At 49.5% G+C, this 53,297-nt stretch overlaps 5 protein-coding genes, 1 long non-coding RNA gene, 4 other non-coding genes and 1 pseudogene across 17 annotated transcripts; 3 read left to right on the forward strand and 8 right to left on the reverse strand.

Annotated features, from left to right (window-relative positions):
* Nucleotides 1–2,324: 2,324 nt before the first annotated feature.
* Nucleotides 2,325–8,104, reverse strand: BTBD19 (BTB domain containing 19). Of its 2 annotated transcripts, XM_004461248.5 has the most exons (8): nt 7,754–8,104; nt 6,222–6,435; nt 6,036–6,089; nt 4,686–4,745; nt 4,150–4,218; nt 3,945–4,076; nt 3,673–3,798; nt 2,325–3,579 (listed from the first exon to the last, which is right to left on the reverse strand). In XM_004461248.5, exons 1-8 carry the CDS (start codon nt 7,837–7,839, stop codon nt 3,445–3,447), a joined length of 876 nt encoding a protein of 291 aa, XP_004461305.1. In that variant the 5' UTR covers nt 7,840–8,104; the 3' UTR covers nt 2,325–3,444. The 2 variants fall into 2 exon arrangements, with proteins under 2 accessions (XP_004461305.1, XP_004461306.1); XM_004461249.5 differs by lacking the exon at nt 3,673–3,798.
* DYNLT4 (dynein light chain Tctex-type 4) lies at nt 6,952–10,666 on the forward strand. Of its 6 annotated transcripts, none has more exons than XM_004461244.5 (3): nt 6,952–7,100; nt 9,787–9,891; nt 9,999–10,666. In XM_004461244.5, the coding sequence occupies exon 3, from the start codon at nt 10,010–10,012 to the stop codon at nt 10,664–10,666; it is 657 nt and encodes a 218-aa protein (XP_004461301.1). In that variant the 5' UTR covers nt 6,952–7,100; nt 9,787–9,891; nt 9,999–10,009. The 6 variants fall into 6 exon arrangements, with proteins under 6 accessions (XP_004461301.1, XP_004461303.1, XP_004461300.1 ...); XM_004461246.5 differs by lacking the exon at nt 6,952–7,100 and adding an exon at nt 9,225–9,313; XM_004461243.5 differs by lacking the exon at nt 6,952–7,100 and adding an exon at nt 9,226–9,389 and having other exon boundaries at nt 10,003–10,666.
* A 13-nt stretch (nt 10,667–10,679) lies between these two features.
* Nucleotides 10,680–15,561, reverse strand: PLK3 (polo like kinase 3). Its single transcript, XM_004461241.5, has 15 exons — nt 15,258–15,561; nt 14,986–15,093; nt 14,785–14,901; nt 14,523–14,652; nt 14,354–14,441; nt 13,504–13,599; nt 13,216–13,414; nt 12,990–13,116; nt 12,676–12,767; nt 12,338–12,431; nt 12,116–12,199; nt 11,860–12,022; nt 11,581–11,710; nt 11,299–11,412; nt 10,680–11,192 (listed from the first exon to the last, which is right to left on the reverse strand). The coding sequence occupies exons 1-15, from the start codon at nt 15,465–15,467 to the stop codon at nt 11,001–11,003; spliced, it is 1,944 nt and encodes a 647-aa protein (XP_004461298.2). The 5' UTR covers nt 15,468–15,561; the 3' UTR covers nt 10,680–11,000.
* Nucleotides 15,562–15,728: 167 nt separating this feature from the next.
* Nucleotides 15,729–26,484, forward strand: BEST4 (bestrophin 4). 2 transcript variants are annotated; one of them, XM_071217490.1, is made up of 13 exons: nt 15,729–15,979; nt 17,439–20,083; nt 21,663–21,799; nt 21,901–21,981; nt 22,689–22,851; nt 22,940–23,034; nt 23,608–23,841; nt 24,025–24,179; nt 24,623–24,700; nt 25,001–25,189; nt 25,306–25,386; nt 25,484–25,638; nt 25,785–26,484. In XM_071217490.1, the coding sequence occupies exons 5-13, from the start codon at nt 22,700–22,702 to the stop codon at nt 26,056–26,058; spliced, it is 1,413 nt and encodes a 470-aa protein (XP_071073591.1). In that variant the 5' UTR covers nt 15,729–15,979; nt 17,439–20,083; nt 21,663–21,799; nt 21,901–21,981; nt 22,689–22,699; the 3' UTR covers nt 26,059–26,484. The 2 variants fall into 2 exon arrangements, with proteins under 2 accessions (XP_071073591.1, XP_071073592.1); XM_071217491.1 differs by lacking the exons at nt 15,729–15,979; nt 17,439–20,083; nt 21,663–21,799; nt 21,901–21,981; nt 25,001–25,189 and having other exon boundaries at nt 22,620–22,851; nt 25,785–26,192.
* Nucleotides 26,485–28,270: 1,786 nt separating this feature from the next.
* On the reverse strand, nt 28,271–31,057 carry RPS8 (ribosomal protein S8). The gene is made up of 6 exons (XM_004461252.5): nt 30,964–31,057; nt 30,454–30,560; nt 29,860–29,959; nt 29,291–29,466; nt 28,917–29,046; nt 28,271–28,431 (listed from the first exon to the last, which is right to left on the reverse strand). Exons 1-6 carry the CDS (start codon nt 30,965–30,967, stop codon nt 28,322–28,324), a joined length of 627 nt encoding a protein of 208 aa, XP_004461309.1. The 5' UTR covers nt 30,968–31,057; the 3' UTR covers nt 28,271–28,321.
* On the reverse strand, nt 28,538–28,607 carry LOC111764805 (small nucleolar RNA SNORD38). The gene has a single exon (XR_002797320.1). It is a non-coding gene; the product is annotated as a small nucleolar RNA SNORD38 (small nucleolar RNA).
* On the reverse strand, nt 29,160–29,228 carry LOC111764806 (small nucleolar RNA SNORD38). The gene has a single exon (XR_002797321.1). It is a non-coding gene; the product is annotated as a small nucleolar RNA SNORD38 (small nucleolar RNA).
* On the reverse strand, nt 30,035–30,138 carry LOC111764807 (small nucleolar RNA SNORD46). The gene has a single exon (XR_002797322.1). It is a non-coding gene; the product is annotated as a small nucleolar RNA SNORD46 (small nucleolar RNA).
* LOC111764804 (small nucleolar RNA SNORD55/SNORD39) lies at nt 30,649–30,730 on the reverse strand. Its single transcript, XR_002797319.1, has one exon. It is a non-coding gene; the product is annotated as a small nucleolar RNA SNORD55/SNORD39 (small nucleolar RNA).
* LOC139439681 (uncharacterized) lies at nt 30,963–34,420 on the forward strand. The gene is made up of 2 exons (XR_011649680.1): nt 30,963–31,211; nt 33,541–34,420. It is a non-coding gene; the product is annotated as an uncharacterized lncRNA (long non-coding RNA).
* A 2,040-nt stretch (nt 34,421–36,460) lies between these two features.
* Nucleotides 36,461–37,068, reverse strand: LOC101427869 (rhombotin-2 pseudogene; annotated as a pseudogene).
* Nucleotides 37,069–53,297: the final 16,229 nt, after the last annotated feature.

Genomic DNA, 53,297 nt, shown 5'->3' on the forward strand with positions numbered 1-53,297 from the left:
CATCTATGATTAGTTGTCTCAACTCCTTTATACCATCTAGAGGCTTATCTTGTTCCTTTAACTGGGCTGTATCATCCTGTTTCTTGGTGTGGATTATAATTTTTTGTTGGTGTCTTGGCATCTGGCTTACTTGAATATTTATTCCGGGTGCAGTTTTTCTCTTTAGTTTAGGGCTTCCTGCCCTTTCTTCCTTGCTGTTTGCACAGTAGGAGCCAAGGATATAGTTGGTGCTATAAGCTGTGGAGACTCAAGCTGCCTTCATTGCCCTAGGGACCTATGAAGCTTCTCTCAACTTTCTCCTTTGCCAGGGGTAGAACAGAGTGACAGCTGTGTAGAATAATCCATGTCGTGTAGGCCTAGATTATAGTTGCCCAGAGACACTGATGAGGCTTTGCTCTCCTTTCTCCCCTGCCTGGGCAGGGATGGAGCTGCAGGTGTGGGCAGCAATCTGTGCAGTACAGGTCCAAGATGACCTCAGTTACCCCAGTAGACTTCCGATTATTCAGTCTGCCAGCCAAAGGTACCTACAGTTACCTGGATAGGCTGGTAAAGGGCCCGCCAGCCTCCTCCCTGCCAGAGGTGGGGCTGAAGCCTGGGCTAGGGTTGCAGGGTGATCAGGGTGAAAGAAACTGGTTCCTACCATCACTGTGATTTTCAGTCAGCTAGGCTTCCCCTCAGGCTGGGGGTGGAGTCAAAATGGTGGCTACCAGCCTCTTTCCGACTTGGACAGATTCACACCCCAGCTGTTCCTAGGGTTATTCCTTAGCCAGCCGAGTCTACTAATCAGTATCCAAAATCAGTTGCCAACGGTCTCCTCCTCCCATTTTTGGGAAATGGAGCTTCCAATTCCAGCCACAGAATAGCTCCTGAGGCAGCTTGCGCTGCCAAAGTAGAACAATCACTGGCCTCCACGGCTTGGCTGGTAATTTCCTGGAAAGGCTGGCACAGGTCTGCCCAGCTTCCCCCTCCCAGAGGTGGGGTGGGGGCTTTGGCTAGACCCACAATTTGATCTGTATGGAAAGAAGCTTGTCCCTACCAGCACTGTCATTTTCAGTCTGCCCCACTTCCCCTCGTGCCAGGTGCAGAGTTAAGATGGCAGCTACTGGCCTCTTTCTGACTTGGACACTTTCAGACTTTAGCTGTTCTCAGGATTATACTGAAGCAGGCTAGTAAGCTAGGGAATCAACAAATGGATTTGGAACCTGGCAAGAAGTCCACAGGGACATCAATAACTCCAAGACGGCTGCTGGAAGACCCTCCCTCAAGATTCTGCCACTCAGAAGAAAACTTCCTCTGGAAGCAGGAGAAACCCGGATATTCCCTAAGGACTTTATCATTGGGCCCTCCTGGGAGATTGATGAGGGAAATAAGCAATCAAAGTGGTGAACAGCTGGAACTCCTCCCTTGTCATTAGCAAAGGGGTGGGATAATTAGCAGTTTAAAAATTGGTGCTGGCCTGACTTTGTGCTCTTGTGCTCTCTTGCCTCTGGACCCAGGCTCCAGCTGCCTCTCCCCAGCTTAGATCAAACGCAAGTAAAACCTGGGCGTTTATAACCTATAATGGGAAATTAAAGCCTGTAAATCAGCCCTCTTTATCGCTTTTCAGCCCCTTCCTCTCTATCTGGGACCTCTGATCTGTTATTTTCTCCCATTTCTCTTCCCTCCCTACCTAAATAAATTACTGACCTAACTCACCTGACGTGCTCTTGAAATTCATTTCTCCAGCATAGTCAAAGAACCTAAGAAATCCAGTAACAATACTTTAGCCTGCTGAATTTACTCCTATCTGAAGTTGGTGCCCAATCGTCTTTTCCTCCCCCATTTTTGGGAAGTGGAGTTTTCAATTCCAGCCACAGAACAGCTCCCAAGGCAGTTTGTGCCTCCAGTGAAGGATGGGCACCAGCCTCCATGGCATGGAGAGCTCTACTTAAGAATCTTCTCTGCAGATGGGCAGTCTCCTCCTTTCATTCCTTCAAGGATGTGGCATGATGCTCTTCTGGTCTCCTGGAGCCCCCAAACAGGTGCTTCAGCTAGCTCCAGAGAGCTCTGGGTGTTTACTAATTGCCCCATAGCAGGAGCTGACTCTAGGAACTCCTTACTCTGCAGCCATCTTGCTGGTTCTCTTTTTTTTTTTACATACTGTTTTAACAAAAAGGATCATGCTCTAATTGGTTCCTCTGTGCTTTGAAAGATCTGGATATCTTTTTATATCACTGCAGTAATATACCATAGAAAATTAAACCAGTCCTCTAATGAAGGACATATAGGCTGTTTTTAATTTTCAATACCCAAACAACTTTGCCATGAAATGATACTGCATGAAGTAATCTTGAGAAATAAAGCCAGAAAACTCATTTAATCCATGTGCAATATTTTTGTATAAAATCCCCAAAGCAGAACTCTTAACTTAGTTTTCTTCCAAATAATCAATTGTCCCCTGTTTTAGATTGATGATATCTTGTTTTTCAGCTTCTTTAGATGCTTTATGGGATAAAGTGGTGTTTAAGTAAGGAGTGAAAGTCACTCATTTAACACTTTCCAGTACTGAGTATGTGACTGGGGAAGCAGAAATGAACAAGGCATTATTCTAGGCCCAGGAATCTTTCTTCAGGGAGATCCATCAAAGAAGTAGCACAATGAGTCTTCAATAACCCCAAGACTAAATCTGGAGCGAGGGGACTAATGAACAAGTGAATTTATGCAAACGCGGTGGCTAAGAAGAGTTGCTAGTGTTTAGGAACCACCAATCGTTTTGAGTGCCCTGAAAGTGAAATCGATTACATTTCGTTTTGAGGGCAATGGGGTTATTGAGGGATTTAATAAGAGTATAAGGACTGACATTGTCAGACCTGATTTGTTGAAAGGTCTGGCTGCAGTGTGGGTTGGGATGGGTGAGCGAGAAGGCTGGAGTGAAGGCAGGAAGACTAAGAATTGAACCAACTGGAAAGGCCTCTTAGAAGGTAAAAACGATAGGAAGCAGGTGTGAAGAGGCAGGAATGGCAAGGTTGAGATACAGGTTTCCAACCTGGGCACTCAGGGAGATGAAAAGCACCTTGGGGGCAGAACTGGGGAAAGAAGAGTTAGATTTTGGACTGGGCTAACTTGCCTAAGGGACATTCAGGAAGAGATTTCCAAGAGGCAGGTTTGGATTAAAGAGGGAGCTGAGGTGAATAGTTACTTGGGTGTCACCGGGTGGAAGGGAAGGTGAAAGTGCCTAGGAACAGGACGGAGTGAGAATGCGGTGCGGAAAACCCGCCGACAGGTTCGACCAGGATAAACCCTCTCCTCGCCGCTGGGCGTAACTAAGAGCGGTCCTTCCGCGGCCCGGCTCGCCCGGCATGCTGGGAGCGGAAGTCGGCTCCGAACGCTGAGCATCTTGGGAGCGGTAGTTTTGGACTCGCCAGTGGGACAAGCGCAGGGTTCCTCGCGAGACGGGCCGCTGGGTCACTGGAAGGGAGGATCCAGAAAGCGATGATGCTCCCGGGACAGGGTGCCCTTCCGGCGGCGGCACAGGGCGCCCCTGGCCGGGTGCCCTTTCTGCAGGGCATGGCACTTCCACGCCTCCACGATCTGTTCCACCTGCAGGGGAAGGCCGGTCACCTCCAGCCCCACCGGGCCCTCCGCACCCCCGCCCTGCTGACTGCAGCTGAGCCCGCTTCCCCGAGTCCGCACCGGGATGAGCGGCTCCCTCCGGTTCTGCTCTTCCAGGGCGCTCAGCTCTGCCGGAGCCAGCAAGGCCAATCTCAGCTCCCGCACCACCGGGGCCGCCACCTCGGCCACGGGCCGCTCCAGCACCGCCTGCGAATGCCAGCCCTGAGTCGGGGCCGGGCTGGGCCACCTGCCCCGCCTTCCTCTTCCCGCCAGTTTCCTGCGGTGGTGCCACTTAGAGCACGCCTCCCGCACCCCACCTCCCACCCCCCTCACACACACACACACACACTCACGGCGCCCACGCGCGCCCAGCTCCAGGCCGCCTGGACGAGCTCAGCCTCGTCCACACAGAGCTTGTCGCTGCGCAGCAGGGGCAGCAGCGCCGCCGCCGACAGCTCCAGGAAGCCACGGGTCCGGAGCGCCTCCTGCGGGCGAAAGGGTCAAGGAGGAGCAGAGTGGGGTGTGTAAGGTTGGGGGTATGAAGATGGGGAGCTGTACCTGAGTGTGGGCCTCTAGGAAGGTCATGCAACGCTCCTGCAGTGGTCCTAGGCCAAAGGTTACAGCCACCTGGGAGCAGAAGTTGGGGGCCCAGGTTAGACACTGGAGAGGCCATGTACCTTAGCTCACCACTTTGGGGTCTACCACTGCAAGCCTGACCCTAACTCTAAAAGGGGAAGCTGACAGGGCCTATGGTCTCCCCGGAAACTAGACCCAGTGACACTAACAACCTGGCCTTCACTACAGGAGGCCATGCCATGCTTTCAAGCCCTACTCTGGGGGCCAGGCTTGGCTTCTAAACCACACAGCTCCACCCCGGGTCTAACTAAGAACCTTTCTCCAGCCCTAACAAAGACAAGGGCCAACTGAACCCAGGATTCCACAGGTCTAGGCACAGAATTCATTCCCCATGTATCAAGGCTGTGCCAGGCAAGACAGAGGTCCAGGTGCCTAGGAGCCCAGTTCTATATGCTGAGCTTGAGAAGCCTGGCAGGCAGGGACCTACACTTCTCCTTGGGCCTGATATCACCACCCACCTGCAGTGCCTCACAAACCAGCTCCACGTCCAGTACCTTCACCACAAACTCCAGGCATAGCTGAGAAGAGAAACAGATGTAGGTTGGGACCTCAGTTACAGATGTAACTGAGACCTTACCCCAGAAGTGGTAAGCAGGCTTGAAGGACTAGATCACCCAGCGTCCTAGCAGCCTCAGGCCCATCTTGACCTCCCAGGCCAGGGAAGGCAGGGAATCATCAGGGCCTAGGGTTTGGCAAGCCCTAAGGGACAGGAGACTAACAACCAAGCCCAGCAGCGCAATTCCTTCTAGAAGCACATTTCTCACTAATCAGACCAGGTAAAGGCCAGGCAAAAATTTCACTCCCCACTTCTCTCAGGACACTTACCTTCTTCCACTTGTTCTGTTCCTGACTGATGGACACTTCTATCTTAGCCAGAAACTTGAGTTTCCTTTATGACACTTCTCTCTTACCCTCACATCCAGAAAAGCACTGGGTTATGCCAGTGCTACCTTCTCTCTCAAAGCCATCCACCTCCCTTGGGCTTCCACTGCCACCCCCATTCTAGCCGTGTCATTTCTTGACTAGACCAGAAAGCCCTTCCCATCTCCCCCAATCTCTTCTCCCCTTAGCTTCCAAATCCTTACTCCCTTGCCTGGACCCTTCAGTGAATCACCACTCCCCTCTGGGTAAAAAGTCCAAATTCTGGAAGGGGGGAAGGGGCTAGAAGTTCCTACATGAACTGGCTCCTGCCACCCTTTCCAGTCTCATCTCTTACTCCCCTATTTCAGCCACACTAAATGTTTCACTAGCTCCTTTTGTGCCTCTGACTAGAATGCCATTGTCCCACTTCCCTTCTAAGCAAATTCCTACACAAATGCTTCCTCCTCCAGGACGTCTTCTGTTTTACTCCCAGCGGCAGAACTGGTAAGACTCTCCACATGGTCCCAGTACCATTTACCCTCAGCTATCACACTTCTTATGTCATTGGGTTAAGAGTTTTCAAGTATCTGTTCTCTTTCTCTCTCTCTCTCTCTCTCTCTCTCTCTCTCTCTCTCTCTCTCTCTCTCTCTCTCTCTCTCTCTCTCTCTCATCAAGGCCAACTTGTCCTTGTATCTCTGGCAACTGCCATAAACATCCTATACACATTCCTCCCCTCAGTACACACAGGAGCACACACATATCTCTTTCCACACATGCACACACAAAAATCCCCTTTTTACTCAGATACCCATACTCCTCTCCATACTGGCACATGTTCCTCCTTGTAAGTTACACATACAGCCAGGGTGTGTGTAATGCAGGGTATGAGCTTAGTGCATGAGAAGCAAGGAAAAGGAGATGAGACCGGGGCCTGGCACAAAACCCACCTCTCGGAGTTCCTCCAGCCCATACTCCACAGCCGCTGTCAGCACCTCCAGCACCTGCAGCGTAGGTGGTTGGTTGGGGGAGTGAATGGGAGTTTCCCCTGCACCTCAGTCCACAGCTGAGCCCAAACCCCTCTGTTTCTTGCACCTCCAGCCTCTCCCACCCAGGCTCCTACCCAGTGGGCTCACAGAGTGGCGGTGCAGCTTGACACTGTTGGTATACAAGAACTCCAGCACTGCCAGGAAGGCTTCAGCTGGCACAGTGCTCAGCACCACTGGGCTAGACACCCTAGGACTTGGGTCTACACCCAAAAGTCGCTGGAAGAAGTTGCATCTACAGGCCAACAGGCACCGATGGGCAAATACCTCCTGCCGCTCTTGACCAACCACAAAGCGAACATCACTGTGGGAGAGAGGGAAAAAGTCAGGGGAGAGGAGGCCTCTGTCCACACTGGGCCTCAGTTTCCTTATCTGTAATAGAAGAGGCTGGGCTTTGTCCTTCCAGTGGAAGATGGGGACACACAGGCCTGAGTTCCAGTCCTAACTCCACCCTGTGGTACCTCAGGCAAGTGACTTCCTGTTTTTGAATGTCAGGTTTCTCACCCTGCTCCTCTGTCTCTCCAGGGAGGGAGGCCCCAACTAAGCTGAGTACACAAGGAATTAAGTCACATCCCTCTGCTAGGTGCTCAAGATCCAGAGAAGGGCAGGCTTTGCCTGCTCCGGGCTCTAGGGATGGTAATTCCTAACCTTCAGATCTTAGAGGGGGTGGCTCTGCTTGCTCACTGAGGGGCACCAAGTCTGATCAAGCAAGGACCTCATATTAGTCCTTCCTGCCCCCTTCTTTCTAGCCTGAGTCTCCGGGGAAGGGTGCCTTCTCTTGGCTCCTCCTCCTTCACTGCCTGCAAACTCAGCTGTTTCAGCTCTGCTTCAGGCAGAAGCGTGGGGGTGGGGGCTGCAGTGTTCATTGGTTGCAAACAGACACAGCAATGATGCACCTGTCATGAGGCCAGACCACATTTTCCATCTTCATGATCACTTCCGGCCCCAGCCTCCGGACCTCCAAACAAGGTAGGGGGTAGGAAGCAAAAGGAGCTTGGGCTCCCTGGAGCCTCCTAGCATCAGATCCAAGGCCTTAAGTCCCCAAAGAAGCAGGGCTGTGGGAGGCACCAGCTCTGAGGCAAGTGGGGACAGAAAACTGCCTTCTAGATCCCTGACCCACCCTGCCCCCTGGAAACTCTCTTTCTGTTTTCAAACACCTCTAGCAAGCAGCGAGGTCCCAGTCAGCACCCTTGAACTACTTCCTGTCTGGGACTCTGGTTCAAGTCATTGAGTTTTGTTCCTCTTGTGAATTTCCAGTTCCCAGAGTAGGGCCATCTGCTCCTCTGTCTCCCTAGAGAGGGAGGCCCCAACCATGCTGAGTACACAAGGAATCAAGTCACATCCCGTCTCTCAGGAGCCTGAACGCTCCTCTGCTAGGAGCTTAATTTCCAGAGATGGGCAGGCTTTGCCTGCTCCGGGCTCCAACCCCCACTGCCTCCCACCTCTGGCTGTCAGGATATGGGGAACACTGAGTAAACAGTACTGTCCTCGACACTTGAATTTCCCATAGACTGAGTTCACTAGGGAGGAGTGCCACCTACTCTGCAGCCAGGGCTTCCTCAGAGTCGTGGGGCCCAGCAGAGCCAGCTAGGGAGAACCTGCAGACAGGGCCCACCCCTCACCTGTATCGGGGGTTGTTGACGAGGCTTCCGAGTGCTGTGGAATAGGGCACAGCCTTCCCGTGCACAACCAATGCTGGGGTCTCCATGGATGGGTAAGGGTGGGGGAAGTAAGTGGGTGGAGTGGCCCACAAGTCTGTTGTTCGCTCGTCTGTGGGAGGCAGAAGGTGAGAAAGAGCAGGAGCTTGGGAGGCCAGTTGCTGAGAAGCTGAAATTTAGGGACTGGACCCGAAGAGGCCCAGGTTCCTGAAGAAGGCATCCAAGGCCGGAGGCCAGAGGCTTGGGGACAGGGATAGACAGAGGGAGGCAGCTGCGAAAAGCCCAGGCTGGAGCGGCCTGTGGCCGCCGGGGAGGGACTGGAGGCGGGTGGGCGAGGCCCTGGCTGGGAGCCTGGCCAGGCAGCAGTCTGGGTGGGAAGCCTGTGGGTTTCCATGGAGACTGGAGCCCGGCCTGAGATGAGGCCCCGCCCATCTCCCAAAGGCTCAGGGAAACCTTGAGCCCTCAGAAGGGCCTTAAGCAGAGTCCCAGGGGCCTAGCTCTGTGGTACCCCCCTGCCCGGGTTCACAGAGTTCAAACTCCCTGCCCTCCAACCCCCACCCCTGCCCAGGATCTGAATCAGGTTATGCAGGCCTGGGGAAGCCCCGTCAACAGGGAAAATCCTCCATATCCCTGGGCAATTTTCAGGGACGAGACATAGTTTCTTTCGGAGGGGGCAGTCCCCTCCCAGAGAGGATCAGGTGAGGAGGCGTCACAGACTCTGGCATCCCTGAAATGCTTCTGCCCTGAGGCAGTGGAACTGGGCAGCTGTCATCTGGGAGGTGGACACAGAAGAGGTATGGCCAACTGCGGGACAAGCCCCAGGGCACTTGGGCCAGCAGCAAGGGTCAGGAGGCAGGACTCAGGTCCCCACCAAGGCATTGCTGCATCAGCCAGGCTCTGTCAGCTAAGCCGCTGGGCCTCCCCTCCCCGGCAAACAGCCCAGGGCTAAGGAAGTCATCCAGCCCCACCCTAGCTCAGTGCCAGCAGTATTTGTCCTAGCTGACGCTGATAGGGAGGTGATAGAGCCTTAAAGCGCTCTTCCCCTGGGCGTGGAGCCCAGATTCCTAAGCAGCCACCCTCAGTCTTAAGGTCTCCCGGCTCTGAGACTTGTTCACACACGTGCAGGCCAGTCATCCAACCATTTCACAAGGGACGAAATGGACAGTGGCTCAAGAGCCCTGGGATAGGGGGGCATCTTCCTGGCCAGGGCCCCTCCCTCTTCTCTGCAACGTCTCCCTCCTTCTCCACCCTGCCCTCTCAGTGTCCATCTTGGTCACCGCCCTCTTCCCTGATGACTCAGAGGCATCCAGGAACTCTGCACTCAGTGCATGCTCATGGTGATGCTTTAGAAGGTTAAACAAGAGCCAGAACTGGAGGGAGGGAACCAGAGAGAGGACTGCTTGCCCCAGCAACCATGGCAACTCCACAACACAGGCGAGGGGCTCCTCCCTTCCTGCCTGGCAGTCAGGCCAGCTGGCCCAGGCCTGGGGAGCCAGGAGAGAGCTTGGAGGCCAAAGGCTGCAGGTGACTCAGGTGCCTGTGGAAGTTTCAGGAGTTTCGGGAAAAGAGGGCGGCCATCCCAAAACTGATTCTGCAGGAGGTGAGGCCAGAGAGCTAAGGCCTAAGGAGCTTCATCAGTCCGCTGTTCCCAGCCTCAGCCAGGTGTGGGGGGGAGGTCTTTGTGCCAGCTACCCTAGGAGAAAGTAGGAGTAGAAGGGGACTGGGTTCAAAGCCACCAGGACCAGAAAGCTCTGTGGAGGAGATGGGTCTGTCCATCTACCCTTCTGGTTAGGAGATGGAAGTACCAATTCCACTGTCCAGGCTGAGGTAGGGACCAGGTAAAATCTCCCCCTTCTCCTGCTGTCAAAGCCAGAGAGGAAGGGAAGTGCACTTAGAACTCATGTAGCTTGCCTCCATAGTGCCCAGGGGAACGTGGAATTCAGAGGGGCAGGAACTTGTTCAAGATCATGGTTTGAGCAGCACCCCTTCCCCTGCAGGTGTCACTAACAAGAAGGCCCTTAACCCCCTAAGCAAGGAGTCCCTAAGCACCCAGGAACCCACCCAGCTCTGGACTATTTGATCCTCTTTTTCCAAAAACACAGGTAAGAAGGGAATAGAGGGTAAAAACCTTTGAAATCACCAACTCAAGACTGGGTGGTGGGTGAAGATGGCCAGTGAAAGCCATCCTGCCTAAGTGTGGGTCTTCTAGCCAGCAGGTCTATGGCTGGCAAGCCTCTGGCCCCCGGATGCCAAGAAGAGGAGACTGCCAAAGACTCGGGGCCGAAACCACTAGCGGTGCGGCCAGGGCACCTGCCCAGCATTGATGAAGCCCGACCCGTAGGTCCAGGACCAGCCTCCAGACGTGGTTCCGTGCTGGGCCCGGCAGCGTCCTTCTCACGCCGCAACTCACTGGTGGGGCCAGGAGCCGGTATTGGGGGTCGGCGACCATCCCTGGGCCCCGTTCCCCCTCTGGGATCAAGGATCAGCTTCTCGGGGTTGCCCCTGGTGCCTGCCCGCCGGGTGGCACCCTCGTACCGCACGGAACCCGCGCCTGGAGAGCGCTGGCAGGCTGTGCGTGCACAGCGTGTCCTGGAGGCCGCGCTAGCTGCAGGGCTGCGCAATGCATGCTACTCTGGCCACGAGGCCGGGTCACTGGCACGGGAGCTTTGCGAGCAGGTGCGCCTGCGCCTGCGTGAGCTCAGCCCACCACGCTACAAGCTGGTGTGCAGCGTGGTGCTGGGACCACGCACCGGCCAAGGCGTGCGCGTGGTCAGCCGCGCACTCTGGGACGAGGCATGCGATGGGCTGGCCTCTGCTGCCTTTACCAACTCCTCGCTCTTTGCCGTGGCTACTGTCCATGGGCTCTATTGTGAGTAAAGAGACCTCCAACTTCTGCAAAATGGTTTATTATGCCAGGAGGAGGCCCTCCCTGGGGCTCACATCCCAATAAATAAATGTCTGTTAATAAATAAAAGTGGTCCATAAATAATGCCCCCTGAGCTTGGGGCTAAGGCTCAGGCTTATCTTGGAGAAGGGGCTGGAGGCATCGAGGACAAGTGGCCCCCAACCCCAGTAAAGCTGGTTCCTGATTCCCTGGGGGAGTCAGTCCAGAGCCCCCAGTGAGGCACTAAAAGGAAAGGGAGGGCCCCCGAGGCCAGGGCCAGGGCCTTATAGGCACAGGCCTCAGGCATGGGGGGACTTGGGTTAGGGCCTAGGCAGGACTGTGGTCCCTGAGCAGGCGCAGAGCATAGCGGAGCCGCTGCCGCAGGTCTGGGGAGCAGCCCAGCTGCCGAAGGTGGGATGCGAGGTAAGTACAAGCACTGCGATTGCGGGCCACAAAAGTCACAAGCAGGGGCTCCCAACCGCTGAGAATCAGCTTGGTGTGGTCTCCGTAGAAGTTCACCTGTACACAGGAGGGCAGCAATGCTCAGGGGCTAGGCCCAGGCCCAGTCTCTTCCCCAGCACCCTGGGCCTTCCAGCCCTTCCCCCAATCCAGGGCCCACCTTTACCTGGACAGTGCCGTCACTGAACAGCATGAGGAGGGCCTGGTCAGTCTTGACCCACTGCAGCAGCAAGGGGGGGGCAGGCACTTCTACTTCCTCCACACTGGGTAGGTCTCCACCCTGGGGGCAGGGGCAAGTCACCATCTGACATAAACTAATCCCCCACACCTTGATGCCTCCCTTAGGGGTTCAGCCTCTAGCTTTGAGCCTCTCCCCATCCCCCAAGAGGGAATGGGAAAGGACCAGGATGTGTCAGGCAGCAATGTGCCCCACCCCCAGCCCACACACCTTCATGAGATGCTGCTCCATGTAGGAGGCGAAGTATCGCAGGATGCCCAGCTGAGGCCGCAGGGCCCGGGGCACGGTGCCCACAGAGAAGGAGAAGTGCTTTGTGCTGGTCGGGTTGTAGTGCACAGTCCTGGGGGAGTGGAGGGGACAGAGGTCAGAGGCCCTGCACCGACACCCCTCCCTGAGAGACTCCAAGCCCCTGAGCCCAGGAGCACACACGAGGGTGCAGCCCTGCTGGGTACAATGGCCCAGGCACAAGGCACCCATGACAGCACTTACTTTCGATTGGCCGATAAGGCCATGTGTGTGCCATCGTTGAAGAGCACGGCCACACGGCGGCTGGACAGTTGATACCCAAAGCCAAACTTGTTGGAGTAATCAACCCACTTGCTGACCCACACCAGAGGCTCTGGCTGTGCCAGGGGGGCTGGGTTCTGCTCCGCTGTCATGGGAGAGAAGGGAGTGAGGGCCTGTTCCTGGCCTCACAACCAAAGAATTCCCACCACCATTCACTCGTACCAGACCCTGACCTTACCTGGGGGCATGAAGGCCACACAGTTCCTCAAAGCACAGAGGGCTGACTCTACTACTGTGGCCACAGTCAGACCTTCCTCAAATCCTGAAGGAAACAGGACCCTGGGAATTAGGCACTAGTCCCCCAGGACTCATGCCATGTCCCCTGGCCCACTCCCTCCCTCTGGTCTCTGGGCTCAGCCCCAGAACCCTCTAGCATTTCTCATCTACCCTGGCTCCTCACCGTCTCCACTGCTTGCTAGCGTTCCCCGGGGTGAGCTGTCTTCAGGTGCAGTTTCGACCAGGCTGAGGGGGGCTGGATGAGAAGCTGCTGGACCCTGGAGGAATAGGTATGAGAAGGGAGTGATAAGCCCCTAAATCCAATTCCTAGGGAGCCCATGGCCCAGCACAGCCCTGTGCTGGCTCCCAGGGCACCCCAGGTCAGCCCCACCTGGCTAATGAGACACAGCCAATTAGGCCACCGTGAGGCCAGATGCTTCACCAGCCTCTTTCATCCCCAGCTTCCCACAGCTGCCAGGGCAGGGGTGAGTCAGGGGAACACTGGTCACGTGATCACCTCACCTCGGGCCTGGCATCCTGGTGGCCAATGGAGGTCCGCATGAGGCTGCTCACTAAGCAGGAAACCTCGTTTCGCTCCTCAGAATGGTTCTTACCTGGGAGGTGGGGGAGGGAGATACAGCCCTCAGTTTCCTCCGTATCTCAGCATCCTGCCCAGGCCCCTGCTTGCCCCAGGGATGACAAGAGGTAGGCATCCCCAGTGCCCTCCCCAGGAGCTCATGGGTACATTCTCATGAATACACACACTCATACCCCTGCAATGTGTGTAACAGGCCCCCCAGTTCTGCCCCCAAAGCTCACTGACACCTCAGACTCACCCTTGTTCTTCTTCCTGCCAAAGAGGCTCTTGGTAACTTTGGCAAAGAGACTCCTAGCTGGGTTGGGGGGTGTTAGGTCTGGGACTGTTGTGCAACTTGTGGCAGGGAGGCGGTCAGGAGTGTAGCCCTGTAGAGGAAAGCCATGTGAGCAGAGAAGAGAGGCCCTGCCCCATCCAATCTCCTAGGACAGTGCAGACTGGACTTTGGTGTCTGGTAAGTCACAGACCTTGGTAAAGAAGTCATGGCGCAGGATCTGGTCAATCGACGGGCGGTCTCGGGGTGAGGCCCGGAGGATGGCGGCTAAGAGCTGCCGTGCAGGCAGTGAGAGGCTGGCGGGCAGCGTGTAGTGAACCTGCTTGATGCAGCGGTATGTCTCCTTCAGGTCAGCTGTCTCAAAAGGGGGGCTCCCACATAGCAGTGTGTACCTGTGGGGCCGGGGGAATGGGGTCAGGAGTCCAAAGGGAGATACGCCCCACCCTGTACCCACCTGCCTGCCGCTGACCCCAGGACTCACATGACGCAGCCCAGCGACCACACATCTGCCTCGGGGCCATGGCCCTGTCTCAGCAGCACTTCTGGAGCCACATAGTTGGGGGTGCCACAGATAGTCCTCAAAGGGGGCAGGGAGGAGGAGAAAAGGAGAAAGGCTCACACCCAGCCCACGGCACCTCCATCCCTGCCCCCGCTGTGAGCCCAGACAAAGCAGCTGCCTGTCACCCAAGGCCAGAGAGCTCCTGTTTGCCTGGGACAATGGATGCCCAGGCGGCAGTTGAGTCCCCCACCCATCCGCCTGGCCCAGCTGCTCAGCTGCTCTGCAGGACGGGGGAGGCCCTGGCCCTCAACCCAGCCCCTTCCTCCAGGGTCAACCCAGAGGGTCCACCGCTGATCCCTCCCCCTACTCCACTGCCGTCTGTCAGGCATCCACACAGACTGTCACCTCCCACAGTCTGTGCCACCACATACACACCAACCTCAGCTGTCATGTCCCCCCTAAACACTCGTCTGCCACACACGCTATCTGTGTCAGGCATCTCCAGTCATTGTGGTCACATCAGGGTGTCCTTCCACACCCAAGGGGGTTGTGTCTCACCATTCCCATGCTCTCGGACTGCCTCACACACACACATTGCCTGTGTTAGCTTCCCCCTGTCCACACAGTCATACACCGTCAAGAACCCTTACACCCCCGTCTGTCTCAGGAACTCAGGGTCGCCTACCCGACCTATGTCACAAACATTCCCCACAGATCACATGGCATTCACCAGATAGTCATCTCCTCTTCCCCCCACACACACTGGCTGTCTGTCATGCACGTCATCTGTGCCAAACACAGACCGTGGCCACCCCTGTCCTCAAACACTCACTTCTTCCTCTGCTCCGGAGGCTCCAACCGGGCTGCCAACCCAAAATCCCCCACCTTGAGCTCCATGTTCTCAGTGACGAAAAAATTTCCTGGACAGCAGCAGAGAAGAGTGTCAGACTCCTTCCTCCAACCCCGCCCTCCCCCTCATCCCACTGACCCAGGAGTCTCACCCAGCTTGAGGTCCCGGTGCAAGATGCCCCGCTGGTGCAGGTATTTGAGGCCGGAAAGGATCTGCCGCAGGTAGTAACGCACCTCTGGCTCCAAGAGGGTGTGCCGGGCCTTCCAGATGTGGGCCAGGGACTGCAGAGAGCCTCTGCCTCAGCCCTTGGCCCGCCCAGCTTGGCCCTCCTGCCATCTGCTCTCTGGAGGAGTCAGGGCCCCCCAGTTTTGGGTCTTAAGGACCTCCTTCCCCACCACATAACCGCCCCTCACCTTTCGACTGCAGAGCTCCAGGAAAATGTATATGTTGTCGGCATCCTCAAAGTGGTGTGAGAAACGCACGATGTGGCGGTGCTGAAGGTCTCGGTGCAGCTCAATCTCGTTAAGGATCTGCCGTGGGGTACGGGGTCGTCATTCTACGAGGGCCCGCGCGGCGCCGTGGTCCCCTCCCCCTTCCGCCGGGCCTGGACCCACCTTGTCGCGCTGATGCGGCTTGGCGACGCGGCTCTGCGGGATGACTTTGACCGCATAGGCCCTCCCGGTCTCTGTGTCAGTGACCTCGTAGCAGCGGGCGAAACCCCCCTAATGAGGAGGAGGCACCCGTCAGGCAAGGCGCTCGCGGGGAGGCCGGGCCTGGCCCGCAAACGTCCCTTCGCCGGGGACAATTACCCCGGCCCCGCACCGGAAAAAAGGCCGGCAGGACCCGCCTCCCGGCTCGCGCCTCCCGCGGACGGCCCCTGGCCCACCTTGCCCAACAGCCGGCCCTTGAAGTAGGTGCGGCCGCTGCGCGGGTCCGTGATGAGTCGCCCAGGGCCCGGCGCCGGCGGCCCGGCCAGCACCTCCGGCTCAGGTCCGGGCCCGGCGCTCCCAGGCGGCCCGGGCCCGGCGGGGGGCGCGGGCGGAGCGGCCGCGCGCGGGAAGGGCCGCGGCGACAGCAGGCCGGCGGCGGGCTCCATGCGGGCAGCACGTCGCAGCGCGGGCGCGGCTTGCTCTCGGCGCCGCCCGGCCCGGGCCGCGAGTGGCACTGCCTGGATTTGCTACGCGGCGCTCGCGCCCCAGAGAGCGCGGCGTTTTTATCAATGAACGTCTGCCCCCTCCCCGGGCCGCGTCAGCCAGGGCCCCGCCCCCTTCCTGGCGGCAAGGCCCCACGAGGCCAAGCCCCGCCCCGGTTACGTCACCAGGAAGCCCCGCCTCCCAGCCAACGCGCCTCGAGGCCCAGCCTCCTGCTCTCGTCTTAAAGGAGCAGCCATACTGGTAATCACCTGCCACCGTGGGGCGCCCGACACCTAAGGGCCGACCGTTTCTCCGGCTGCCCCCACCCCGCCCTGATAACTGCGAGTCACGTTAACGGGGGCTACTTTCTTCCCCCATCCTTCGGGGCGTATGCTGAAGTCCGAGTGGGAACCGGGCATCTGGGGGCGTCTCCCCAGCAACTAGATGGACCGGCGTTCCAGGCGGGAGAGGAGAGGTAAGCGCCGCGCTCGCTTTCGCCAGGGCGCGTCCCTAGCACTCCCCTTTAAGGACGCGGGATCGTGCGCACATCCCACGCACTGGGCCGGAGTCCCCAGTCGAGCCCAGTGCTGCCCCCTTTGGGACCTGGGGGTAATTGCCCGCTCCGGAGTCAGGCTGGCTTGACCCCAGGGCTGCGATGCTGTGCTTTGGGGTCAGAAAGAGCCTGGCATTTAAAGGCTTTTACCATGCACCACCCCACAACTGCCGCTACCTACTTCCAAACTCAAGAGAGGTGGGCCCGGGGCCCCACTGGGGTTCCCTACCCCCTTACCCTAAAAACACCCACTGCCCTGGCTCAGCAACCAGAAGGCCAGAAAAATGAAGACCGGGAATTGGATTTTCTCAAATGCTAGCGATGGGCAATTGGGGGCGCTGGTTCCTGGGCCATCTAGACCCCTAGACCCCTGCTCACTTAGGTGAGGTTCAGCCAGGGATCCACTCTGGGAGCCTTGGCCAGAAGGAAGCTGATCCCTAAAGCAGGCACAGGGACAGGAGCGCAGCCGTGGAGTCAGTCATATTTCAACAAACATTTTCGCAAGCACAAGTTGTGTGGGCCAGGTCCTGTGCTAGACCCTGGGGAGACCCACAGGTACAGACAACTGTCCTGTACTGTAATTAGTGCTATGATGGGGAAGGGGATGTGTGAGAGAGGGTGGCCACGGGGAAGCTGAGGTGGGCTCTCGCTCAGCTTGGGGAATCCAGTCAGGCTGGAATCTCTAAGCTGAGACCAAAGGGCTAAATAGGAATTAGCCCAAAACAGAATGGGTGAGGAGGAAAAATTGTTCCAGAGGAGGAAAGAGAGTATGCCTTGAGGCCTGAAGTGAGAGAGAGCTTGGTTCTGGGGAAAACTGAAAGTTCAGATTAGTTGGAGGGGAAGGAGGGTGGGAAACCAGAATGTCCAGGAGCCAGACCCCAAAAAGCCTTGTAAGGTGTGTGAAGGAGTTGAAGGTCTACTCGACCTTCCCCAGTTTGCAAAGTTCTCAAGTTTTCCAGTCTGTTGGGTGCTAGCTTCCTAGGGAAAAAAAATTTGGTGGATCCAGAATTAAGTCTGACAGTAGAGCCAGGGAGTGGGTTTTGGGAAGTGGCGAGAAGCAGGACAGGCTCCATGGGAGAGAAAGCCAATTTGCCACCCAGGCTTGGTTCCCTTGAGCTTCCCTCCCAAAGCTGAGGCGCCCCTGGCAAGCCTGTAGGTGCTGAGCCGGAGGATGGGCTCCTCACTTCTCCCAGGCCTGGGATGTAAGGCTGAGCTCAGGCCACCTGCCCGTGCCCATGTTACCTCTCTCATCTCTTCCATGGGACTTGGCAGTGGGCTGAATGGTGTTTCCCAAAAAGATACTTCCACATCCTAATCCTCAGAACCTGTCAATTTACCTCACTTGGCCAAAGGATCTTTTTTTGTTTTGTTTTGTTCTTAGGAGGTACCAGGGATGGAACCCATGGGAAGCAGGCGCTCAACCACTGAGCTACATCCACTCCCCAATGAGAGCTGGTTTTTTGGTTTGCTTTTTTTTTTTTTTCCCGTTTGTTAGTTTTATTTTGAGGAGGTACTGGAGATCAAACCCAGGACCTAGTACATGAGAAGCAGGTGCTCAAGTGCTTGAGCTACATCTAATCCCAAAAGGATCTTTGTGGATATAATTAAATTAAGGTTCTTGAGATCATCTAGGGATTATCCTGGATTATCCAAGTGGGCCCTAAATCAAATATTGAATGTCGTTAGAGAGGTAGAGGGAGCTTTGACATGGAAAAACAAAGGAGAGAGACACAGAGGAGAAGGCATTGTGAAGACAAAGGCAAAGATTGAACTTCTGCATCCACCAGAAGCTGAAAGAGGAAAAATGATTCTACCTGAGAGCCTCCACGAGGGAGCATGGCCCTGCCAGATTTTAGACTTCAGGCCTCCAGAACTGTGAGAGAATACGTTTCCATTGTTTTAAGCAGCCTAGTCTGGGTTACTTGTTACAGCAACCATAGGAAACTAATACTAAACTCCACTCAGGAATGAAATGAAATCCCATGTGAATTGCCTGCTCTCTTCCTATGCTTCTGTCAACCAGCTGGGTGGCCTCAGACCTCAGCTGGGACTGTGAGCTCCCTCTTCTGTCTCCCCTTCTTTGAGGCCTACTGCCTGTCTTCTTCCCTTGGGCAGTTAACGAGGCTCTTGAGCCCACCTCTGGGAGCTGAGACTGGGAGGAGATCCTCCTGGGTGCTGTAATTTGAGGGCCTGCCAGCCTGCTTCTGCTTCTCCCTCCCTATAACATGGGCTAACCATCGTGGATCTTCTGTACATACCAGTCCTGGGCACTGGGCTAAGCATTTATCTTATTATTGATTCCTCACAGTAACCTTATGACATGGATACAATTATTTGCATTTTACAGATGAGGAAACTGAGGCTTGGGGGTTAAGCATCTTGCTCAAGGTCACCCACAGCTACCAACAGGCAGAACCAAGTTCTGAATCTAAGATGAAATGACTCCACTGTTCACGATTGCCTGGCTTTCCCGGGGGTGGCTGATTCCCTGTCCTTGCACCTGCCCTCCCAGGACACTGTCCTGTGTCCCTCAGACTAGGACCCTTTCTCCTTCCCAGATGAAGACTTTCACAGCCTCTGCCCAAGCTGAGGTTTTCCGAGCTTTCGGCTCTCTGTCCCACAGAGGACATTGTCATTCTGCTGCCCCCAGCTGAGCACTTGTCCTGCTCCCTGGGCAGCTCAGAGTCAGAACCTCTTGACATGAGTGTCAAGTCACAGAGGCCAAGGGCAGCGGGTGCAGAGGTGGTGGTGCTAAAGCCCGACCAGAGAGAAGAGAGCACTGCAGCTATGGCAGTGTTTGGTGCTCAAACTGCACTGTTCTGAGCCTTTACAAATATCAACTCATTAAATATTCACAGCAACCCTAGGAGGTAGATATTATCATCCCCATCTCTCCAAGTGGAAATTAAGCAAAGGAAGGTGAAATGAAATGACTTGCCCAAGGTCACAAAGCAAGTCTGTGGTGGAGAAGAGTTCGAGAATCTGGGCAATCTGGCTCCAGACTCCATGCTTTTAACCTTTAAGCCATACATACAGCTCTCAGCTGTGAGGAGGGGAGAGGGGCACTGGTGGGCAAGCCCAGTAGAGAGACAGGTGGGAGCTGGAGGATGAGCAGGGGTAGGGCAAGTGATTTACCAGCTAAGTGGTTCCCTCTCCAGGACCATAAACCAAGCGGCCCTGTCAGCAGCTGGGAAGTAAGATAAGATGACTCAGAGGGAGCGGCTGGGCAGGGCCTGGGGACTGCCCCCTTCCTGGGCCAGAGGCTTCAGGTCAAGCACCCTTATCCATGGCTCTGTGGGAACTCAAAGCCCGGGGGTCCAGGGGCCGGTAAGAGGGCGACAGCTGGGGGCGGCTCAGAGGATTGAAATGCAGCCGGCTTGGTGGCCTTCGGGAAAGCCACCAGAGAGAAGCTCCAGGACAGCAGAGCCGAGCTCCTCCAGGCCCAGGGCCTGGCTTTCTACGTACAAGAAAATCGTACATGCTGAGCAGCCCAGAGTTGGGGAAGGGGCTGTATGGCCATGATGGCCAAGGCACCAGGCCTGGTGTCCCTTCCTCCCCGGGTCAGGTGCTGGGTCTGCTGGACCTCCAGGGCACACACAGATTCCTGCCTTTCCTCACTTCCACACCTCCCTTGGGCCCTGGAAGGAGAATGTAATTCCTGTCAGGCCTGAGTAGACTTCCAGACCTTGCTGGGTGTCTCTCTTAAAAAGGGAGGAAGAGGGATCAGATGCCTTTTAAGTTAAAAGGGACTCCCCTCTCCAAAGGGAAAAGAAAAAGAAAAAGGAAGGAAGGAAAAGAGGGAGGGAAGAAGGGAGAAAAAAGATGCCTAAGAAGCCTGCCTGGCCCAGGACAATTAACAAAATGATGATGATGGAACACCCGTCCCCCAAAAAACAGAGTATCTACAACTGCAAACAAGACAGTTCTATCCATCTGCCCCATGGGACCTAAACCCCCTTAAGATCAGAAACAGAGTGGACATCACCATCCTAAAATCCTCAAGATTGAGGAATGAACAAACATAAGGTAGGAATACAACTAAGGACTAAAGTAGACTTATTATTCTAACTGTAGAAGAACTTGTATCATTGATATAAAGGCAGTGGTCACCAGAGGTTCTGAGGGGAGGAAGAGGGAAGAACGGGTGTAACATGGGGTATTTGGGGAACATTGGAATTGTCCTGCATGATATGGCAATGACAGATACCAGTCATTATATATTTTGTCAAAACCTATAAAAATGTGCAGGGCAAAGTGTAAACTATAAAGTAAACTACAGTCCACGGTTAGCAGCAATGCTGCAATATGTGTTCATCAATTGTAACAAACGTACCAAACTAATGAAAGATGTTGTTAATGAGGAAAAGTATGAGGGGGAGGGCGTGGGGTATATGGAAATCCCCCTATATTTTCAATGTATCTTTTATGTAATCTAAAGCTTCTTTAAAAATAAAATAAAGTTAAAAAGAAGCCTGCTGGTTTCACGCTGTCCCCAGGTTTACAGAGACGAATCAGCAGCAATCCTCTTCCCACAGGGGGTTCGCAGGGCTGGGGGGAGACCTCCCTGTAAACACATCATGAAGCCGATTAACTGCTGCAGGAGAGTTAGCCTAGAGGGCTTTGAGGGGTGACTGGGGAAGGACACGGCAGGCTTCCCAGAGGTGCAAGTAAGAATGAGCTAGGCCAGAGGCTGGAGAGGGGTTAGGGTGGGGATGGGGGTTTGGAAGTGGAGACAACCCTTGAGAGGAGAGAAAGCCCAGGATACATGGGGGTGGGGGGTGGGACGTGGTGAAGATGAAGCTTGGGTGATAGCTGACCCAGTTGTCAGAGGGTCTTGATGTGTTCAGCTTAAAAGCCAGGCTCTGGCTCTGTGCTGCTTGGGGACAAGCTGGCAGGGCATCAGGGAAAAGGTCTCTGCCTCCCAGTCTCTGAAGGGCTGTTCTGAAAGGAAGTGTTAGGTTGTCAGCCCTAGGAGTGAGGATACTGGCCGCCAGCTGAGCTGGGTCTGCATCCCTGGGCCCGACTCCCCAGATCAGGCTGTGTCAGACCTGGACCCCTAGTGCCGCACGAGCAGCCTGGCAGTGTGGCCAGGGCACGGGACCCCAGCCCTGGAGCTTGAGCTGTCTGGGTCCAGGTTTGCCACTTGTAGCCTCTGAACTAATCAGCTCTGGCTTTGAGTCCTGCCGCCAACATGTCCTAGCTGTGTGACTGCAGGCGAGTCATTTACCTCTTAGAGACTCACCTGTGAAACGGGAGTAATTTCTGCCTCATGGGGCTGTTATGAAAGGCTCCTTGTAGCAGTTTGATATTATTGATGAATTCCAAAAATCGCTGTGATGAAAGGTTCCTTATAGTTGTTTGATATTATTGATGAATTCCAAAAATATTGGATTATGTTTGTAAACTGATCTTTTCCTCTGGGCATATTAGATTATATTGGATTCAGAGGTTTACTTGATTAAGTAATCAGGTAAACCTCTTGTGCCAGTAGGGTGTTGAGCCCACACCCTTGGTGGGTGGGGACTCACAGATAAAAGGCATGGCAAAGGACAGAGTTGGAGGGTTTTTAATGTAGGAGTTTTGATGTTGGAGTTTGATGCTTAAGACTTCAGCTGGAGCCCCAGGGAGAGAGGAACCCTGAGCCTGGAAAGAAGCAAGCCCTGGGAAGAGAGGAACCCAGGAAGCCTGAACCCTCGTAGACGTCGGCAGCCATCTTGCTCCAACACGTGAAAACAGACTTTGGTGAGGGAAGTGACATATTCTTTATGGCCTGGTATCTGTAAGCTCCTACCCCAAATAAATACCCTTTATAAAACCAACCAATTTCTGGTATTTTGCATCAGCACCCCTTTGGCTGACTAACACAGTCCTGAAAGGATGAGACAGTGGTACCCACGGCAGCAGTCAGCGCCTGTTATTCTCAGGTCCGTTTATCATGCATCTGTTTTCTCACCAGGAGCATGGGCCGGTAATCCCTGGCTTGCAGGACATGGTGTTGTTTGTGTGGGGTCAGTGTAGATGGTAGTTCTGCCAGCAGGGGTAGGGAGACACACCCCATTCCCAGGGTGATAGCCTCAATCCATCAATGCTAGCCTCAGCGCAGCCTAACTTTATGGACCTGGGAAGTACTTAAGTTGGTGGAGGATGAAGACTAGCCCAGTTCTCCTTCCTCAGCACAGACTGCTGCTCAGAACAGGTAGGCAGGTATGGGGCGGAGGTGGAGGGGTCGGCGGCCTGGGCCTTGGGAGGCAAGCTAATCAGCTTGGAGGGCAAGGCCCCGCGGGTAGTGGTGAGTCTGGGCGACGATGTCCTCAGCTATTCAGGATTCAGTTAGCTAGCCCCACAGGTGGAGGAGCAGCCAGGGGGAGCCTCACGCACGAGGGGGCATAGATCTCAGCTTCCCCTTGCCAGCTCCATTCTGGCTTTTCCTGTGTACCACTGAGTTCTGCGGAGGGTGAGGTTATGCAGCTTCCCCCCTCTTCCTGTCCACTGACCCAGGGTGAAGGCTGGGGTGTGAATGACCCGAGGTGAAGGGAGGTTAACTAAGGAACCAAACTTGGGGATGGGATGACTCGAGGTTTGCTGGGGAGGGGACAGCTTTAGGGGCAGCTCCTGTGACCTCCTGCCCCAGGCCCCAGCACCATGACGGTTTCGTACACCCTCAAAGTGGCAGAGGCCCGCTTTGGAGGCTTTTCTGGCCTGCTTCTCCGCTGGAGGGGAAGCATCTACAAGCTCCTCTACAAGGAGTTCCTACTCTTCATCGCCCTATATGCTCTGCTCAGCATCACGTACAGGTGAGGGTGGGGTGTAGGGCTGGTCTGCGGTGGGGGAGCAAGGCTGCCCACCTCCCCCTAACCCAGGCCCACGCCTGACCTTCCCCAGGCTGCTGCTGACCCAGGGGCAGAGGCACGTGTACGCACAGGTGGCCCGCTACTGCAACCGCTCTGCCGACCTCATCCCCTTGTCCTTCGTACTTGGTAAGGAACCCTCCATGCTTGCCTGGCATCTTCCTTACCATCTTCCCCAACCCTCCAGCTGGGTTGGCAGCTCAGAGGGTCAGTGTTACCCCAGTATTCCCTGGAGGTCAGAGGAGCATCGCAGGCAAAGGAGCTGGGTCCCAGGTTCCTGATTTCAGGAGGGCTGGACCCCCTCTGCCCACAAGGCACAGGGCATCCGCTAGCCTCACAGCCCCACTCTGGGTAGGAGAGGGGAGCTGCAGGGGGGTGATAACCCCCTCCCCACCTTCCTGGGAAGCAGTCTCAGAGCTAACCATTACCTGGCCTTGAACCCACCACTTCCTCTTCTGCCGGAGGAAGTTGCACTCCTCCCTCCTCCTGGCCCGCCCCGTAGTGCAGGACCAGAGGAAAAGGCTGCTCTCCTGACGGTGCAGCAGGCCAGGGCGCTGGAACCACGGGTGCGCCCCCTGCCTTCGTTCAACCCGGCCTGGACCAAGCCCTCTGGCTGGGGGTGGGGCACCCTGACCTCCAGGTCCTTCGTCCTCTCTTGCTGCCCCGCCCCTCCCTCCCCCACTATCCCTGGGGACCGAGCAGGTTTCTACGTGACCCTGGTGGTGAACCGCTGGTGGGCCCAGTACACAAGCATTCCGCTGCCGGACCAGCTGATGTGCGTTATATCGGCCAGCGTGCACGGCGGGGACCAGCACGGCCGCCTGCTGCGCCGCACTCTCATCCGCTACACCAACCTGGCCTCCGTGCTGGTGCTGCGCTCCGTCAGCACCCGCGTGCTCAAGCGCTTCCCCACCATGGAGCACGTGGTGGACGCAGGTGCGTGGCGCGCAGCCCCCGGGCCGGATGCAGGTGCCGTGAGCGCGCGCTTCCTGGGGAGGGAGGTCTGACCCCAGGGGGCGCTCCAGGGCCCCGGAGAGGGGAGCCCTGAGGCGGCCGGTGGAGGAGGGGGAGGGCAGCTGTAGAGGGTGACTCTGAGCCCCGCCTACTTTACTCCCGCAGGTTTCATGTCCCAGGAAGAGAGGAAGAAGTTTGAGAGCCTGAAATCCGACTTCAACAAGTACTGGGTCCCCTGCGTCTGGTTCACCAACCTGGCCGCCCAAGCCCGGAGGGATGGGCGAATTCGGGATGACATCGCTCTCTGTTTGCTCCTGGAAGTGAGTGGGCCAAGGAGGAGGCCTGCCTGCCCTCCTCCCCCCACCTTTGCAAACCGGATTAATAATTTCAGTAGTTAACACTCATTGGTGCTCACTCTGTACCAAGCAGTGTTGGAAGCACTCTGCCTATTTGACCTCCTTTGGCCCTCACAACGACCCTTGCCACAGGTATGGTAACTATCATTTCCCTTTCACAGATGCAAAAACTGAGGCACAGAGTGGAAAAGAAATTTGCTGGTCACACAGCAGAGCTGGGATTCATACATTCTGGCTCCAGGATCTGTGCTGGTGACCCCTTTGTAAAACTGCTTCCCATCCCAGGCACCCCAGCCTAACACGTCTGAGAAGAGGAGCTCCAGGCCTAGATTGTGTGGGCTCCCCCCTCTTCTCCCCATTCTTCCTTCCTCACCTCTGTTGACTTCCTCTTCTTGCTGTTTCACCAGGAGCTGAACAACTACCGTGCCAAGTGCAGCCTGCTGTTCCACTATGATTGGATCAGCATCCCTCTCGTCTACACCCAGGTAACTGCCTCTCACCTCCTCAAAGCAGTGCCTACCCTATGCCCCAGGCTGTGAGATACCGAGGAACATTAGATGTGGTACCAGCCCTGGGGTGGTTCAGCTAAGTTAGGCACTGAACAGCCAAGGGCTCATCCCCAGAGCCTACTTCCACCCCTACAGGGAGAGACCCCATGCCCTCTTAGTGGTGCCACATCCTGCTACATGTTTAATTACTTGTTTGACGCCGCCACAGCTCCTCAGAGGCAGGGACATTTCTCCCTCCCATTGCCCCCTGCCCTGAGTCTGGCTTCCGGTCTCCAGGTGGTGACCATAGCAGTGTACTCCTTCTTTGGCCTCTCCCTGGTTGGCCGCCAGTTTGTGGAACCAGAGGCAGGGGCTTCTGGGCCTCTGGGGCCAGGCCAGGAGGCAGCTGCTGCCCTCGGAGACCTGGACATGTACGTGCCACTCACCACGCTGCTGCAGTTCTTCTTTTATGCTGGCTGGCTCAAGGTGGGCCCTTGCGGTGGTCGTGGCAGCCTGCTCTGTAGAGACTGAGGCCCAGGGCCCACCCCAACCTTGGGGACAGAGTGGAGCTCTGAGCTCAGAAAACCCTATTTCTGCTGCAGGTGGCTGAACAGATCATCAACCCCTTTGGTGAGGATGATGACGACTTTGAGACCAACCAGCTCATAGACCGCAACTTGCAGGTGCACAGGGTGGTCCTGACCTTCTCTGCCAGCTCTCAGCCAGGGTGCAGAGAGGAGAGGTCTAGGTGACCTGCTGCCCTCCCTTCTGCTGGTCCAGGTGTCTCTGCTATCCGTGGACGACATGTACCAGAACCTGCCTCCCGCCGAGAAGGACCCGTACTGGGACGAGGACTCGGCGCAGCCGCCCTACACCGTGGCCACGGCGGCCGAGACGCTGCGGCCTTCCTTCCTGGGCTCCACCTTTAACCTGCGGTGAGTGGCCCGCGCAGGCAGAGGCTCGGACTTAATTCACCCACCGCCCCACGCACTCTCTCCTGGTACCGCAGAGCCAATCCGCCGCCCTCGCCCCTAGTCCCAGCCCCTGGGCAGAGTCTCACTCCACCCCCTCCCGCTCCCAGCATGAGCGACGACCCAGAGCTGAGCCTGCAGGTGGAGGCGTCCCCCGGGTCCGCCCAGCAGCTGCCCGCTGCGCAGACCCCGCTCCTCGGCCGCTTCCTGGGCGCTGGGGCGCCCTCCCCTGCCATCAGCCTCCGGAACTTCGGCCGCGCACGAGGACCCCCCCGCACCCCTCACCTGCTGCGCTTCCGGGCCGAGGAGGGCGGTGACCCAGAGACCGCCGATCGCATCGAGGAGGAGGCAGCAGGGTCCGGGGACGAGGTTCTGGAGCCCTGAGCAGAAAGGGAGCCGGGGCCTGACCCGCCGGCTTCCCTCCACCCACGGCCGTCCAGCGCTCTTAGCTCTTAGCGCTGGAGCTTTTGACTTTGAAAGAGGAAGACGGAGGGACAAGCCTGAGCCCAGGACTGGGAGTGTCAATCTAGCGGGAGAGGGTAGAATGGGCTGTGTGAGGGAGGCACCGAGCACTACGGGCCCAGGAGTGCAGTGTGTAACTTCCCGGGCCGTGGGGAGCTAGTGGTCTTGGACCAGTAGTTCACGAAATTGACGGAACATCAGCATCGCGGGCAGGCCCTATTAAACACAGTGCTAGGCACCACTCCCAGCGTTTTTGATTAGATTTGCCGTGGAGCTCATAAATTTCCATTTCTAAGTTCCCTCAGTGATGCTGTTGGGAGAATTATACATAAAGTGTTTGGAAGGATATACCTTGATAACAGTACTTACTTCTGAAGACAACTGACTGGTGGTCAGTGTGTTTTGGGGGGCTTTTATCTGTACTGTCCAATTTTTTAAAAAAATAGAATATATTCGTTTATTGGTAGCACAGTTATAACTATTTAAAATTGAATCTGTGTGCAGTAGGATGAAAAGGAAGGATTTAGGAATCTGCCCAAGGGATTGATTGATTAAACTCAGGAAGGCAGAGCTTGGGGTCATACACCACCCACCCTAGACCTTCCACGTTTAGAGTGCTAAGCCATCCTCCACTCAGTTTAAGGGGCAGAGGCTGCAGGTACAAATCGGCTTGCAGTGCTGGGAGCAGCTGGTTCTGAGGGACTAAAAAGAGCCCTTGTGAAGTCCCCAGAACAAGACTTCTAAGGAAATTAATTGGTAAATGTCGAAACTGAATGTTAAGGCCAAAGGAAGACAAATACCAGAACTCAAAGGAAGACATGAGAAGCAGCCTCTGGGCATTGTCTACTGACTGGGTTCTAATCCTAGCTTTGCCACTTTCTGTGACCAAACACAATATCCAAATCTATAATGTGGAGACAATAGTACTCCATAAAGATAGCCATTGAGTCCAAAGGCATTTTAGTTTTTCCGGGCTAACATGGGGAAGATAGCCAGGGTGAGAATGATCACCTGGAAGATGAAAGTATAGAGCAGGGATTCAAATCCCTTTAGAGGGTTGGGTTGATATTTGTCCTTAAGGACAGTTTTTGAACTCAAAAAAAAAAAAAAAGGATTTGGTCTCCTGATTCACCCTTCCCAATAGCCTGCAACTTACCCAGGTTGATCAATCAAATGAACCTTGCACTTCTTTAGCCCTTAATATAGGTGGCTTGTCTTTTCCATCAACTTTAAATTTGATAGCACCTTGAGTTTCTCCCAATTCATTTAATTCAGCACATATTTGAGTGCCTAGTATGTACCAGGTGCTTAGGACACAGTAAGGGACAAATATCCCTGCTAGCCTGTAGTTAGTTACCTTCTAATGACAGCAAGATACAAAGCAAATAAAAGGAGCAAAATCTGTCAAATTAAGTGACAAGAAAAAACAAGGACAGACAGTTTTGGGGAGGGGAGCTGCAAAGAACATTTTGTGTGTAGAGAGCAGTTGTTTTGGAACATTTTAACCTGAGTCTTATTGATATCCAAACATAGATATAAAAGTAGGTCTGGCTGAAGTTGAAAAGCATTTCAAAGATGTAGCATAAAACATTTAAATGCTGCTGTTAGAGCAAACTGAGGACAAAGAACTGACCCTTAGCTTAGATGGTAAGGAAGGAATTAAATTCAAGAGAAAACCAAAGGATATAGAAATGTCTCTCCACTGAATTTTATAAAGACCTTCAAAAAGCCAACAGGATCCCAATAAGTAGTAACTTTTTTTTAGCCTGCTCTCAGTAATGCAGAAAAGAAATTTCAAACACAATTTCAAGGTCTGCAAACCACCCAAACCTCATCCTTGAAGTCAGGTTAAAAACATAACTGAATCCTTTGAACCCAGGTCCACATGGGAAAGATCCAGGATTTCTAAAATAACTAGCTTCAAAGCAGCAGCAGCCCGGCCTGACTCCAACAAAGGCAAACTCCACATAACAGGCCTGCTCTTCAGGGAGAAGGGGAGTTGTGGCCCGTGGTGGTAATTTTAGAGTGTGGTGAAGCCATGTCAGGACAGAAAGAGGTAGAAAGAGTATAATTCCAACCAACACCATTTTACTCAGCACAGAAAACCTGACAAATATTCAGACATCAACACAGGTCACAGAACAATAAACATCTTTATTACATGAGCTAGGACGGGAGGGAAAAATTATTTGCCTTTCCGGGCCTTGATTTTCCTCTGATAGAACTCCAGCTCCTTGCCCTCTAGCACATAGCCATCTGCTCGGCCACACTGGCCTGGCCTTGAAGCAATGCATGCTGCCAAGAGAGTATGTGGCATTTAGCAAAATGACAGAGTGGTCCCCCAAACCTATCTATCTCCTCAGAAGTCCATGTTGGCTGGGGGCAAGCATGAAGCTCTCTGTCTCCTCAGGTAATACTTAATCGTCACTTGAAGTCAGTAGCAGAACTGGACAAAGTTTTCATCACTGAGACACTTCAGCCACAGCATGGACTTTCCAAAACACTCCAACTCAGAGGACAAAGCCTCAGGCACAGGCTGATAAGACTCCTACCCAGTATTTTCTATTTCACCTTCTTACTAAAGTGACCAAAGTATCCTTGAATCTTGATATAATAGTACCCTTTTCAATTTAAGAACTGTCTCAGGTTAGAAGAAATGCTACCCATGAAATTCTGGTGAAATATCCTAGACTACATGGTTGGCAATCAAAAAGGTTAAATGCAAAGGGCACACCACAGCTTTGTTACACACTCCTCCCACCACACAACAGGCATCTCACCAAGAAGCTTGCCCTGCTGGAACTGCTCCTCCAGAAGACTGCTGATCTTGGCATTCTTTTTCCTTTCATCATATTTCTTCTGAATTTTCTTTGATCGTTTTTTGTTTAAAATCTCTTCCTCCTCAGGAGTCTGAATAAATCAGGGGACAGATGGGTTAGACAGACTCCCCAGCCATACACCCCAGCTCAAGGAAGGCTGCTATAGATAACCTTCTTGAACCCTTGTAAAACCCACCCCTTGCCTTCCTCAGCACTAAATGCTTCATCTCTTTCCCTTCAGAAGCAGAACTGGACAGAGTTTTCATCACAAGAAGGCAGGAATAAGGCTGCTCTCCCCCCTCTGCCCCTACAGGGGTGATTCCCCAAACACATACCAGCTTGGCCCCCTTCTTGCGGCCTAGGGGCAGAGCATAGTGGGACTCGTACCACTGCCGGTACGGTGTGCTGTCAATGAGTACAATACAATTTTTCACCAGAGTCTTGGTGCGGACCAGCTCATTATTGGATGCATTGTATACAACATCGATGATTCTTGTTTTGCGAGTACAGCCTGCTCACAAGAGAAATTCACAATCAAGTCATGCAAACAAGAAGTCAATTGGCCTTGTCTTCTTCCCCAAGCTTTTCTGCCCTAGTAAGGACTAAGGAGGTTCTCTTATCAGGGAGAAGCAAACGAACTCTGAGCCTTTACCCAGCCATGGGGCATTCAGCTTGTCTTCCACAAAGTCTTTTGACTCAGCACCACTCCCTGAGACCACAGGAGTTTAACTGTTTAGAGCTTAGGGCAGGACAGTCAAGGTGGAGAGAACTCTAGATAATTCAAGATCTTTCAGAAACAGTATCCTTAAGGACCTTGACTGGGAGAGGCTTCCTGTTAAAAGCCATTGAGACTTAGGGCAGTTTAGTGCCAAGTTGCCACCCACTCCCTTAGGGCCTCACTCACATTCAGAACCCCAGGAGAAGTTCCCCACGTCCAGCCTTAGGGCTCGGTACTTCTTATTGCCTCCTCGGACACGAACTGTGTGTATGCGGCGGGGGCCAATCTGGGAAACAAGGAGATACAAGAACTAGATTATCAAGAACAGAAGAGAGGAAGGGGAGTATAGGATGAGTGGAGATAACAGTCAGTGTAACTATGACAGGTCCTAGCATAGGCAAGTGGCACATATGTGACCAAGACGACCACAACCACGCCTAAGGATACTTTTTCATCACTCTAGTTACCTCCCACAAGAAAACCCAGACACTTGAAACTTATCATTGTATGCAACAAAAATAACAGGCTGTTACCATGCGAGGCCCATTCCCTCCAAGCCATAGTAAGTTATTAAACCCCAAGCTCCCAGGGCCGAGACCATGCACTCATTCTATTTAGTATATATTTACCCAACACGTAAAGGTAGGGAGGCCGCCCAGTCCCAACCATCAAAATAAAGTCATCAAGTGTCCGACAAAGAACCCACATCGCGCCAAGACCTGACCACGCCGGACGGCCGGGGGAAGGCGTCCTCCGTGGCGGTGAAGCCCACGCACGCACCTTGGTGTTGGCAGCCGGGCGTCCTAGCTCATACTTTCGCTTCTTGTGGTAGGGCTTTCTCTTGCCCCCGGTCTTGCGGCGCTTGTGCCAGTTGTCCCGGGAGATGCCTACATAAGAGAGTGGGATTGGACGCCTGGGCCTCTGGGACCCAGGGCCGGCATCTCGCCAGCCCCAGAACCCCCGTACCGGACGGGCTGCACGCTCAGCTCTCCAAGGTTGGCTTCCCCACTGCGCACTCGGGGGTTTGCAGCATCACCGAGGTGTCATCCTAGACGCGCGGCCCAGCCCGGTCCTCCTTTCCCGCGGCAGCCATGTTGGTACGGCTCGCAGCCCGGAGCCCGTGCAGCCCCAGGAGCAGACCTTGGCGACCAAAACCCGAAGACCACCCCTCTTAAGGGCTGCTCACTGCCTGGGGTCAAGGCGCCCGGACTCCTAACTTGGCTGCGAGACTGGATGGCGCCAGATTGAATTCATCCCCTCACCCTGACCCCATTACAGAAAAAGACTCACCCATCGCAAGGCGCTGGCTGGAAAGAGGAAACGCAAGGCTTCACGGTCCCGTTTGTAAAACACTGTCCCGCCCTCTTACGTCATTTCCGGGCGCCGTTAAAATGGGCCTGGGGACGGAGTATGATGTTACTGACGTCTGTGCGACAGCGCCGCGAGGTCCGGGGCCTGGAGGCTTATGCCCGCTGCGGAGCTTCTTGCCCGCCTAACCCTCCGAGTTCGGGTTGGAATCATGCGGTGTCGACCGTATGGTGCAAGTTTTCTTTAGAAGTTGAGGGATTTAAGGGAGTGGTATGGTTTTATTACGTGTTAAAAAGATTGGTTTGAGAGGCTGGCTAGTCCAGGATGGGAGGTGGGGCTACGTTGGAAAAGGGTGGAAGGCGGTAGAGAAGGAAACGAGGGATAAGACATCAGTTTGTTTTGAAGAGTTTGGTGATTAGACAGGGTTGCGGGAGAGGAGGTGCCATGGATTCCTAATTTCTCATTCCATCATTTGGGTAAATAGACAATGGTATGAGGTTTGTTTTTTTTTAAAGATTTACTTATTTATTTAATTTCCCCCCCTCCCCTGGTTGTCTGTTCTTGGTGTCTATTTGTTGCGTCTTGTTTCTTTGTCTGCTTTTGTTTCTTTGTCCGCTTCTGTTGTCGTCAGCGGCACGGGAAGTGTGGGCGGCGCCATTCCTGGGCAGGCTGCACTTTCTTTTCAGCTGGGCGGCTTTCCTCACGGGCGCACTCCTTGCGCGTGGGGGCTCCCCCACTCGGGGGACACCCTTGCGTGGCACGGCACTCCTTGCGCGCATCAGCACTGCGCATGGCCAGCTCCACACGGGTCAAGGAGGCCCGGGGTTTGAACCGCGGACCTCCCATATGGTAGACGGACGCCCTAACCGCTGGGCCAAAGTCCGTTTCCCGAGGTTTGGTTTTTTAAATCCTCGCCTGCCTGCTGTTTTTGCTTTGTCCATTCGCTGTGTGATCGTCTGTATCTATTTCTTTTTGTCTTCTCATTTTTTCTCCTGTAAGATTCACTGGGATTCAATCCTTGGGACCTCTGAATTGGAGAAAGGTTCCCTGTCAGCTGCGCCACCTCAGTTCCTGGTTTCTGCTGTGCTTCACCTTAACTTTCCCCTTCCTCTCTTTTTGTTGTGTCATCATCATGCTGCATTACTCACTTGTGTGGACACTGGCTCTCCACGCGGGCACTTGGCTTGCCGTGTGGGCTCTGGCTTGCCATGCAGGCGCTCACGCAGGCACTTGGTTCACCACAGAGACACCTGGCTCACCACGCAGGCACTGGCTTGCTGTGCAGCCATGCTATCTCTTCTTCTGTTTCACCAGGAGGCCCCAGGGATCAAACCCGGGTCCTCCCATATGGTAGGCGGAAGCCCTATTACTTGAGCTACTTCCGCTTCCCAGGGTATGAGCTTCTCTGGACATATTTGAGATCTTCGTTTGTTGTCTAAGTGGAAATGATGAGTAGGTAGCTGGATATTCATGTCTGGTCCTTCTGATAGAAGAGATATGGACAGAAAATGTCACTTTAGGAATCGCTGGTATATATATGGTAATTAAATCCATTAGAGTGACTGGAACCTAGGGAAAGAGTATAAAGTAGGGGTAGCAAACTTTACCTTTAAAGGGCCAGATAGTAAATACTTGAGGCTTTGTGGGCTATAGGGCCTCTGCCACAGAACTACTCACTCCTGCTGCTATAGTGAGAAAGCAGCCATAGACATAGGTAAATGAATGAGTGTGGCTGTTTTCTAAACAACCAACTCTATTTGTGGATTCTGAGATTTGGATTTCATACAGTTTCTTTTAATATATTTTTTTAAGATTTATTTATTCCCCTCCCACCCACTGCCGTTGACTGCTCTGTCTCCATTCACTGTGTGTTCTTCTGTGTCCACTTGCATTCTTGTCATGCGGAACCAGGAAACTGTCACTTTTTTTGTTGCATCAGCTCTCTGTGTGTGGTCCCACTTCTGGGTGGGCTGCGTTTTTTTTTTTTCCTGCGCAGGGTGGCTCTCTTTGTGGGGTGCACTGATTGCACGTTGCAAGGGACACCCCTGCATGGCACAGCACTCCTTTCATCCAGCAGCACTGCACTTGGGCTAGCTCACCACATGGGTCAGGAGGCTCTAGTTATAGAACCCTGGACCTTCCATATGGTAGGCGGAAGCTCTATCACTTGAGCCACAACTGCTTCCCTCATATAGTTTTCATTTGTCAAGCCTGTGCAGCAAGCCAGTGCCCGTGTGGTGCCCATGTGGTGAGCTGAGTGCCCACACAGTGAACTAAGTGCCTGTGCAGGTGCCCATGCAGTCAGCTGAGTGCCCACGTGGGTGCCCCCTGGTTGGCCAAGTGCCCATTTGAGTGTTCACGTGGTCAGCCAGTACCTGCACAGCGAGCCAGTGCCTGCACAGTGAGCTGAGTGCCTGTGCAGTGAGCCAAGTGCTCATGTGGCAAGCCAGTGCTCACGCAAGTGAGTCACACAGCAAAATGACAACACAACAAAACAGACAAAGGGGAGTCAAGGTGAAGTGCAACAGAGACCAGGAACTGTGTTGGCACAATTGACAGGGAACCTGTCTCCACATCAGAGGTCCCGAGGATCGAATCCTGGTGAATCCTAGAGGAAAAAGCCGAGAAGAGAAGATGAAAAGAGAAATAGATACAGAAGATCACACAGCGAATGAAGACAGCAAAAAACCAGCAGGGTGGGGGGAGGGGGAGGGGAACAATAAAAAAAATATTTTAAAAATTTACTGAGGCAATGACTGCACAACTCTGTGATGAAAGTGAGAGCCACTGAATGTACAGTTTGGATAGATTGTACAAGGCAAGGGATTCTATAACAGGGACTGATATGTAAATAACTGGTTAACAGTGCACATATGAGAGTGTTCTCTCATGAACTACAACAAATGTACAACACTAATACATGGTGCTAATAATGAGGGGTATGGAAAAAATATACCTAATGTATGCTGTGGACCATATTTAGTGGTACTAGTCTGGTGTTATTCTTTCATAACCTGTAACTAAGTTTCCACAACAATGTACAAGTTGTTCGTGGAGTAGTGTTATATGGGGATTCTGCACATTATGCATGATTGTTTTGTAAGTTCATAACTTCTCTAACAAAAAAATATTAACATTAAGGTAACATTTTGTGTGATCTATGTATCTCTTAAAAATAAGCAAAAAAAATTTTTAAGTATTTTTTAAGAAAACACCTAGAATTTCCACATGACCCAACAATTCTGCTTTTAGGTATATACCCCAAAGAACTGAAAATAGGGACTCAAACAGATATTTGTACATGACTGTTCATAGTAGCATTATTCACAGTAGCAAAATTAGAAGCAATTCAGTATCCATCAATGGATGACAATAAACTATAGTATATACATACAATGGAATATTATGCAGCCATAAAAGGGAATGAAGTTCTGATACACGTGACAACATGGATGAAACTTGAAAACATTATGCCAAGTGAAATACACCAGACAAAAGGACAGTGTGTGATTTCACTCATATGAAATACCTAGAAATAAGAATATTCATCATTACAAAGTAGATTACAGGTTACCATGGGGTGGGAGGACGGGGAAAAGGGGAATTATTGTTTAATGGGTACAGAGCGTCTGTTTCGGGTGATGAAAAAAAATTGGATAGTAGTGATGATTGCACAATATTTGAATGCAATTAATGCCACTGAATTAAAAAATGGTTAAGATGACAAATTTTATATTCTGTGTATTTTACCATAATTAAAAAGTGAATATTAGATTTAGTAATCTGGAAGTCCTTGGTGACATTAGCAAGAGCAGTTTCTGTGCAGTGGGGTCAGCAAAAATGATTAGAGGGGTTAAAAAGAGTGGGAATTAAAAAGAAAATATACAGTATATGTAGTCAATACTTACGATGTTAAAAGGGAAGGATGGAATTAGGTTTGTGACTGGAGAGACAGGTAAGCCTTTCCTACACTTGACTGCAGATCCTATCCAGGAATTGAACCCCAGACCTCCCATATGGTAGATGGGAGCCCAGTCGCTTGAGCCACATCTGCCTCCCTGTTTGTCTTTTTGTTGCTGAGTTGCAGGAGTTTTTTTGTATGCTTTTTTATATTAAATCCTTGTTGGCTGTATGGTTTCCAAATATTTTCTCCCATTCTGTAGGCTGTCTTTTTACTTGCTTGGTAATAGCCTGTGATGCACAAAACTTTTTAATTTTGACAAAGTGCCTTTTTTCTTTCTTTGTTGCTCATGCTCTTGGTGTAAAATCTAAAAGTCCATTGCCTAATACAAAGTTCTAAAGAAACTTTCCTATGTTTTATTCTTAATTTTATAGTTTTAGCTCTTATATTTAGGTCAAATCCATTTTGAGTTAACTTTTTTTTCCTTCAATTTAGTCGATCGACAATTTTTATTGTTTGCAGGTGTGATTTTTTAAAATTCACACAACAAATACTTTGATATAATCTAAGATAAAATAGTTGAACAATTTTGTTTAGATTTATGTTTGTATAGAAACAATCTGTGGAATTCCTCATCTCAAAACTAAGGTGTCTAAAAACAGTGATTCATTAACATTGCTTTAAATAATCATTAGGTTAAAAGCTATGGTTTCCGTTCTCAACTGAAATGTGCCCCCACACAGTTTCCCTTGGATCTAAAGCTTAAGGCCTTAAGAAGATGGCCAAGAAAAAGAAAAAAAAAAAGACAAGCCACTCTCCTTGCCTTACATGGGGGACAGTAATTGGGACAGGGTTGTTATAAAAGCCAGGAAGAAAATAAATCAATTTCACATCTCTAGTTTTCAAGAGTCAAAGTCATAACAACTCTTTATATACCTTATCTGTAGAGGTGAAATTGCCTCATGATGACACAGTCTGCTCACCCCCAAATGTTCCTTCCCCTGCTAATCTTGTCAGTTATTATGTTTATGCAGTAGCCATACATTCTCCCTAAGGGCTAATCCTTTTGTCATATTTAAATCTCCCTAGCCTGATATGTCATTTGGATGCTATGTCTTAGTGTACCATCCTGCACCCTCAAATTCTCAAAGTGCCTAAGAGTGAAGACCATGGAGACGGTGTCTTCAATGAACATCTCCCCAAGGATGCTGGGGGACTCTGGCCTATATCATTCCATTCCATTGATCCTTTTTTTTTTTTTTTTAAATAGATGCTTGTCAAATATTCTTTTAATACTGTTTTAATCTTAACTTATTTTAGTCATATCATACCCACATATCCAGACATTTAGAGTTAGATTTCTTTTTTTTTTTTTAACATTTTTTTTATTCCCCCTTGTGGCTTTTTGTGTACTATCTGCTCTCTGTGTCCATTCACTGTGCGTTCTTCTGTGTCTGTATTTATTTTTATTTCCCCTCCCCCTTGCGGCTTGCTTGCTATCTGCTCTCTGTGTCCATTTGCTGCGTGCTCTTCTGGGTTTTTGCTTGTCTCCCTTTTTTGTGGCATCACCTTGCTGAGTCAGCTCTCCACGGCACTTGCAGGTTGGGCAGCGCTCCGCAGCACGCAGGTGAGCCTGCCTTCACAAGGAGGCCCTGGGATACGAACCCAGGGCCTCCCATATGGTAGACAGGAGCCCAGCTGATAGAGCCACAACCGCTTCCCCATTCCATTGATCTTAGTCCACATGTAGAAGTCCTGTTCACACACTGTATTGGAATCGATGAGGTATCTGTCACCTACAAAGAAATACTTCTGACAGGCAGCACATTTGAAACATTCCAGGGGATAAGTTTTGCTTTTCACTCTCATATCATGTCATAGGCAATTTTCCACTTGTCACAGTATGCACAGAGACCGTCGTGGCCAAAAAGCCTGAGATAGTCTTTCCAGCAGAGTGTCCAGTCCAGCTTGTAGTAGAGGCGCCACCCCACCTCACCCAGCCATCACCCACAGAGGTCACAGCTAAGGCAGTCCTTGTGCCAGTACTGGGCAATGGCCTTTAGGAAGTAGAGGGCCCTGATATTCTGCTGGCAGCTGCCACATGTCAGAGGGGATGGGGAGATCTGCAGCACCTCATCCACTGACTCCTCAGAGGGGTAGCTCTTCCTCTGCATGGCAGAGAACATTGGGGAGGGAGGTGACATGCTGGGCAGTGGGGGTGCTCCCTCTGTGGCACGGGACTGGCCAGCTACCGGACTTGGGCCCCCTTGGGTGCCGGCTGAGTTAATTTTTGTTTATGGTGTGAGGTAGATCCACTTTCATTCTTTTGCATGTGGATATCCAGTTTTCCCAGCACCATTTGTTGAAGAGACTGTTCTTTCCTCATTGAGTGGACTTGGCAACCTTGTCAAAATCAATTGATCATAGATGCATGGGCTTAGCATGAGTTTGACATGCCTGTGAGATGTAGGAGTGACTATTCTCTGTTTTAGAAATAGTTGGAAAGATGACCCTGAAGCTGATAAGAGGGCGGAGCTGAAATTTCAGACCCCTGCCACTATGAGTTCACTCTGCTATCCACCTAGACCCAGTGGTCCATCCTTACAGAGTCTGCCTCACATGAGGATTTTCACCTCCCCAATCTTGGCTCTCACCTAGTAAATACCTAAACCTTGGACCAAACCAACTGCTTGTGCCTGACACCTGGGTTGCCGAATACTGCTGGGTCAAGTTACCTAGCGCTGCAAATTGGTGCCACTAGAAATTAAGAACAAAAATTGGTATTATGCATTAGGTAGGCCCTGGAGAATCTTTACTATAAAAGACTTATGTAGAACAAAAACTCTACCTGGAGAGACAAAATATTTAGATTGTAGTAAATGCTGTGAATGAATTAAATAATGTGCTGTCATGGGGCAGAGGGGCAAACAGGCTTTTCTGGGATGGTGTTTAAACTGAGAACTGCCAGGAAAAAAGACCATTTTGAAGAGCTGATAGTTGCAGGCAGTTGGAACATTAAGTGCAAAAAGCCCTGAGAGGGGAGCAGATGTGGCTTAAGCAGTTGAGCACCTGTTTCCCACATGGGAGGTCCCAGGTTTGGTTCCCAGTGCCTCCTAAAAACAAAAGGAAACAAACGAAAAAACCAGCTCAGGTAGCTAATGTGGCTCAGTGGTTGAGAGCTGGCTTCCCACATATGAGGTCCTAGGTTCAAGCCCCAGTACCTAAAAAAAAAAAAAAAAAAAAAGCCCTGAGATAGGTAAGCAGAAGGTAGAGCAAAGACCTCTAAAAATTCATTCCTCCATAAAAGCAACAGGAATACTGGCAAAAATGATTCAAATTGACTTTTTCAGTATTCTGGAAATCAAAGGCTTGCAACAATCCAGAGTGTTTAAAAAATTCCGAATCATAGTAAGAACAAAGAGGTTTGTTGCCTTTTAATTTTCCCTAATCCCATTTCTTTTTCTCTCAAGATCTCTGGTAGCCTTGAAAGCCAACAGCCTCATGACTCTGGTAGCTATGAAAAACTATAGCTTAACAGCCTCTGTAGAAGGCATAAGGAATCTGGAGATTCCCCAAAGTTCCATCCCCAGAAAACCATCACAATTTGACCTGTCTGGCAGCTTGCTAAAAATCTCCATTTTTATGGCTTGTCTTTACTGGATCTAACTCAGAGCTCGCTCTAGTTGAACAGCCATATCCTTAGGGCCTATGTTGCATATGTTTTTTAAAAATCACAGACAATGCTACTTCCTGAGGCAGTATTACCAGCTGAGGCTAATAAGAGGCTGACCAAAAATCTTAAAAGGAAAAACAGGGGCATGAGATGTCATAGCAGTATGTTTAAAGCTCCAGCATATTCCTGGAAATCTAGAAGTCCACGAGCATATGTAGGGCTGAGTACATGCCCGGAAAAAAACCCCACTGAGTCCACATAATCTCTCACTTCTGGCAGACCTCGAAGCTTTGAAGGTTAAGGCAAACTTGTACGCTGTCTGCCAGAGCATTGAAGGGTGCTGCAAAATACACAGCACCTCACAAAGGCTGGGAGGCTTACTGGTTCAAGGCTTTTAGGAATCTCTGTCTGCTCTGCCACCTCTGCTGCTGTTGTTCTGGAAGACTGAGACGCTACCTCCTCGTCACCCAGTAGCTTCAGTTGAGTCAATGGCGTGAGGGAGATGCCGCGGGCGTTATCGGAGCTTTGTGCCACCAGACAACCGGCCTAGCTCTTGCCAATGTCCCCAGGCTGGTCCAGGAAGGTCCGGAGACCCCTAGATGGTGACCCCGCTGGACGGGTGGACTGGGCTGGACCCTGAGCTGGAAGTGGGGGGCACCATGAACTAACTTTCCTGAACAAGTAGTAGGTAATTTCCCAGCTGATATATCCACTGGCATTTATTATGGTTGTGCCATTGTTGGAAGTGAATGTGGAGATGTCTATAAGATGGTGGTGAACATAGATAGAACCCATATTACAAGAATATGGAAAAACTCATATAATGCATGCTTTCAAAGAGGACTTCTATGGGGAAATCCTCAATGTGGCTATCGTTGGCTACCTCAGACCAGAAAAGGACTTTAATTCTTTAGAGTCAGTTATTTCAGCAATTCAAGGTGATATTGAGAATGAAATTCTAAGTGAGAGAAAGCCACAGGAATTAAGAAGCTGAACATCATCACTGGAATCCAGAAGAGAAGGGAGCGACAAGGAGATGCTGCCATGTAGCTTGCCATGTGACAGAGGAGCCAAGAACCAAGAATCCCTGGTCCCAGGATGTCAGTGTCTGGGAAGAAAGCATCACCTTGATGATGCCTTGATTTGGACTTACAGCCTTGTATTAATCAGGGTTCTCTAGGGAAACAGAATCAACAAGAGATATCTGTCAATAATATGTGATTCTTTTTTTTTTAAAGATTCATTTTTTATTTCTCTCCCCTTCCCCGCTCTCCCCACCCCAGTTGTCTGCTTTCTGCGTCCATTCGCTGTGTGTTCTGTGTTTGCTTGCATTCTTGTCAGCAGCTCCCAGAATCTGTGTCTTGTTTTGTTGTGTCATCTTGCTGCGTCAGCTATCCATGTGTGCGGTACCACTCCTGGGCAGTCTGCACTTTTTTTCATGCTGGGCAGCTCTCTTTACGGGGTACACTCCTTGAGCGTGGGGTTCCCCTAATGGGAGACACCCCTGTGTGGCAGGGCACTCTTTGCACGCATCAGCACTGTGCGTGGGCCAGCTCATCACATGGGTCAGGAGGCCCTGGGTTTGAACCTTGGAACTCCCATGTGGTAGGCAGACGCCCTATCCGTTGGGCCAACTCTGCTTCCCAGTATGTGATTCTATAAGTCTCTCACGCAGTTGTGGGGATGCACAAGACCAGGTTCCGCAGGCAGGCTGCAACAAAAGTCCAAAGAAGGTTCTTGACGATTTCTGGGAGATGTTGGCTGTCCAAAGACAAGCTGGGAAATTCTCTCTTAATGCTGGAATCACTTCCATTTTTAAGGCATTCAACTAATTGGGTTAAGCGTCACTTATTGCTGATGGCAATCTCCCTGATTGATGTAATTATAACCAGCTATCTATTATTTACCACTGCAGTAAAGTCTATGGTGACTAAAGTCTATAAATGCCCTTGTATTACAGTTAGTCCAGAGCTTGCTTGACCAAACAACTGGGCACAATTACCTGGCCAAGTTGACACAATAGCCTAACCATCACAAGCCTCAAAACCATTTTTTAATGGTATTTGCTTTAGTAACAAGAAAACTAAACAGTTGTTGGTACCAGGAGAGTGGGTTGTTACTATTGCAAATATTTAAAAATGAGGAAATGGCTGTGACCAAATAAATTACCATTGTTTAACCTGACTCATTTCATGGTTTTGCTTGAGTAGCCTGGGTATAACAATAACCATCAAAATTATATTGCAAAAATAAATATAAATCAAGACACTCCTGGATTTTTTAAAAGCATTTTTCTCTGATTACTATGGAATGAAGTTAGAAACTAATAACTAAAAGAAATTTAGCAATTTGAAATGTGTGAAAATGAAGAAATATACCCCTAAATAACTAATAGGTCATGTGTGATGTCTTAAGTGTGCCTCTGGCTCCTTGACCAGCAATCACCTTGGGGGTGCTGCTAGGTAGGAAGAGCACTTTTGCCTGAGTACCACACCTTAGGGTGACACACACCCTGCCCATGAACCTCAGCCCGAGTTCAGGGGTGTAGGGCCTTTACTGGCCTCAGACCCCCCTCCCTGGCCTGGGAGCCCGGGAAGGGGCTGGCCTTGGGAGGAGCTGCAGGGGCATCGCCTCTTTCTGCTGCTCCCCCCAGAGGGCTTGGGGGCTGCCCCGCCACCTCTGTGCCTTGCTGGGGGTTTCAGCCCACTGCTGACACTTCTGCAATCCAGAGAAACACTAAATAAAGCAATATGTGTTTGCCAAAAAAAAAAAAAAGATAACTAATAGGTCAATGAAGAAATCACAGGGGACGGTAGTAGAATATATTTTGAGATGAATGAAAACAAAAACAAAACATACAAGAAGTTATGGGTGCACCTAAAGCAGTGCAAAGAGGGAAAAATATAGCTGTAAATATGTATATTAAAAAAGAATATTTCAAATCAATAACCAAAACTTCCATATTAAGAAACTAGATGATGAGCAAACTAAACACCAAACAAACAGGAGGAAGTGAATAATAGAGTAGTAAAAGATGAAATAGAGAATAGAAAAAAAAATACAGAAAATCAATGAATCAAAAATTGACAGACTTTTAGCTAGCCTGACCAAGAAAAAAGAGAGAATACTCAAATTATTAAAATCAAGTCTGAAAGAGGGAAGAACACTACTGATGTTACAGAAATTTTAAAAAGATGAAAAGGGAACAGTATACACAGAAAACTTTTAAAGCCATAAATTAATTCAGTAAAATTGCAGGACATAAGGTTAACATGTAAGTCAGTTGTATTTCTATACACCTGGAATTAAGAACCCAAAATGCAAATTAAGAGAACAATTCCATTTACAATAATATCTAATGTGGGAAAATAGCTTGAGTTTCAATGTGGGTTTGAAGTTGAAACGTTTCCATAATGCAGATAAGAAGTGTGGGCTTAGGAACACCAGCCTTGACTAGATGGAACACTGTCTGGTTAGCACAAAAATTGTTTGTGTGAGGAGGCATTTGAACTTTGTATGACCTGTTCCCTAGTATTGCAGGTGTTGCAGCTTTAATAACAAGCAGCCTTGAAAGTAAACATAGATAACTACTGCTTTGTAATTTCTAATAAATATGATGTGGAAACTATGGTCAAGGCTCTCCGTTCCAGAAGCTGTGAGTCCCCTGGTCCCATCTTCATTTTCTCTCTTGTGTCTTTCTTTCTGTCCTTTATTTCTTAAGTTCTGCGTCGCCTTCCTTTCATGCAAACCTATTGCTGAGCTGGTCTCAGCAATCTAAAAGAGTGAAATAAGGAAGTGGATTTGGCTCAACTGATAAGAGTGTCCACCTACCATATGGGAGGTCCAATGTTCAAACCCAGGGCTCCTAACCCATGTGGTGAGCTGGCCCATGTGCAGTGCTGATGCGCGCAAGGAGTGCTGTGCCACGCAAGGGTGTCCTCCACATAGGGGAACCCCATGCACAAAAAGTGTGCCCTGTAAGAGAGCCGCCCCACCAAAAAAAACGCAGTCTGCCCAGGAGTGGTGCCACACACATGGAGAGCTGATGCAGCAAGATGACGCAACAAAGAGACACAGATTCCCAGTGCCACTGACAAGAATGAAAGTGAACACAGAAGAACACACAGTGAATGGTCGCAGAGAGTAGACAATGGGGGGTGGGAGGGGGGGAGGAAGGGGAGAGAAATAAATAAAAAATAAATCTTAAAAAATAAGAAATAGGGAAACGGACTTTGGCCCAGTGGTTAGGGCGTCCGTCTACCACATGGGAGGTCCGCGGTTCAAACCCCGGGCCTCCTTGACCCGTGTGGAGCTGGCCATGCGCAGTGCTGATGCGCGCAAGGAGTGCCGTGCCACGCAGGGGTGTCCCCCGCGTGGGGGAGCCCCACGCGCAAGGAGTGCGCCCATGAGGAAAGCCGCCCAGCGTGAAAAGAAAGAGCAGCCTGCCCAGGAATGGCGCCACCCACACTTCCCGTGCCGCTGACGACAACAGAAGCGGACAAAGAAACAAGACGCAGCAAATAGACACCAAGAACAGACAACCAGGGGAGGGGGGGGAATTAAATAAAATAAATAAATCTTTAAAAAAAAAAAAAAAGAAAGAAAAAAATAAAAGAGTAAACTATCTAAGAATAAATTCAACCAAGAAAGTGAAAGACTTGTACACTGAAACAACAAAATTGCTGAAAGAAATTAAGACTGAAATAAATGGTGAGATATCCCTTGTTTGTGTATTGGATGGTTACAATATCAATATTACCCAAAGTGATCTATAGATTCAATGCAATCCCTATTAAAATTCTAGCAGCATGTTTTTGCAGAAATGAGAACGCCAATCCCCAGATTTATATGGAATCACGAGAAGTCACAAATAACCAAATCAATCTTGAAAAAGAACAAAGTTTGAGGACTCATACTTCCTGATTCAAAACTTGCTACAAAGCCACATTAATCAAAACACTGTGGGACTGGCATAAAAAGAGGCATATAGACCAATGTAATAGAACTGAGAATGTAGAAATGAACCCATGCATTTACAGCCAACTGATTTTCTACAAGGTTGCCAGTATATCAAGAGGACAAAGGATAATATTTTCAATAAATGTTCCTGGGAAAATGATATCTACCAAAAGAAGAATGAAATGGGACTCCTACCTCACAGCATATACAAAAATCAACTCAATAAATTTTGAGTTAACTCAACAGAAAAGCTAAAACAATAATTTTCTGAGAAGAAAACATAAGGGAAAATCTTTATGACCTTGGATTTGGCAGTGATTTCTTAGATAAGACAACAAAAGCATGAGTAAAAAAGAAAAAAAAATAGGATTGCATCAAAATTTAAAACCTTTGTGCAGCAAAGTACATTATCAAGAAGGTGAAAAAACAACTTACAGAATGGGAGAAAACAGTTACTAATCATATATCGTAAGGGCTTAATAAACAGAATATATAAAGAACTGCTACAACTCAATAACAAAAAGACAAACAACCCTATTTAAAAATGGACAAAAGGACCTGGATAGCAGAGCAGTTGTAACTCAGTGGTTGGGTGCCTGCTTCACATGTACAAGGGCCCAGGTTCAATCCCTGGTCCCTACTTAAACAAAATAAAAAGACCTTGAATAGCTATTTCTCCAAAGAATATATACAAATGGCCAATAAGCACATGAAAAGATGCTCCAAGTCATTAGTCATCAGGGAAATACAAATCAAAACCACAAGGAGATACCACTTCACACACAGTAGGATAGCTAATATTAAAAAATACTGGAACACCAATTCCTGCTCAAACTCTTAGGAAAAAACTGAAGAGGAGGGAACATTACCTAACTCATTCTTTGAGGCCATCATGACCCTAATACCAAAGGCAGATAGATATTGCAAGAAAATAATTTTTATAGGCCAATATTCCTTACAATATTAGCAAACCAAATCTAATAGCACATTAAAAGAATTATAGTGGATGGTGTGGGGAGTGGGACATATGAGAATCCCCTATATTTTATGTAACATTTATGTAATCTAAGTATCTTCTAAAAAAATAACATAGAGGAATCATGACGGATTTTAAAAAAAGAATTATACACAACGGTTGGTGGGATTTATCTATCCCAGGTATGCAAGGATGGTACAAAATAAGAAAATTAATATAAAAAATCAAATTAACAGAAAGAAGATTTAAAAAAACAAATGATCATCTCAATTGACACAAAAAAAGGTATTTGACACAATCCAGTATTTTTGATGGTTGATAATTTTATTTCACTATTTGTGAAATTTCAAAATCATAAAATTCATTTTTTTATAAACATACTATAGTAGTTTAGTATTATTTATGAATTCTAAAAATAGATATTGGATTATGTTTGAGAACTGGCCTGCTTGCACATTAGATTGCATGGGATTCAGTGGTTTCACTTTTACTTGATTAAATAATAATTAAGGCTTTGATTGGGCCACATCAGTAGGATGTTGAGTTCCTGCTCCCTTGGTGGGTGGGGACTTACAGAGAAAACTACACAGCAGAGCAGAGGAGTTAGTTGGAGTTTTGATGCTGGAGTTTTGACCTGGAGCCTGGAGAAGTAGAGACATGGAGAAGGAGGACACTAAGGAGTTATGAGCTGGACCCCAGAAAGTAAGCACACAGAGGATCAGAGCAGCTGAGCACAGAGAGAAACAAGCCCTGGGAAGAGAGGAACCCAGGAAGCCTGAGCTCTTGGCCGACATCGGCAGCCATCTTCGTCCAACACGTGGCAACAGACTTTCGTGACGGAAGTAACTTAGACTTTTATTTTTTTAAGATTTATTTATTTTCCCCCCTTCCCTTCCCTCCCCCTTGAGGAGCCCTATCACTTGAGTTACATCTGCTTCCCAACTTAGGCTTTATGGCCTGGTAACTGTAAGCTTCTACCCCAAATAAATACCCTTTATAAAAACCAACCAATTTCTGGTACTGTGCATCAGTACCCCCTTTGGCTGACTAATGCACACACTAAGACCCAAAGCACCTACACCCATCCAAAATAGTTCTTACTTTGTTGTCAGACTTTTTTTTTTTTTTTTTTTAGATACTGAGGAATGAACCCAGGACCTTGTATGTGGGAAGCTGGCACTCAGTCATTGAGCTATATGGGCTTCCCTGAGTTGGTTTCTCTCCTGTGTGACATCTCTGATGTCTAGAGAGCTGGGACTTTGGGTTGAAGTTTTCCCCACAGAGACCAGCACCACATCTTGATAAAAACACTTAGAAAACTAGGAATAGAAGAAACTTCCTTAACATAATAAAGGAAATATATGGAAAACCCACTGCTAACTTCATATGCCATAGTGAAAGACTAAAAGATTTCCCTCTGAGATCAGAAGCAAGACAAGGATGCTCACTGTCCCCACTTGTTGTACTGGAAATTCTAACCAGAGCAATTAGGCAGGAAAAGATAAAAAGCATCCAAATTGGAATGGAAGAATAAAACGTTTACTATTTGCAGACAACATGATCCTATATATAGAGAGAAAGTTGTGAAAAATCTACAACAAAGCTAATTTATTAGCTAGAGCTAATAAAATAATTCAGCAAAGAGATAGGATAGAAGATCAACACAGAAAAATCAGTAGTGTTTCTATACACTAGTAATGAGCAATCTGAGGAGAAAATCAAGAAAAAAAAATTCCATTTACAATTACAATTCCAAACATCTAGGAATAAATTTAACCAAGGCTGTAAAGGACTTATACATGGAAAACTAGAAAACCATTGCTAAAAGAAATCTAATACAACCTAAATAAATGGAAGGACATTCCATGTTCATAGATTGGAAAACTAAATATTGTCAAGATATCAATTTTACCCAAACAATTTACAGATTGAATACAATCTCAATCAAAATTCCAAAACTTTCTTTGCAAAAATAGAAAAGACAAAAAGATAAAAAAATAAAAAAGAGAAAATAGAAAAGCCAGTCATCAAATATTTGGAGGGAGTGATATCAACATGGTGACATAAGATCCCTTGAAAAAACCTCCCCAGAGATTCAGCAAATAAAAGGACAAATTCCACTTCCTTAGAACTCTGGAGGATGGTAGAGACTGCAGAAGGATTTACAAACACTGAACTGAAGAAAGGGAAAAATATTAGGTGGTAATCTTCCATCCTTTCTCAGTTGGCCCTGTGTAGGTTAGGAGTTGCTCAGAGGCAGTAGCCTGGATCCCACCCACTTCCCACCAGGGACATAGACTGTGAGCCACTCACAGTGGTGAGTCAGAACCCCAAACATATCCAGGCACAGGGACCCAAGTCCACAGAAACCCAGGGTGGAACGAAAGCCTCTGAAGAGTACCGAATACAAAAGGTTCCTAGTAGAACTGCAGCTGGCAAGTGGTGTGCTTACTCAATCCAGTTTCTGTTTGCTGGATCACTTAAGCGCAAAACGAACTTTTCTAGAGTGACCCACTTTTCAGGAATGACACCATCTGGCTCCCCAGAGTGGGATATCCTAATGGGGAAGAAAATGGAGGCAGAAAAGCCTCACAGAGGGGGGGAAAGTGGTTAAACTGAACTGTTGTAAATCAGGAGGGCCCCAGAAATGAGGAGAGTAAGAAAAACAGGGCACTGAGTGAGGGCGAGAATTTAAATAAATCATAGGAGCTGGGGAGAAAATTCTGCATTAAAACAAACAGATCAAGATTCCCAGAGGAGGAATAGAAGAAAGGAAGCCTTCTCTTGGAGGTGAAACAATTACACAAAAAGTGCAATCTTAAAAATTGTACCACATGTCCAGGGCAAGAATGAGTTGAAGAAGAACTGAGAAAGTCTGATCATTTAAACTTGGGCTATTCTAAAGGTCTAGAACAAGTTGGACCAAACATCAAAGAAGAGCCTTAACACAAAAGCTAGTCAACAATAAAATTCTAGACAAGAGGGACAAATTGACCTTTAGAGTTAATTCATCAAGATAATCAGATTACAAGCCATACTATGAAACAAGATGATATGGCTCAGACAAGGAAAGAAATTAAAGCTTGAGAAGAGACACAGAATTTGAAACAATTGATCAAAGAAGTTCAAACAAATCTCCTAAAATCAATTCAAGGAGATGAAGGAAAATATGCATAAAGAGATAAAGAGGATATTAAGAAGATAATATGTAAGCATAAAGAAGAATTCGAAAGTATAAAAAGAAACAACAGAAATTATGGGGATGAAAGTCACAATAATAGAGATTAAAAATACACTATAGGGAAGTGAATGTGGCTCAACTGATAGATTGTCCACCTACCATATAGGAGGTCCAGGGTTCAGTACCCAGGGCCTCCTGGTCCATATGGTGAGCTGGCCCACGCACAAGGAGTGTTGTGCCACAAAGGGTTGCCCCCCTCATAGGGGTGCCCCATACACAAGGAGTGTGGCCCTCAAGGAGAGCCGCCCTGTGTAAAAAAAGCACAGCCCACCCAGGAGTGGCACCACACACACGGAGAGATGATTCAGCAAAATGATGCAACAAAAAGAGACACAGATTCCTGGTGCTGCCTGGCAATAATGCAAGTGGACACAGAAGAACACACAGAGAGCAGACAATGGGGGGAGGGGACAGGGAAGGGGAGAGAAATAAATAAAAATAAATCTTAAAAAAATACACTATAGGTACAAAACAGCAGATTTGAATAGGCAAAAGAAAGAATCAGCAAACTAGAATACAGGACCATCAAAATCATACCATCAGGGAAACGGACTTTGGCCCAGTGGTTAGGGCGTCCGTCTACCACATGGGAGGTCCGCGGTTCAAACCCCGGGCCGCCTTGACCCGTGTGGAGCTGGCCATGCGCAGTGCTGATGCGCGCAAGGAGTGCCGTGCCACGCAAGGGTGTCCCCCGCGTGGGGGAGCCCCACGCGCAAGGAGTGCGCCCATGAGGAAAGCCGCCCAGCGTGAAAAGAAAGAGCAGCCTGCCCAGGAATGGCGCCGCCCACACTTCCCATGCCGCTGACGACAACAGAAGCGGACAAAGAAACAAGACGCAGCAAACAGACACCAAGAACAGACAACCAGGGGAGGGGGGGAAATTAAATAAAATAAATAAATCTTTAAAAAAAAAAAATCATACCATCAGATGAACAGATAGGGAAAAGAATAGAAAAAATTGAGCAGTGTCTTGGGGATTTGAGTGACAGCATGAAGCACACAAACATATGCATCATGGGTGTTCCAGAAGGTAGAAGAAGAGGGGGAAGGTGCACAGAGAATTTTTGAGAAAATAATGGCCACAAAACTCTTATGAAAGAAATAAATGTACATGTCCAAGAGGCACAGCATACTCCAAATGCAATAAATCCTAATAGACCTACTCTGAGACACATACTAATCAAAATGTCAAATGCCAAAGATAGAGAATTCTGGAAGCAGCAAGAGAAAAGCATTTCATCACAAACAAGGGATCCTCAATAAGACTAGGTTCTAATTTCTCATCAGAAACCGTGGAAGTGAGAAAGCAGTGGTATGATATATTTAAGGTACTGAAAGAGAAAAACTGCAAGCCCCAAATTCTTTATCCTGCAAAACTATCCTTTAGAAGTGAGTTTAAAATATTCATTGATGAACAGATAACCACAAAGAAAGTACTTTAAAAATATACAGAAACAGATATGAGAAAGGGATCAGTCAGATAAATCACAAAAGATCAACTATACAGAAAAGGAGGTTGCAATAAAGGAAGAGGAGAAAAAATAAAAAAGATATGACATATAAAAACCAAAGGGCAAAATGGCTGAATTAAGTACTGCCTTTGCAATAATAACACTGATGTTAATGGGTTAAATTCCCCAATCAAAAAACACAGAATGGCAGAATGGATTAAAAAGCATGACCCAATTATATGTTGTTTATATGAGACTCACCTTAGACCCAAAGACACAAGTAGGTTGAAGGTGAAAGGTTGGAAAAAAGATATTCCCTGCAAATTGTAACCAAAAGAGAGCTGGGGTAGCTATAATAATATTGGACAAAATAGATTAAGTCAAAAGCTGTTATAAGAGACAAAGGTGGGAAGCAGAGTTGGCCCAATGGATGGGGCATCTGTTAGAAAGAAATCTTCTGGAAGAAAATAAGGCTCACCCGATTGTGGAGAAGAAAACAATTTATTCTCAATCTTGCAAGAAGGGGTGCATAACCAGAAAACGTGGCTGGCGCTCTGAACTAAGAAAAATGACACAATTTATACTCCAAAGCCTAGCATGCAAGCCCTTCCTCTGTTTCTCCATAGATTGGATACTTCAGAAGTTACAGCCTATCCAAGAAGATCTAACTTTCCCGCGCAAAAGTTTGTGATTAACCGCTTCCCCCATCACATTCCATCCATTTTAGATTTACCTGCTCCCCTTTGCCAAATAAGGATTGGAATTTAGTGCTGAATTGGTATTGACTTAGCTCTTTCCTGGGCATCTTTTTTACTGCCTATAGGACTGGCTTAAGATGGTTTCCTTTGTTCCTGCTTAACCTGGGAGTGGGAGACTGAGGTAGTAGCTGCCAGGTTACTTTAATCAATATTTTCTTCCTTTATGTGAAAACTAAACTAATCTTCATTTCTTACAGTGTCCACCTACCACATGGGAAGTCCAAGGTTCAAACCCAGGGCCTCCTGACCTATGTGATGAGCTGGTCCACGCACAGTGCTGCTGCGCAAGGAGTGCCGTACCATGCAGGAGTGTCCCGCACATAGGGGATCCCCACACACAAGGAGTGCGCCCTGTAAGGAGAGCCACCCAGCACGAAAAAAAGTGCAGCCTGCCCAGGAGTGGCGCCACACACTGATGCAGCAAGATGACGCAACAAAATGCAACACGGATTCCGGGTGCCTCTGACAAGAATACAAGCGAACACAGAAGAACACACAGCAAATGGACACGGAGAGCAGAAAACTGGGGTGGGGAGGGTGGGGAAGAGGAGAAAAATAAATAAAAGATAAATCTAAAAATAAAGAAGAGAGACAAAGGACACTATTAATAAAAGGGGTAATCCACCAAGAAGAAATAGCAATCATAAATATTTATGTACCTAACCACAGTTCCCCAAAATTCATGAGATAAACACTGGCAAAACTAAAAGGAGAAATAGACACCTTTACAATAATTGGAGGCTTCAGTATACCACTCTCATCAATAGATAGAACATCTAGACAGAAGATAATAAGGAAACAGAGAACTTGAATAATATGATAAATGAACTGGACTTAACAGATATAAACAGAGCATTGTACCACAAAACAGCAGGATGCATATTCTTCTCAAGTGCACATGGATCATTCTCCAGGATAGATCACGTTAGATCACAAAACAAGTCTCAATTAATTAAAAAAGACTGAAATGGGGAGTAGGTTATGTGGGAACCTCTTGTTTGTTTGTTTTTTAACACATTTTTAAATAAGTTAATAGATCACAAAGAACGTTACATTAAAAAACGGGGAAGAGGGGGGAAGAGGCTGTGGCTCAATCAGTTGGGCTTCCGTCTACCATATGGGAGGCTCTTGGTTCCCGTCCCAGGGCCTCCTTGGGAAGGCAAAAGCTGGCCCATGGGCCACGAAGAGCTGGTGAGGCAAGATGACCCAACAAAAGGAAGACAAGTAGACAGAGAAAAAGTGTGCTGTGAATGGACACAGAGAAGAGACAGCAAAAGAAAAAGGAACAAACTGCAAGGGGGGAGAATAAATAAATAAATCTTTAAAAAAACACAACAAAAAACATAAGACGTTCCCATATAACCCACTCCCTACCCCCCCATCATTTTTGTAAACTGTATTTTTTTGAAGATACATACATCTCAAAAAATGTTACATTAAAAAACATAAGAAGTTCCCATAACCCCCACCTCCTCACCCCACTCCTCCCACACCAACAACCTCCCCCATCATTGTGGCACACTCATCACACTTGGTGAACATATTTTGGAGCACTGCTGCACCACATGGATAATAGTTTACCCTGTAGTGCACACTCTGCCCCAGTACTTTCAGTGGGTTATGGCAGGATATATAAAGTCCAGCATCTGACCCTGCAATATCATTTAGGACAACTCAAAGTCACAAAAATGCCCCCACATCACATCTCTTCTTCCCTCTCCCTGCCCTCAGCAACCACTGTGACCACTTTCTCCACCACAATGCTACAATTTCTTCAGTTACTAGTCACAATATTTTTATAGTAGAATATCAGTAAGTCCACTCTAATCCATATTTTATTCCTCCATTCTGTGGACCCTGGGATGGTGATGTCCACTCTACCTCTAAATCAAGAGGGGGCTTAGATTCCACATGGATGATGGATGGAATTCTTCTGTTTGCAGTTGTAGGCACTCCTAATTCCCTGGTGTGGTGGTTGACCATCTTCACTTCCCTGTTAGCTGACCTGAGTATGTCCAATGACCCAGAGTGCAGGAGCTGCAACTCTGTTGAGGCTCAGGGCCCAGGTGGCACATGGGCAGTCCATCCAGAGATTCAAGTCCCCTGAGTATACACCATCCCTAGTGGCAACCACAGGTTCAGTAAAAGTGACAGAAGAGCCATGTGTAGAAAGGTCACATCTGAGTCTAGCTCCATCACACTCAGGAGCACAAATTCCAAAGTAGGGCCCTCTGACATGGAACAAAACTCCAAATCCATCTGTCATGACCATATACCTGTGGGTCTCCAGAGCCTTCAGGAGAACCAGTACCTAGGGTTGTATCTACTTTGGCTTTTTCTAGGGTCCAGCTGAGGTGTGCATGAGCGCGACCCCTCTGATAACCTCCCAGCTGTTTTTTGAAGCCTCTGAGCCATATAAACTCATCTGTCTTTGCTATTTTCCCCTTTTATTCAAGGTCAAAAAGCAGTTTTTAACACATGATCCTACATGCAGGCTGAGCTATTCTGCTGGTCTGAGTTGACCCTTTTATTCAAGTTTCTGTCTAGTTGCATCACCAGCTAGTGATTGATAGTAATCCCTCAGCACCAGGGAGGCTCATCCCTGGGAGTCATGTCCCACACTGGGGGGAAGGTAATGAATTTACATGCTGGTTTTGGCTTAGAGAGTGGCTACATTTGTGCAACATGGAGGCTCTCAGGAGGTAACTCTTAGGCATCCTGCAACTCTAGGCCTAGTGCATATTTCAGGCACACAGACTCATAAGCATAGTCATCAGTATCAAGGGCTCATTATTCGACCATCCTTCCTTGTTGGTCTTTGCTGTTGCACTTGGAGGATTATTGCTGTTCCCTTGGGGAATGTGACAGAGCTTCCCGGGATAGCAACTCAGCACTCCCTCAGTTGATGTTTGTAACTGTAACTACTATGAAAATACCCAACATATATCAGAACATTTTTATATCCCCTATATACATGCCCTGGAGAACTTCCTCCCACCCATGTGCCCCCTATCAATAACACCCCACACCAATGTTTCTCCTCTGCCATAATTGAACCTCACTGTGGTCCAAAACTTCAACAATGAAGCCTAATATAATGCCAAATGTAATTAATAGGAAATTGAAATATAGTGATGGATTTAAAGTTTAGAAATAGAATACATACTAATTTAGAAATACTAAAATAAAGTAAAAATAAGTTGGTGTATTAAAAAAATGAAAAATATTATAAAGCTTTGTTTTTAACGTTTTGCCTTTCATCACTGTAATAGGTGTTGCCCTGTATGTACAGTGGCAAGGCACTTTCTTTCATCTCTTCCTCAGTGTCTATTACATTCTTTTTTTTTCTTCTAATTT

Source organism: Dasypus novemcinctus, chromosome 9 (genome assembly GCF_030445035.2).
Source record: "Dasypus novemcinctus isolate mDasNov1 chromosome 9, mDasNov1.1.hap2, whole genome shotgun sequence".
Lineage (NCBI taxonomy): Eukaryota > Metazoa > Chordata > Mammalia > Cingulata > Dasypodidae > Dasypus > Dasypus novemcinctus.

Coding starts and splice junctions, on each gene's coding strand:
- PLK3 (XM_004461241.5), bottom strand. CDS start 15,467: ATGGAGCCCGCCGCCGGCCTGCTGTCGCCGCGGCCCTTCCCGCGCGCG. Junction 12,768..12,989: donor TGGCAGGAAGAAGAACAAGG/GTGAGTCTGAGG, acceptor CCCACCTCCCAG/GTAAGAACCATTCTGAGGAG. Junction 11,193..11,298: donor TCAGTGACGGCACTGTCCAG/GTAAAGGTGGGC, acceptor TCCTGTGTACAG/GTGAACTTCTACGGAGACCA.
- BEST4 (XM_071217490.1), top strand. CDS start 22,700: ATGACGGTTTCGTACACCCTCAAAGTGGCAGAGGCCCGCTTTGGAGGC. Junction 22,852..22,939: donor CTGCTCAGCATCACGTACAG/GTGAGGGTGGGG, acceptor GACCTTCCCCAG/GCTGCTGCTGACCCAGGGGC. Junction 25,190..25,305: donor TTTATGCTGGCTGGCTCAAG/GTGGGCCCTTGC, acceptor TTTCTGCTGCAG/GTGGCTGAACAGATCATCAA.
- BTBD19 (XM_004461248.5), bottom strand. CDS start 7,839: ATGGAGACCCCAGCATTGGTTGTGCACGGGAAGGCTGTGCCCTATTCC. Junction 6,090..6,221: donor TCAAGCTGCACCGCCACTCT/GTGAGCCCACTG, acceptor CCTACGCTGCAG/GTGCTGGAGGTGCTGACAGC. Junction 4,077..4,149: donor TCCTAGAGGCCCACACTCAG/GTACAGCTCCCC, acceptor TTTCGCCCGCAG/GAGGCGCTCCGGACCCGTGG.
- RPS8 (XM_004461252.5), bottom strand. Junction 29,467..29,859: donor CTTCTCCTGGGGTTCTGAAT/GTGAGTGAGGCC, acceptor TCTTGTGAGCAG/GCTGTACTCGCAAAACAAGA. Junction 29,047..29,290: donor GCAAGAAGGGGGCCAAGCTG/GTATGTGTTTGG, acceptor TGATTTATTCAG/ACTCCTGAGGAGGAAGAGAT.
- DYNLT4 (XM_004461244.5), top strand. CDS start 10,010: ATGGCTGGCAAGCCTCTGGCCCCCGGATGCCAAGAAGAGGAGACTGCC.